Source organism: Aquila chrysaetos, chromosome 15 (genome assembly GCF_900496995.4).
Source record: "Aquila chrysaetos chrysaetos chromosome 15, bAquChr1.4, whole genome shotgun sequence".
Lineage (NCBI taxonomy): Eukaryota > Metazoa > Chordata > Aves > Accipitriformes > Accipitridae > Aquila > Aquila chrysaetos.
The window spans coordinates 16,056,847-16,117,914 of NC_044018.1; the positions used below are offsets into that span (position 1 = coordinate 16,056,847).

The following is a 61,068-nucleotide window of genomic DNA, read 5'->3' on the forward strand; positions in this document are numbered from 1 at the left end:
GGAGTGGTGCAAACAGTGGGAACTGCTGCAGCTACCCTCAGAGCTCTGCCTGTGAACACAGGCGGTAAATGCAGCTGGAGCACTGGCAGGCAGGGATGCAACGACTACCAGACTTCAGCGATATGGCTAAGAGGAGGCTTTTAAAAGCAGAATTCCTGAGAACAAGCAAAAAGTCCAGAATGAGAATGAGTGTTGTAAGTGGCATGGAGCAGCTCCCTCTCCTGCTGCCCACTGTGATGAAAAGGTGGTGAGAAATAGCTGCCATCTGCAACACTGAATGGAGGATGAGGGACGTTGTGGCTGTGGCTGTATTAATAACTTAAATAATGTTGGAGACCAATCTCTGGCCCTGAAAACAACTGGAATAGCATTGCAATGTTCCCAATGTTAAACTGGATCAGGAGACATGCTAACAGTTTAACTGCATAGGTGACTGGGTTGCAGTGCTTGAATCTATGTCATAGCATTTGTCGATTTACTAGTAGGAACATGGTCCACACATGGTCCTATACTGATATTCCTCAATGGGCACTGGTTCATGGGTATTTTGCAGCTCCAAAACCCATTTTCCTCTTGGTCTGGGAACTGTCTCTGGTGTTTGCTATAGTCATACCTCCCTGGATTTCCACGAATTTCTGCAGAAATACAAACTCTAGGTGCTGGCACCCTGTTGCTCAGCCTCTGGAAAAAAAAAAAAACAAAACAGCAAACTACAACCCCCTCCACACAGCAGGGCCTGTCATTATCTTCCTAATCAAAGCAAGCACTGTCAAAGGACCTGCTGAAAGAAGACTTACATATAAACGTCAAGCTTGCATCAATTAAAAAATTGCTCATTGGCCAATTCATTAAACAGTAGGAAGTAGAAATGAAGCTTTAAATTTAGCAGAGATGCTACTGCTAATTATTAACCACAGTCTCTCATTAAGCAGTTGTCTGTCATTCTAATGAACAGTATGAACAAAAGAGGATAAAATATAATCTACTAATCAAATTGTAATCTAATGATACCCAATCGAACATGTGGTCATTTTCTCAAAAGATCAACTGGTGGCTTTATCTTGCTATTGCTAACTAACTGGGGCTTCACTGCTCGAAAATAACATGGATTGTTTCCATATCACATTCCTTACTGTCACAAATAAGGATGGAAGAGTACTTGGCACTTGAACAAGAAGCACTGCCGCGGTATGTAACTCCGTTTGCTATATTTGTGCTCCTTTACGTGGTCAGGGACAATTATCTTCACAGGACAAAATCTCCCCACGTGACTCCAGTTTGACTCTTCTCATGGCCAAAGGAGTTGCTCTGTGTATATGTTACATGATTTACCGCTCTGTGTGCTGGGTTCAAAAGCAAATTTGAGCAACTCTTATCTGCCATACTCATCAAATACAAAAGGCAGATTGATATCCAATTGCTGTCTAGGTAGCAAGCTAGTAATTTCAAAATCACCTATCACGATTGTGTTGAGGCCAGTAGTTTCTCCCTGTGAATGATGAAATTGTTAAGGTAAATGCTGTCTTTGTGAACCTTGGGATAATAGCTGAAGGCAATGCTTGCAGTTGTCACCCTTCCCAAGAAAATGTAGGTTATAATGGCACTTTTTTTTCCTGTAAGACTTGAATGAAGCTGAATCCAATGAATCAGTTTTTTTCTGTGGCTTTTTCAGTTTTTCTACCTGGCTTTGCAAATCTGAAGTGAGTACTGGGGAAAAGTTATGCTTTGTGATCTCTGTGAAATCCTGCCATTGCCTTGGCTTAACTCAAAGGACTCATAGGAAAGGATATTCAAATTTGAGCTTGCATCTAAAAATACACTAATGACACTGTCTTCCTCTCAAATCCATTCCCGTCTCCTACCATTAAGGAAATCAATTACAGAGGATCCCAGTGTGACAAACCAAGCAAGAGTAAAAACGGTAGGATTTAACAGATGTAATTCTAGACATTGGAAAGTTTGCGGCCTGTGTGTCAGCTGCTCAGCCATGGTCACTTCACAGTCAAGAGGCGATTGCAGAAGGCAATTTATTTGACCTATGTATGCAGCTATCTTAGCGTGAGAGAAACTGCCTCCTGGAAAAGCCTGGTTGTGTCCACTGACTACAAAGAATGTTTCAGTTAATTAGCTTTGACTTGGCCACCTTTTAGACACATAGTTAAGCAGAGATGAATGCCACCTTACATCTATCATTCATGACATAAAGATAATATTATGCACTGATATCATTTGCAGTATGTAAGAAATCACAGGTTTGGGTTTCAGGTCTGCACAATTATTTTCTAGGCTGCCTCTTTGATCAGGACCTCAGCACCTGACAGGAACGAACTTCACTCGATTCTCCTTTACTTTTCAGCACCACTGAAATGCACCAATATTTGAATCTGGGTTTCATAATATTTGGGGCTTTTAACAGGTAGCTTTAAAAAAACCCTATCCTGCACCGCTTTGTTTTGCAGTTCTGAGCACACCACAATTCAACACTTCCTGGAGTTAATTAAGGGTTATCATCTTTCTTTGCTCCAGAGGTTCATTTTAAGACAGATCCAAAAATGGCTAAAAGAGCACTTGAAGATGGTCTTTTCTGAAACAGATTGCTAATTAACCTTCCCCTTTTCTGTGCTTGCTAAAACCTGCATTGCTCTTTCTGCTAATTCCTCATCTCTTAACTTGTCATTTAAGTCTGTGCCCTTGGCCTTCAGATCCAAACCTTCATCTTTCTTTGGCAGATGGGTCAAAGTGCTGGTCCTTTAGTCCTTTATATCCCCCTCCTAGACTTGGCTACAGGGCTTATTTTGAAAGCATCTGTGAACTGTCAGCATTTTCCCTGGTTACTGCCCCTCTCCTTCATTATCAGTGAACTTCAAAGGTTTATTATTAGTGCAACACCTTAATTTGTATTAGATTTTGTGACTGTCTAATTAGCATTAGCAATTTAGTACAAAGCTATTCAAAAGGTAACATTCATCTTGCCAGGACCATTAAAGGACCAAAAATGAAAGAATTTGTCTTCAATACCTACTACAGAAATATTAGCTGTGGATGGTGCATTCCCAAATTAAGATATTCCTACTCCTTTCCTCTAATGAGTTAGCACTACAAAAGGCTGTCCTAGTCCTCCCAGTCTGTTTTAATAATGTTTTCCTGGAACACACTGCAAAGAACACAACCCAACACCCACCAGAACCTTTCCTGCAGCTTTCATCCTCCACGTCCCTCTGCCAAGCTCTCAGGTTTGCTCCCCTTGCTGCCTGCTGTCTTCATCTGGCACAGTTTAAGCCACAACCAGTCTCATTATTGCTGATCTCGTCACAGCCTGATCACGTTAGCTTGTGATTGACTTTACCATGCTGCCCACAGCCTTGGGAAGTAGCTTATTGTCTCCAAAGTCCAATACATAATGGGATATTTGACTGTGTTTTCCACTTAGCCTGAAAAGGCTACCACTGTTTTTCAGCTCCAGTAACTTTGGAATAACATCCCATTTGGTTCTAGTCTCACCACATTTGCGAATAGCAGCATTCATGTATTAGGTCTGGAAGAAACATTAACAGAAGATGTCAATGGTAAGAAGACTGGACAGCTGGATTATAGAAACAAATCTAGGTATTAAAAAGTAGGACCTTTACCTTTTGAGGTGAGCAGGAGTGTCTTCATGGCTGCCAGTGCCTCTCTCTGCAGTAGGGACAAGATTCCAGCTCCACTTATACTCACACCATGGTCCTGTCTTTCTCCTTAGCCTCGGTGGTCCTACTTATGGTTTAACACCATGGCCACTGGGTCTCTGCTCATCAAGGGAGGAATTTGTCTAGACTAATGCAGGTGGTCCTCCATCCAAATCAGTCACCTGTGCTGCCGTCATCAATGGAGAGGCATGGAGAAGTTTTAGGCTGTGATTCATCTGATTTATTTAGATGTCTACATTAAGATGACATGAATCACATCTTAAAACTACCTGTTTCTCACCACAGAGCTGAGAGTGACAGTGATTTAAATGCATATTGTAGGCATCTATACTCAATCAAACAAACCCCTGTAGAGGTAACATCTATACTAACGTTGTAAGCAGTATCAGGGCCAGCTGGCAGCAGCAGGCCAGATAAATGTTCTCTCAGCCTCCAAGAAAGGGTGGCAATGTGCAACCTGCCCAGTGGAAAAAGTCCCTAGTCTGGGATCGCACCTCAGTTCTTCTCAAGAGCGCTTTGGGGGAGTGCTCATTGAATGAGACCAAAGCCATGTCAAGGACTTTTCTAGCAAGTTAACAGTGTGGACAATCAAGTTCCCAGTCCTTGGTCTATGTCTTGGCACTCTTTACCTAATATATGCACCCAGAGTGTCATAGCTACTCTTTAACAGAATCCTGATATTGTGTTTCTCCCTCAGCTTTAAGTGCTGAAACAGACTTATGATCAGGAAATTTTGGTAAATGTATTATTTCTCTCTTTTCTCAGGACATCTAGGAATTTGCAGAATCAACACTTTCTCACAGACTGTATTACTTTGTTGAACTGCTCTACTGTTAGACAAATCACAGTTTAGCATCACATGCCATCACCCAGTAACTTAAAGGACTGCACACATCTCCATCTGTTATTAAATGTTTATTTATGCCTGGAGGGAAGCAGGTGCCCGCACACATACATAGGCAAAAGGCATTACTCTGTGATGCTGTTTCCATAGAAGAATCATTTACAGAGCTCCCATCCACAGTAGATACTACCTGTTCTGCAGGATTGGAACCAGAGCTTCCCTGACCGCACTAACTTGCTGCCTGCTTACCCTGCCCACTTACCAATGAAACCTTCCAGCCTACTGTACAAGGAAGAACACCTTTGATAGAAGGGGTTCAACACCCTCTCTTTTTCATCCCAAACGACATAGCTCAATGCTTAGTTTCCCTACATGCTATTGTCCTGCTCCAGCTGTGGTGATCAGGCACAGGGCTGCCCATCGGGTACTCCCAGACAGCTCCATTCACAAGATTTGTGCCATCTGTTATTCCTTTCCCCATTTCTTGACACTCCTTTTCACCACCCTTGTACCTTCCTTTCTCCACCTCAGTCTTCTCTTAACAAAATCATCCCTAAATGCTTTCTTCTCATTGTCCCAGTTTTGCTGCATCTGCACCCAAACTTGATATGTCGATAGTATTGCTTAGATCACCTTGGACGTACAGTGTTGTTGACATGCTTCTCTAGGCACTGCTGGACTTGCAAAATTCTGCTCCCCAAGAGGTCCCAAATACTCCCCAAAATGCCCCTCCATTTATCTGTGAAGCTCGGTCCCCCATAACAACCTGTGAAATCCAGCCTTGCCTCACAGTGCGAGCTGTAACTTTCGGCAGTCTTTCACATTGCCAACTGCCACATACAGCAATTTCTCATGCCAACATCCCATAGTTTTCCACATCCCGCTCAGGCAGCCTCACCTCAGGCCAGCATCCAGACGGTAAGCTGCAGTCCTAATGAAGTCCATTACTCATAAAAAGGTAAGCTCATCTTGGGCCAGGAGCAGCTGATAATTATTTATTTCATTATTTGGTGTGTATTGCTGTTACTATGAAAGCCCAAGGCTATCTGTTCTAGGAAATAGTAATATTCCTCTCCAAATCATGTGAAGTCCTTTCTTAAATTAATGGATGTTCTTCGGCCCTGAAAGAATGAATGGTGTCATGGCTGAGGTGCTGGTAGCAACATCATAGCAGACGTTTCACTGAAATTTGTAATTAAAGTAGAGCTAAAATCCCTCTAGTTCATTTTTTTATGATTGAATTTTGTCTCCATAACTCCTGCAGCAACTCTTCAGGGGAGTATTAAATTGTCTGTATCATATTTTTAGAAAAATATTCCCCCAAGTATTGCTAGGGAACAATTTAAATTTCTCCATCCTGGATTTTAGTCTCAGCTTCAAGGATTTCTTCTCATCATCTGCAGCCCAACCTACATGCATTTTTAGACCACTTCTTCAAATAGAGATCAGCTTAAAACTCACCCACAAGAATGTGACCTCTGTATGTTTACCTGACATAAATCCTAGACAAATTTTTCTCTGCTGGGAAAAGCTCAGATTGGGGAATCACTGCCTTTCTGACAGAGCAGAGCAGCAAGTTCATAGCCTTTGTTATTTTGAGACCTCTCTGTCCACAAGAAGTTATCTTGTGCTGCCCTCCTGCTTGGCCTCAGGGGATTTAGGAGTGAAGAGTCAGGATTTATCCTCCACCTCACTAGAAACAACTCGTTCTCCTGCTTCTGTGGCTTATTCCAGGTGCAGCCTGAGCCTGTACCAGCACACAAAACTTGCACTGACCTGACCTAGGAAGTATGAAAAAGGAATGGAAAATAAGACTAGGGCAGTGGGACGGAGACAGTGGTTGCAGCCAAGCCTCCATGCTGACTCCCATGCCCCTCTCCCTTTGCCCAGCTGTCCCGGCTGGAGATCTCTCTTCCCTGGCTCCTCACAGCATGAACAGGATGAAGTGATTTTGAATGACAGCTCTTTATTTCCTTGTCTTTAGAGTCTGCATTAATGAGATATGCAGATTAGCAAACCAAAGTTAATTATTTTTTGACACAAACTAGGGGAGATGAATCACTGATGATTAAAGCAAGTTTAAGGTCTCTCTTCGCACTGCTTATGTAAAACAAAGGGGAAAGCGGCAGTCTCATACAGCTCTGGTGGTGCCTGTAACACCCCTGAGGAAGCAGGGGTAGATGTTTCCACAAGCATGTTTCACAGCCACCAAAATTATTTGAGTTTTCTGCAACAGAAGGTTTCCAAAACAACTGAGGGGTTTGCTGTACGTGGGCAAAGTATCTAATATTAGCCATAATGGGCAGGAATCCACTTGCTCAGGTTTCGTCTACCTGAAGGTTAGATATTGCATTCACCCAAGTTCTTAGTACAGTCCCTGGATAGAAATCTGCAACTCACCTGACCTATCTAGATACCTGTTTTGGTATGAAATTAGTAGTTATCTCTCTTTCTTAATTACAAATGCAGCCTAAGATCCCTTCATCATCTATGTAACTCTTTGACATGGAAGTCAAGCAGATGACTCCCATGCCAGATGTTTCTTTTTCTGCATTTGCCCCCTGGGCTCTTCTAATCAGAAAGAAACTCACTTCAACAAATGGCTTTAAAAATATGGATTAAGTGTTTTTAGTAAAAAAGTTATTGGGTTTTGTGGAAGGTAAAGAGTCATATGGAAATTTTGCTTTGCATCTTGTCTCCTGGCTCTAGAAGTCATGTAGGGACTATGCCTACTTTGGAAAATAGAAGCACTGAAACCTATAAGACTATATTTGTACTAATAAACTAAGCTAGAGGTGTAGGCCTGGACACTTCATTTTCTAGAGTGGCTATATCATTGGAATAATCCATGGTACAATTTTGTCCCAGGCCAACTAGCACTTTCCTACACAATGCTCGAGTACAGTTTTGGAGTTAATGAAAGCCAGAGATCAATCCGATGCACATAACATTTTCCAAAAGCTAAAGAGCTCCATAGCGTGGCAACGGTCAGACCAGGCCAGTTGGCCCCAAGGCCAAAAAGGGATCCAGGTTTTGCTTACTTTACCAGTAGCGGTATAACTGCAGTATATCAACAGCCCAAAGCAATGAAGCCAAAAGAGTCATATTCTCCCCCTAACAGTTCTGCTGTAATTACATTGAACTTGATCAGTTTGGTGGTAAAAAGAGGAAAATTTGCCTTAGATGTTTAAGGCTAAAAATATAACATAAAACTAACCATAAATTATTCCCCTTTGTGAAATCTAGACTCTGGATTTTGCGTTCACTGTTGGTGTTACTGTTTTCACATGCAGCAGTGTAAGGAAAGCACCTGGGCTTTTTGAAGGGTTTAACAGAAATATTCTGGGCAGGTTACTGAGAGAGCAAAGAGCCAGGGTGTAACACCAGAGCTGCACAGGGTCAGAGGTTCAAACAACAGTGATACTTGCCCCAATTATACCTTGCCTCCCAGTAATGCATACTTGCATATTGGCCTTTCACTAATCACACTGCTATGTGTGGCCAGTTGGTATGATCATACTATTTACTTCTTATGAGGCATCTACAGAGGCTAAGGACATAAATTTGAAACTTAGGTGATAAAAGGCAGACATTTAAATCCATCCAATTTGTCGACTATATTGCTGACCTGTCAGTGTGATTTCAGAAGAAGCTTTAGCTATGCAAGAGCTGTGAAAAACAAGCCTCTCCTTGATGTACTGAAGCCTTGGCATCTAAGCCACCCCAAACTGAGCACAGTAGATCTGGTGGCACATAAAATCAGTCAGCCTTTTCTCCTCTGCCCTGTTGAAGGGCAGCATATTGGTGGCTGCTCACCTGAGAGCCCAGTGTAGTAGCTGCAGAGCTCTGTGAAGCCCAAAGGTGAATACGTGCCAATAAACACAAAATCAGCATTTTGTGAACAACTGTGGCACTCAGGTCTCAAGTAGTGAAACGTCCTCTAAGTTTCCTTCAAGACTGTGCTTCAATCAGTACTGGGAAAAATCAGCTAAGTACATAAATATTGTCTTTACATCTCACCCAAGTAATGCTCATAAGCGATGAAGAATGCTGTGTTCCTAAAACTTCACATTTCACAATGGGAATACAGATCAATTTTGGTAATCACATGTACATGAACCTTCCCAAATTGGTAGTATTCCCTTTGAATAAAATGAAGATGTTCGGAAGCAGTCACTGACAAATACACTCCTCAGTTTCATGAGTCCTCCTTTTGAATCTCTTAGCATCCATACAGGACCTTGTTCATTAAACAAATGTCTTTCAACATTAAAGAAACCACTTGTTCCAGCTTTTAGTAATGTTGCAAGGACATGTTCTTGCATTCCCTTTCATTACCACATTGTGAGCCTCCTAAATTAACATTCAAGATCTTATTTCCCTGTCATAGACTGAGCTGACAGGAGAACTCGTGCTTTTTCATTTGAAACATTGCCCTGTTCTCTGCAGTTAAGTTTATTTCTCTAAGCTGGGTGAGAGGGAAAACATCTTACTCTGCTATGTCCATTTCCCTTACACCTGGTGACTCCGCACTAACATTTGCCTGATTTAGACAGAGTGTCCCTATATGACATTGATGATGTTAAGATTTGTAACAGAAATTTTAGGATGGGTCCCAGTGGAGAAAGAAGAGAAATGTCTGGATGTGGATGCACCAGAATGCATGGAAGAAGTGGAGGTGTAAGAATGGCATGTGTTGATGGCACCTAGATTAGCACGCCATCAAGATCATAGCATATCTACCAACAGCTTCTGCATGCTTCACACTCAGGTTGGCAAAAAAAGGAGAGTCTAAAACAAAGGACAGCCTACATCAAGACTAAAGCAAAGACTCAAGATGTTACAAGATGATGGTGAGAAGATGAGGAAAAGGAAATTCCATTTAAACATAAGGAAAAACTTTTTAACTGAAGGGGTGGTCAAAAATGGTAGTTGTGGAGTCTCCAGTCCTGGAAATATTTAAAACCCAACTTGACGAGGTCTTAAGCAACCTGCTTTGGTTAACCCTGCTTTGAGCAGGGGTATTGGACTAGACAATCTTCAGAGGTCCCTTCTAACCTCAATCATTCTGTGATTCTAACAGGGCTGGATACTTAAAATCCCCTCATAAGGAGACAAAGGACCATGAGTAAATTCTAATGAGTGAGATGCAATGGGATGGTGAGACAAAAGATCAAAGGCACCATCAGCTTCTATGGGTGCAAAAAAGCCTATCCAAAACTATCAAATTGTCATCGACCTAAGGAGAACCCAGGAGACATGATGAGTGCTCAGTAATCAGAGTCCTTTGTACATTTTTTTACCACAAGGAATACGGACCAGACCACCTTGTCCACCTGATCAACCAGGTCACCTTCTAGATGCCTGAATGCTGGGCTGGCTACTTGGACACATGTGTCTTGGTGCTTGAGATCATGCAGGTATGAGGATGGGAGAAACTGTCTTTTTTTGTAAATAAAATAACCTTTCCCTCCATGTAACAGCTGGCTTTGAGCTTTATAATATTGTTTCTACAACAGTGCAGCATTATTTCCTACAATGACACGATGCAGTATGAGGCAATGTGAGCTTTTTCTTCTACAGAAGCACTGTAAAATTCAGTGCACAAAATGTAATGTATCATTTCCTCAGCTGGGATAAATTAATACTGATCTAACTCTTGATTTTTGTTAATCTTTAAACCGCAGTTGTCTGCTTGCCTAAAAGATATGGACTCGTTCAGACAGGAATTAATCTGGGGAAGCCTGAGGACCTTTGTTTTCACCCAGGTCAGCTTAGACTAGCAGAATGAACCCTTCTTGCCCTACAGTTGATGGCTACATCAACTTATGAGTACTCAGTTAAAAAATATGACACAGTATGTCTAATTTTGCGTATATGAGTTTCAATTTTAATGTTAGCAAACAACACAACTTGTCATGTTAATGCAGTAGCTCCAACTAATCTTACTTATGTTATCTTCAATCAAAAACTTAAGGATTCTAAGACTTGCTTCTGTTCACCCCTTTTTACTCTTCTCCTCCCTTGATCTCCATTCTCCAGCATACAACACCTGTATGAACTAACTGTTTTGACAGTACCAACAGTACAATGATAAAATATGCTGTATATCAAAGGCAAGCAGCACCATCTGCCAGCTCTTTTAGAGCACTGCAAGGAGCAGCAGGCTCAGACTGAACTTGGGCAATCCTGCGGTAGCAGCGGGTGAGAAAAGGAAAGATCATACTCCCCACACACTCCCCACTTCCCTATAATGTCCTATAGTAAAGATATCTGTTCACGTGCCATTGATTCAGTTCATGACTCAAACTAACCAAGAATTTTTTAAATGCACCAAACTACAACATATTTTTCAGAATATTTTTATTTGTTGCAATAAAAAAATATTCAAAAAGTAATATGTTAGTTTAATTTAAAGGATTTGGGGGCAAAGTTTTCTAAGGTCCAAGACAGATATCTGGTAAGAGAGACCCCGCCTCCACCTGACCACAGGCATTCATAGACAACCAATATTATCTTGTCCCAAATGATCCTCTAATTTCTCTCCCAGAGAATCTCTAAAATAGAGCATGGGGGGGTCTCTAGTCCATTCATTTCTATTCCTTCACTCCCTCCATTTGCCCAGACACATCCCCTTCCAGATGTGTGAGTATCTGAATGAACATGCCTCCCTGCGCAGGCACAGCTGGCTGGAGACTTTCCAAATATTCAGCCTCTTAAAACTTCTGGGAAGCAATGCATTTTCTGGTAGTACACAAGCAGGCTAGTTAGGAAAACAGCCCCTATGACCCCTCTGAGGACTTGATCCAAGTCATCCTCCCTGGTTAAAAAAAAAAAAGGAAAAATAAAAAAAGGTAAAAATGAAATAGTCCTTCAGACCTCTAGCTTCCAAAGAATAAACACATGCCACAGCTCTGCTCTCCTTGCAATACCCTTTCCTCAGCCTGCTCTTTGTACAGTAGTGATAATTAGCTATCTCATGAATGACATGTTTTAATTAGTGACGATAGCAGATTGAGTGAGAGGAAAAGAAGATAAGTTAGTCTGCAGACTTGTAAATTCTGGCACAGAAAACATGTGGCGCAGCAAGAACTAGAATCCAGCAGGATCCAAACATTAACACGAGGAAAACACATGCCTTTTCAGATGCTTAATACAGATTTCACATATTTCTAAATGCCATCAGTTGAGTCCAGACAGAGTACCAGCTGGTGTCTGGAGATAAGGTGCTTTGATTTCTTGCTTGTCACTCATTTGTCACTCAAATGGAAAACTGCAGAACTCATAAGACAACTGAACCAATATTTGAAAAATAAAGGGCATCACTCCAGAGAAAGCCTGGATTCCACCTGTTAAACCAACAACTGTAGGCAGAGGAGCAGCACTGAGTTAAGACCCCAGCTGGTTCTAGTCATATAGCATACATCAAGTTATTGGAATACTAAATAAAACAGAGTAGCAAAAAATACACATATGCTCCTGGGATGACCAGCTTCTGGCTCATCACATGACCAGGCTGCCAGCTGCAAGACAAAAGGGACCCCTGTAGCTTTGATGGTGGTTCTGCATTCTGTTGCAACCTTATTCATGCTCGGCCTCTCTTTCTACTGGTCTTCTGCAAATGTGCAATGTTATAACACCCAACTGACTATATTTAAAAGTTTTTGTACAGGAAGGACTCAGGTGAAACTGGCTGCTGTTTCATTTTAGCATCTTTCCTGAGAAATTCTGTATCTGTCACATCTTGTCTTTGTCACAGCATCAAACATACATGGAGCTGCCATACAGGCATGTGCCTGCACTGTAGCCCTCACTAACCATACCCCCACAAAGATGTGCATGTGGCAAACAAGGCTAAGAGCAAAACGGAGTGCCTAGCAGAAAGTCACAAGACCCTTTAGAAGATAAAAGCCATTTTTTTCTGTTTTCCAATGTATAACATTTACATATTCTCATCTTCTTAGTATTAGCTTGATAATGAGTAACCTGTACTGTTTGGTTCTGGGGGTTTTTTTGCAGGTTTGTTAAGTTTTGCAAATTCTCTGGAGCTCAACAAACGTGTACACCCACACAAGTCTATTACAAAGTTTTCACCAGCTAAAGTGAATTAGAGGTGCTGATTTCATCCCCATATCTAAGTGGTCTTTGGCCAACGGCTCAGCCTAGTGTTGGGTGCTGAGAGACAGAGACAGCCCAGAGCTGCAGCTGGGGTGGAGCTGGAAAGGGGCTGCCAAAGAAAGCTCAGAGCTGCAGAAAGATCTCTCCCATGAGGACTGTTTAGTTGGAGGAAAAGCTTGAGTACCTTGTCTCAGGTCCAGCCAAGGATTACAGTTCAGTTCAGAGCCAAGAGATAAACTCAAAGCTACAGCTGTTAGGGACTGCAAAGTGTCTTTCCAAGTAAACTAAGGGCTGATGCCAGAAGTCACTTTGGAAGAGTGCCATCAGCCCTGCTCCTGCAGCTCTGGGCTTTCTCTTCCTCTCAACCCAACACCGAAGTAAAGCATTGGCTTTACTAGAGCTCTTATCTGAGGAATAATTAGTCCCTGGAATGAGCAAGGTCTCTGGTCTATGGCTTAGCTTATTGCTAGGGTCAGGATTAGGTCTGAGAGCAAGAGCGAGACCACAGTTGGAGCAGGGCTGGAAGAAGACAGAGAGGGCTGCAAAAAGCATCTTCCCTTGGACATGGCGTAACTGGGAGAAGGTTTGGGGTGCCCTGTCCGAGGGACACTCTAGGACTAGGCTTAGGGTCAGGTTGAGAGAAAAGGTCAGCACAAAACTACAGCTGTAGGGGGACAGGAAAGTATATTCCAAAGCAAACTAAGGGCTAATGCCCTAAATCTTCTCTAAGGAATATTTAGCCCAGGGGAAGCTCTTAGCTTGGGGATAGTGTGGTTTATCCCCACCAGAACTTTCTAAACCTCACTAAAATCTTCTGATTTAATAGTGATTAAAGAGGTTGCATACAGCAGCACTGATAACATCACAAGGAGGTAACATGTCACAATGGAGGCAAAATGAAGCAATGTTAAATAGAAGACAATTTGCTGCAACACAGAAGAAGGTGCCATCTATAAGGTTTTTTTTAATAATGCTTACGTGCATTACAGAGTTCTTGTGCATTTGTGCCCCTACTTGGTAGCCCTGAGTGAGGATTGTACTGACTGTCCCCAGGCTCACAGATACGGGCATGTGGCAACTCAGGCTGAGCACAAAGAAGAGCTTGTAGGAAAATATTACAAACTTCTTATAAAGTAATGGCCACCGTTGTATAACAACTAATCTTGTTAGCATTACCTCAGCAACGAATAACCTATCCTGTTGTTTTCTACGGCAGTGTTGTCCTAAGTCTCTGTTGGGTTATATGCACACAAAACAACTCACACACATCTACAAATGTTCTGCCGAGATCCCCGTCAGCTAAAAGCATCAGAGCTGCCACTGAGAGGACCATATTCTGCTCCGGTCTGCAAAGGGCGTGCAGTCTTAACACAGATTGAGAAATGGCACAGTGGCATCTAGTGGGTATTCATTGCATTAGCTGATAACTGGCAAAAATTCTTGATCCATTAGGGCCATACCCTGCACCAGTGCTGAGACACTTCTTTTAATCCAGGATGTTTTGGTGTATCTGTCAGGAAGAGGCTAAATATTTTATTTAGCTGCTGAAAATGCTGTTTCTGTGCTGCCAAGCCTTGTTAGGTACTTCAAGCTAGAAGGTTTGAGACCTGCTGTGTTTACAAGTAGCTTGGTCAAGCTGAAGAAAACAGAAATGGACCCACAAGCTCCTCCAATTTTTTTCAGCCAAACAGAATTCGTTTTTCCATTCTGTTCCTACTCCCTGTTTGGATCTGCGGGCACAGGAAGCATTGTCATCATGTACTCTTCTGGACGAATTTTGGAAACTCTCTCTCATGTATTAACTAACCGAATTTGAAAAGCTTTCATGCCTCTGATATTCCAAACTGGATGCTCATCTTCTATAATCCTCTTCCTCCCATAAGGAGTTTGCAATAGAGAAGGGTTGTACCCTCTCTTCTGGTATCTGGTCTGAGAGATCTCCTCCCGCATCATCCACTCCCTTGCTGCTCACAAGTTTCCAAGCAGCACAGAGGCATCCTCAACAAACTAGATCCTTATTACCCATTTTCCTTTTGCTGCTGAAATCTGAGGGTTCAGTCTATGGTCTCTTAAGCTACTAAAAGTCAGGACTGTTGGGATCCTGCCAGACTCTTGCCCCTGAACCTGCACCTTTCCTTGTGCAGCTGGCTCAGGGAATTGAGATGATAGATGAAAACGAACACTGCTGAAAATAAAGCCATTAGCTTTCAGCTAGGTGTCCCCACATTCCTGCTGTCACTGCTTCCAGAGGCACCAGAATGAAATGGGGCCAGACTAGTAATTTTGCCTCCCTCAGCACTGGTCACTCCTCCCAAGCTGGTTCACGGGCAACAGTAACACTGGTCTGGCAGCTATTAAGGTTGTAAGTACTAAGAAAATAGAACCTTGCTGTTGTTTTAAAGGAGTGGATGTGTCCTCAGATATCTGGGTAACAGAGGCTTCACAGCTCAAGGGAGGGACCTCTAACGGGTATACTGCAGCAAACAAGAATCTAGAAAAGGCCACTGGAAATCCTTCTGAAGCATGTTGCAATCACGCTGCCTCTCACGTGGCCCAGCTGAATGGCAGGTGACTGTCTATGGCAGCGTGTGTCATTTGCTATCCAGCTCATTTGTTATCAGGATATAACCTAAGAAACAAGACATCTGGCACTGGAAAACACGATGCCTTCTGCTGTTACGCATAAAGAATAAAGCTCGTATTGGTGCACCATGTGATGTGGATACATGATCGGGTAAAACTAGGTGCATCTCAAACTACTGTTTTTTCAATGCCATTTTTAGAGTCCAGAAGTGATTATAAAATGGCTGTGTAACAGGCTAATCCCAAGTAAGTTATGATACAGAAAAGGGAAATGACAGGTCCTGCTGGGGACCTGAATGACCATGACAGTAAAGACAGGAGAAAAAGGCCTGGATCTGAATAGGTGAAAGCTCCATTTAATTAACAGAAGAGGAAAGGTGGCTGATTCCAGCTGTGGTGGGGATCAGGCTAAAACAATCATATCTGGTTCAGGATAACGTTGAAGCCTGATAACTGAGTTCACTCCATGTGACGGCCTCACCCTGATCAAGGCAAATGGGCTCCAAAGCTGACAACGTCTGTTGCATCTCTGAACAGCAGATGCTGGAGCCTGGAATATCTGTAGGGCTACACCTGCCAGTTAGTGAAGGCCCCCCAAAATTTTTGCTGCCTCTGAGTCTTCCTCTCCTTCTTTAAACATGGCCAGTTCTCATCATGTGTATCAAATCAGCCAGCAAAAGGCCTTTTTAGAGCTTCCAAACCTTCACCCCAGTCTCATCCTAAACAGGTAATAAGTCTCATTAAGCAGAGAATAGCTTGTCTTAAGCTCCATCCATCGTTCCTTCTGAGGCTGTGCAGCAGCTGGCTCCCCTCTGCTAGAAACAAAGCCAGTTGTTCCAGGGAGCAATCCTTATCCCCACCTCTTTTTACTAGCTCTGAGGATTCCTCTGTTTTTTCTGTCTCCAGTAAAAGCTTCTGTCCACTGCCTTCTGGTAATTACAGGCCACTAAGATTAAATGCATGTTAATAACACAAATGAAAAACGCTACTTCAGGCGAAGCTTGCTTTACTGTGAACTGCATTCCAGGAACACTCAACCATGTCTCAGTTTTGGAGTCAGAAAGTACCCAGAACTTGTAAAGCCAGAATCCCTGTGCATTATACTCCTCCTACTCATCTGCCAGGGCAGGAACCAGGCAAGATCCCTGCAATACCAGAATATTCCTTACATTTATAACATTAATCCTCTCCTTGTCTTTTCTGTGCAAGTGTTCTTCAAACACTGTATTTCCTTTCTCTGGTAACTGATCTCAGGTTTTGTATCAGCCAGCTCTCCAGCACGCATCCATGAGGTCTCACAGACTCATACATGGAACAGTGTCTGCTGCATCAGTGTGCTGACCTCAGAAATCTGCAAAGTCCCTTCTAATCCTGTCCCTACAATTACCTATACATTTTAAAATATAGACTCAATAACTTGTCTCATTAACCTCTGCAGACAAAGTATCTTTCCATTCTTCCCCTTTTTATGTAGCCATGAGTCACATGAGGTTTTTTCGCCAGGAATATCACAGAAGTTCATGCTGCAATGGAGAAAGAGCATCTAAACCTCTTTCAGAGACTCCATTCAAGTACCGTCTTCACTGAGATAGTAAAGCCTCACGCAAACTCATTAAAACCCTTAAAGCGTTTTGTCTGAAGGCAGCTCATTTATCAAATACCCTGTATCATTGCCCTGTTTTCATCATTATTTATCACTGTACTAATATTTGTCTTGGTGCAGGTTTTATCAGCAGTATCTTAGGTGTATTTCCAGAACACACATAAAAATGTTGACTTGCTCCTGGTATAGAATTGTTTCCTGCAGTAACTCACTAGGAATTTACCGAGTCAGTAAAGATCTGTGTTAAAAGCTTCTTATTCAGCAATAGGCACTTTAACACAGGTTTCTTGGTGCTATAGAAATGTTAAACACAGCCATTCAACTTACTGTTGCATGACACTGACGCAAAATAAAATACACTACCTCTACCCAGTTCCTTCTATTAGCCACCCACCCCAAATTATCAATTTTCTCTGCCAATTTACATGCCATAAAACTATCCTTTAATTATTTCTAGTTTTGAGGATTTTACCTGGAGCCAATGTCATGCTAACTGCTCAATAGTGCCCCAAGGTGTCATGTTTATTTTTTTCATCATACTGGTGAAACTTAAGAGAAATACTCATTTCCTTGGGAAATAGAGTCTGCAGAGCAGCTCCTGTTTGCTTTAAGAGTCAGTAAAATAACAGGTGAGGTATGTTTTATCTTAAGATCTAGGAATCGCCACAAACTTGAACCTGCCTGCTCAGAAGGCTGCCCTTTTATGGATGGAAATGCCAAGATGTCAGTATTTTATAGCCATTCTGGTTAAAACTTTTATTTCATGCATCCCTGTTCCTCCATATCTGAAACAACTTGAAGGTGAAAATGGCTGCCTGTTCTCACTACCGTGCTAACAATTTCATACTCTTAAAAAGCAAGACTTAATCGTACTGAAAAGTGCTACTTGTGAGCATGAAGCAATGGGTGTATGGATGGGGGTAAAATTTAGACCACTTAAGATCCAACTGCTGAAAAATTCTATTTCAATGGTACATTAAGTCCAGCTACTACCACTACACTAAAAAATTCACAGCTCACTTAACTGCTGAATCCTAGCTCTGCAAAAACCTTTTGTCTGCATCTATGCCCAGCAACAACATAGCCCCAAGCTCTAGTACCCTCCTGCAATGTGTAGTCATGGGGGGGGGGGGGGGGAGAACAACAACCAGCTTTTTTAATCCGTTGTTGCTGAAGCTTTTGAACTGGGATGCTGATTTTTCATACAAAATAGCCATATACACATTGTGCTGCTGGATCCAAACTTTCCAAGTCTCTGTTGGATGCAAGCAGGTTATTTAGGTTTTAACAGCAGTTGTACCACCATGCATCAGCTGCCCTCTCCCCCTACTTTTATTTCCTTGGCCTACAGCAGATGCAGCTAGGCCAATTTCTACTTTTACATGGAAGCTTGTGACTTGCAAACAATTTAATTTTTTTTCAAATCTAGATGCCTGCCTTGGTTTTCACAGTGACACCATTGGGACTGTCACGTCCTCGAGACTTACGTTTGCACTGAGAGGCGGTACAAAAGAAGCTCGGGCACCCAACAGGACAAAACACTGGCCTGCCCTCCCTCTCCTTGAAGGCCTGCGCGGGTTCAGCCCAGACCCAGACACCCACCAGGGCTGCGAGGCGGGGAGCGGCTGAGGGCACTGTGGCTGCGGCAGGACCCTGGGAAGCTGCCAGGAGCAGGCTGAGAGCGCTTTGCCCGGGGCAGCCTGCTGGCAGCGCTCACCAGGCACACCTCTGCCACCCTCCTGCCCTCGGCAGCTCCCGGCCAACCCCGGGACCGGGACCGGGACCGGGACCGGGACCCGGACCCCGCTCCCGCTCCCGCTCCCGCTCCGTCCCCATTCCCGGCCCGCCAGACCAGGCCAGGCCAGGCCCGGCCCCACCCTCCTCCTCCGCCCCTCAGAGCCTGCTCCGGCCACCCGCGCCCAGCAGCGACTGACGCGGCCGCCTCCCATTGGCTATGCCAGTGCGCGAGCGCCGGCGCCGCCAATGGGCGGCGGCCACGGCGCGGAACGCGCGGCGCGTGGGCCGGGGGCGGGGCGGACAGGCTCTAGTAGCGGCGGCCGAGGGAGTGAGGGGCAGCCATGGGGGCGTGCGCTGCGGGCCGTCTCTGGTGGGGTAGGAGCTGAGGGGACCGGGACCGGGCCTGTCCGGGCGGCGTGAGGGGGCGGCGGGCCGGCCACGGCTTCCCTCGTCCCCCTTCATCCTGGCTTTCCGGTGTGGGCCCGGCCCGTCGCGGCGGGAGGGAGCTGGGCGCCGGGCTGAGGGAGCGGGCGGCCGTCCGGCCGCTGGGGAGGGGCTGGGAGCCGCCGTGCGCCCGTCTCCCGCTCGGGGATGGGGCGAGGGCTCTCGGCCGTGCGGGCCGCGCTCCGGGGTGGCTGGCGGGCGGCTCGTGGAGTGGGGGGCAGCGCCTGCAGCCGCCTCTCGGCCGTTGCCGGTCCGAGCCGCTGTGACCCCGGGGCGGGGGGGGGGGCCGCGCTGCCCCCGGTTACTCGGTGGGTAACCGGAGCGCGGGTAGACGGCCTAAAGATTCCAGGAACAACAACAACAAAAAAGAAAATGGTGCTTATCTCTCACCCTAATTAAAAAAAAAAAAAATCGAACCGCTTTGATTTGCAGTTAATGGTGATGTTTTACTTGCCCGGCTGCCCTGGCCTGGGATCTAGTGCTGTAAGGGCAGTCAGAAAGTAATGACTGAAGACAAAGGGAGGAGTCCGTGGGGAACTGTACTTCCTCTTCCCCTCCCCCTGCTGCTGGGTCTTCTGTGCCGAATAAATCGGTAAACCTGTTAAGTAGTCCCCCGCGGACCCCTTTATAGAAATACCGAAGGTGCAGCTAACACTGCACGGGGCCGAACGGGGAAGGCTCTCGCTCACCGAGCACAGAAGTGCAGGGACGGGTGAACTTCAGCACACCGAGCTCTGCTGCAGAAGGGGTGGGTATTTTAAGGAGGAAATTCACAGAATCATCATCCGGTGGCAAAAGCTTTTTTTAACAAATCTTCGGAGTTACAATTCGGCTTTTCGATGGGGACCAGCAATACCAGCATGGAGCTGCCTTAGTTGGTTTAACCGTGCTCCTGTCTATCTAATTTGCTTACCTTAGAAAACAACTTTCAGAATCAGATTATCTGAGATTTTTTTTTTTTGCTTTAATGTCAAGGACAGATTTGCATTTTCCTGGCTTAGATGCTTGTAGGAAAATGAGTGTTTTATTTGCTAAAGATGAATTAAATCTTGAAAATTTCACTATAGAAAGGAAAGTTATGCTACCAGTTTATGAGTAGTAGCTTAAACAAAAATGCAGTGATGCGTGACTAGGTGAGTTTCACCACGTGCTTTCTTTCATGAGTTCTCTTTAGCAGGTGTTTTTGCATAAGCTAGAACTTTTCTATTTGAAGTGACAGAAATGGCTGATTCACTGAACTCTGTTCAGCTTCTGAATGTATTCTGCCAGAGATCTCTTTAGGTGATGCCATAATGTGCTGATTTCGATTTAATGCTCTCTTTCCATCTAGAAAAGGGTTTCTCTCTTGAGAATGACTGTAGCGTTCAAGTAGTTTTTTCCATCCTTGTTTTTTTACTCTACCCCAGCGGCAGCTGCTACTGCAGGTCACTGTAACATGCTGTGACAGCCACAGATCGCCTTGGAAGTTGGTTGATCAGTGCTGTTTGTGTGGGGGCATACTGAAGGGAGAGAGCCAATCTAATGTGTGAATCTGGTGGTGGAAACCAACTGGGATCACGCCAAAAGAAAAGGCTTGGGTCCTAGGGCTAGAAGAAGCCATTAGGAGGGGGAGTGTTGCAGTGTGGCAATTCAGTCCTGATCTCTGGCAGAGTAACCTGGAAGATGTTATTTGTCAGCTTCTCTCACCTACAGAATAGGTGTAATGAAACTGGCTTTTCTTGAGCAGGACTGGTAAAGTGTAGGTGATGCTGTGCAGTCTGTGTACCGTGTGCTGTAGGGTTTCTGCATCACTGAACTGTATCTTCCTCTCACATTCAGTCTTGAGAGAGAATGTGCAGCTTACCATGCAAGTTATTAACCGCTTGCAGCAAAGCTAATTGTTTTTTGTCTAGTTCTAACTGCAGTGTCTGAGCTCTTACTTCCTCCGGTCTTTGGTGGATTAGGAAAAGTCTTTTGCTATGTGAATTTTGTTACAGAGATGCTTGTCATCTTTCATCGAGTCATCTCTCAAGCTCTCTGACTAGGTAGAAGGAAGGATTACGAGGTTTTATGTGCAAAGTCGCAAGCAATAATAAGATCCCGAAGTGATCAGAAGTATGAAGTCGACTTAAGAGAAAGCAATTTCCTTGTACCTTTTAATGATAACTTTTTTTTTTAGCATTCTAAGAGTGCTGGAGTTGTGAACCAGAGAGATTTAGCTGTTGTTCTCCAGTCTGTTGCTAGAGAGATGAATTACTGGTAGACCAAGATCCTTATGACCAAGAATGAAGGAGCTCCTTACGCTACCAGCGCATCAAGTGCTGGTCCTAAAATCACCGTAACTGTATTAAGACTAGTTGGGACAGCCCTGCATTATGTGATCCTATAAAAGATGTGTTTGAGTGCCTGCTGTGCAAGAGGTGCGGACAGTTGGTTTAGGAGTTTCTGTGAGAAAGAACTGAAAGAAAACGTAGCTTATCATGGGGATCCCTGTGGAAGTTCTGCTGGTTTCGTACCAGTAGTATTTAGGGTAGCAGCTTTGACAAAAGACTGTCTGGAGGGCCATAGCAGGGGTGGCATAATTCCAGCTAGCTTTAGGCACAGAGAATATATTACATGATCCTGTGGAATCAGGATTTAAGTGAGGAGGGAAAGCGTATATCTTGCCTTAAGTTCCTTTTTTTTCCAGCCAAACTGGAATCCCTTTCCCTGATTTCACCCCCGCCGCTGATTTGCAGGCAGTGGGGAGGTGATTTAGCCATGGCAACAGGAGAATCATAAATGTTCTGCAGGAATGCTGACTGCTTTGCTTTTTTTTCTAGGCACAGTGAGCTGTACGTTATTCCTGGCAGTTAACTGTTTATATTCAGCCAGTGATGATGTGATAGAGCTAACACCAACTAACTTCAACAAGGAGGTCATTCAGAGTGAGAGTCTGTGGCTCGTGGAGTTCTACGCCCCATGGTAAGAATTACAGCTGCGTACTTATTTGCTCTTATCATGGAGGAGCAGCATAGGAATCTGCTGCTGATCAGTCCAGGGTTTCATTCAGTTGTTGGCAGTACAGTTATCAGTTTGATGGCCTCGTGACTAGCCAAATAGCTGTAGTTGGGATTCCTATTTTAAATATCGTCAAGAGGGGAAAAAGGCAGGAATTGGTTTCAAGTTGGCAAGTAGGGTCTAATAACAAAAGCTTGTATGCCATTTTACTACTTCAATTTCTCTACTGAAATTAGTATTAAAAATGACTGATCAAAGTGGTTAGTGGATCAATAAGTAAGTGAGAAGGCTCCTCGCTTCTCTCTTTCTGAACCTGATTCTGATGTGAAAGCACAGATCTGAATTTGCACTTAGAATTTCCCATTTCCATTGAAAAATACTGGCTTTGTGCATTAATTTAGCACCTCTATCTCCCATCCTGCTCATGCCCAGTGTGTGGAATCTCTTCCACGTAAATTCTGGTGATGTATATTCCATCTTTGCACAAATCCTCTGTGCTATTGCCATCCAAAGCTCCACGTTCTGTAGAAAGGCGCCTTTCATTGATTGCAACAGACTGACTCTGGACTGAGAGGTTTAGGGGAAAGTTTGCTGTGCTTCTTCTAGTGTTGTTGCAGTTTTACAGGCAACAGAATGCTCTGTTGAACGATGGTAATAGTGTAGAACTGGTATAAGTAAATGAGCAGCTCCTCTTTCTCTACAGACTTGTGATGCTGTGATTATATGCTAGTTGCCGATTAGCTGTTGGTCTCTTCCCCCAGACACCTCCAGGAAATGTTGTGCCACAAATTCTTGCTAGTTAAGAAGTTACTTCTAGAATAATTTTTTCAGGCCTCATCACAGGTCCATTTTAGCTTGCAACAAGCAGACTAGCGTGCATATCTGGATTTTGGTGTGCACATTTGCCTCTGTGTTAGTAAAGCCAGTTAGCTTTTTTTTTGTGTGTGTGTATGTATGCACTTATGTAATACACATAGAGGTTTCTCTTCAGAAGTCTGAGTGATGATGTGATGTTGTGGCATAGCCTCTTCCCCTCCTCATGAGTAGATCTTAAGTCTCCCACGGTTTGCTGTGAGTGACTGTTCTGTAATTGCAAACCCAACAAGACCACTCTACTTTGTGAAATAGTTGTCAGATCTGAATGACAATTACTGTTGGTTTTGGTTTGTTTTTTTTAAAGGTGTGGTCATTGTCAAAGACTAACCCCTGAGTGGAAGAAAGCAGCAACAGCATTAAAAGTAAGTTTAACCTTTGAAATGTGCTTGTGGCAGTGGATTGAGGAGAATTTGGCTGTTTGTCATCTGGCTTGGGAACATGGAGGTGGGGTTTGGTCCCCAAAACTATATCACTTTAATGGTACTTGTCCAGTCAGAGGCACTTAAAGTCAGGATTTTCGTGGGTTTTTTCTTTTTTAAAAGAAGCCATTGAATTGTACAGGAAGCAAGTCAGTTCTGTCCCTGTGAATTCCTGTTACTGTTTTTCAGGGCTGCTTTTAACAGCACCAGAGGACATTAGAACCCAGCCATCCCCCAAAATAGCATGTTTCTCTTTTCTTCCTCGCTGTTCTGTCACCTGCCTCTGAACAGCATGAACTGAATAGTTAAAAACAGCTTTGTAAGCTGTTGGTGATGAGTATTTCTTTAATTGCAGAAAACTTGGTCATGTAGTGATTTGCTAAACTCTTGCCTATGTAAAATATATTTCCCTTCTTAAAAATAATAAAAACAGAAAAACAAAAAATCCCAAACCAACCAAACAAAACCCAACTAAAAAAAACCCCAAAGAATTTAAAGTTTTGTTTGTCAGGATGAAGAAAGAAAGGGACATATATGGTGTTCTGTAGTTTAATGCTTTTGGGGGGATAACGCCTCTTATGGTGACTGTTTTCTTACCCTCCTAATAACTCTTTTTCTCTCCAGCACGCACAGAGTATACAATGTTAAATCACTGTAGAAGTCTTGTCTTAGTTTTTGGTTTTTATTTCCACAGGGTGTAGTGAAAGTAGGTGCAGTAGATGCAGATAAACATCAGTCCTTGGGTGGACAGTATGGAGTCAGAGGGTTTCCGACTATCAAGATATTTGGAGCCAACAAAAACAAAGCAGAGGATTATCAGGGTAAATGTGGTGCTCTTTCACGTGTTGCATGCCTAAAAACTTCCCTGAATACAGTAATTATGGTGGCTGTTAATGCTGTCTTGTGTGGTGTTTCCTTCCTGTCTAGTGCTTATAGTAACTGAGAGGCAGATGGGTGGGACTTGTTTGACCAAATTGTGCATGTTGTACCATGCACTAACAGTCCCACCTGCAGTTTGTAGTTGGTGGAGGTTGACAGGCAGATCCAAAGAATTATTCCTTTCTTCCTGTTTACTGGGAGCTTGCCAGAGTCACCCCCCCCCCCCCCATCAGATAAGGTGAGTAGTTGAAAAGTGGAGTGAAGTCAATCCTGCTGCTTGTGTTTAAGTCAGTGATGTCCCACCACTACTACTATATCACTCATAGCCCAGTCCTGCTTTTCCTGAAAAATCCTCAGGGTGAAGGAATATTAAGTTTGTAATTAAGTCAGAGGCCTACCTTAAACTGGCCTTTTGATGCTTTAATCACTCATTTTGCTGCGTTGCAGGTGGCAGGACAAGTGATGCTATTGTCGATGCTGCTCTAAGTGCTCTTCGGTCCCTGGTGAAAGACCGTCTTAGTGGCAGAAGTGGAGGATATAGTTCTGGGAAACAGGTATTTGAGGGAATGTGTGTGTTTGTTTTCAACTGGAGACTGTCCTGTACAGGAGATTGGAGCTTGTGCTCCTGACTCAGTTCACAGAATAGGTGAAGTTGGAAGGGACCTCTGGAGGTTGTCTAGTCCAGCCCTCCTGCCCAGTGCCGGGTCAACTAGAGCGGATTGCTCAGGGCTGTGTCCCATCAAGTTGTGAGTATCTCCAAGGACTGAGACTCCACATGGACCGCACTCTTTGGGCAACCTGTTCCAGTGTTTGACCACCCTCACAGTAGAAAAGTTTTCTCTTATGTTTAATTTAAATTCCTGTATTTCAACTTAAGCCCTTTTTGTCCTGACACTGGGCATTGCAGAAAAGAGTCTGCCTTTGTTTTCTTTACTCCCTTCCATTTGGGTATTTATATACCTGGATAGGATCCATGCTGAGCCTTCTCTTCCCAGCTGAGCAATCCCAGCTTTCTCAACCTCTTGTCATATGTCAGATGCTTAAAGCCCTGAATCAGCTTTTACCCTTGGCTGGACTTGCTCCAGTGTGTGCATGGTTCTTATACTGGGGAGCCCAGAAGTAGACACAGCACTCCAGGTGTTTCACACAGTGCTGAGCAGAGAGCAAGTTCACCTCCCCAGACCTGCTGGCCTAGTGCAGCTCAGGAGACTGTGGGGTGCCTTTGCCACAGGGGTACAGTGCTGGCTTATGCTCAGCTTGTCCACCAGGACCCCCAGATCCCTCTCTGAAAAGCTGTTTTCCAGCTAGTCAGTCCCCAGTGTGTACTGGTGCATGGGGTTATTCTTACCCAGGTGCATCTCCCTTTGAACTTTGAGGTCTCTGTGAGCCCCATTCTCCAACTGGTTTAAGTACCATTTGTCTAGTCCTAGTCTAAGCTAGATGGGTGAGTTTTTTCTAATTTGGTAGTGTTCTTCTGATGTTGGCTTGCTGGATTTCTCCCTGAAGGTAAATTGAAAAGCTTCTGGCTCCTACTACTGTTTCTAAATCATGGAGCAAGTATACTCTAACATCCTCAGGCTGGCCAGATAAAAGACCTAGGTGGACTATACCCTGTAGTGTGTATTGTACTCACACGTTTGTTTTGCCTGGAAACCAGGGCACAGCGGGGTGGTGGGGTCTTAGAGAGCACTTTGTTCTTGGACAGATCAGAGCATGAGGAACTGGGGAAGAGTTCCCACATCTTGTTAGTCAGTTTGACTTGATTTCTCTTTTTTTTTTTTTTTTTGAGAAGGTTCACTTGCTGTTTCTTGAAAGTGCTCTGGGAGTAGGCTGTGTGTATTGTCAGTTCTAAAATGGGAAAGTTGTATGACCTAACACTGCCTTTTTTGTGTATCATTCAAATAAAGACCATTTTGTACGACACGACACACAGGAGAGGGCTTGTGTGGGAAACCAATTTTGGTTACATCTTACGTGAGGGTCTGTTTGCTTCTTACAGAGCCGAGAGAGCGGAGGTGGAGATAAGAAGGATGTGATTGAGCTGACCGATGACAGCTTTGATAAGAACGTCATAAACAGTGACGATGTGTGGATGGTGGAGTTTTATGCCCCATGGTGTGGGCACTGCAAAAAGTAAATGAGTTTTTTCTTTGACAATTCATTTCCCATTAGTGCTTAGTTTTGTGCGATACCGTTAATCCCCTAAAAGAGACCTTGCATCTCTGGTATATCAGAAGTGGGGTTTTCTGTAAGGTGTTTTAACAAAAACGTGTGGGCTTTTCCTGCTCAGGGCACCTCAGTGGTGCTCTGGCTGCATTCCTCCTTAGCAGTAAAATTCCCAGTTACCAGTGTAAATAAGATCCAGAAGTTTTATTAACCTTTTCATTTCTTCAGTGGCAGGACTTCAGTCTCATTTGGAATAACCCTCCTAGCTGTCATTCTGTGCAGAGACTTTATTTTTTTTCCCCTGAGTGGAGTATGCTACAGAATGGTGGAACGTGGTATACTTTTGCTAGCTCTAAGAGAGCTTAGAGCACTTGTACTCTTTGTTTTTCAGCCTGGAACCAGAATGGGCAGCTGCTGCCACTGAGGTGAAAGAGCAAACAAAGGGAAAAGTAAAGCTGGCTGCAGTAGATGCAACAGTCAACCAGATGCTGGCAGGCCGATATGGGGTAAATGTCTCTGCAGTGGTTACAATTTCCTTTCCATCTCTAGCATGTCAGATTTCCCTTTAATGCTTACTGAACTGTTCCTTAATCTGCTACCTCTTAAATGTTTTGTGCTAAAAATAATGTTAAGTGACACATACCATTTTTCCACAAATAATTCATTCCTGAATGTCAGTAACAATATAAGTAAATGGAGTGAGAAGAAAGGAATAAATCTGGATGATGCTGAAGAAGGCTGTTCATTTCTGTAAGATCTTGTATGCCTTTATCATCTAAGGTGAGAGATCTCTTCTTTCAGACTGTTTGTGCTGGCTGAGCATCTTCAGAACCCCCACATGTACCTGTACATGTTGGAGCCAGTTATCAGGGATCACTCCAACAATATTAGCTGCCCAGATCAGCTATGATGTGTGCCCAAAGTGAACTGATACTCTTGAATTTTTAATACAGTACAGGGAACTTAGTGCGCTGCTTAGTTTACCTTTTAAGTGTACGTGGCTGGCAGTCAGCATAAACACTGAACAAGTTTTACTCGAAATGTAGCAGAGGGAGCTTAAGATCCACTTGTTGCCATGTAGCCACAGTGCTGTTTCCCTACAGATAAATTGGGAAACTAATGTCTAAGAAATACAAAGAGTTAAGATAGTCCTCATGGCACTTAAACCTGCAGTGCTTGGTCTGTCTAAATTGAAGTGACACCATTGCTGATTCATCAGGCCTAAAACTTAAAACAGTGTTTCAGTGTGTGTTAACATTTGTTTTGAATTGTTGCACAAGTAGGAAGCTACAAAATTGTTCAGGTTCAGTTATAACCTGCTGTGAGACTGGATTCATGTAGATCTCTCTTCCCTTTCTCTTAATCTAGAACACATCAGTGTAGCAGATAACTTCCATCATAAATATTCAGATTTATTTGAGCTGATGGCTTAAACTTGTCTTTCAGATTCGTGGATTTCCCACTATTAAAATCTTCCAGAAAGGAGAAGACCCTGTTGATTATGATGGTGGGAGAACTAGATCTGATATCATTGCTCGTGCTCTGGATCTGTTTTCTGATAATGCACCACCACCTGAGCTCCTGGAGGTACCCTCTACATCATTTTTTTTCAAAGTGCTTTTCTGTCATATCCTTTGCAGCAGTTTTTACAGGACTGTATCAACTGTAAAAACAGCCTAAATATGCTGCTTGCACACTGTTTTGCAGCAGGTCAAGGATGACAAGACTGATCACTCAGCTTTCTGTTATTTTTTTACTGTGAATTTGTTGTTGACTGAAAGATTATCAGAATTGATACATTGAAGGCACTGACAGAATGGTGCCAGAGTGTCTGAATCCTCTCTTGAGGAAGAGTCAAAATGTTGGGTTTTGCCACGCCTTTTTTTTTTTTTTACAAGAGGGCAGGGTTTTGTCACTTGTAAGCCATCCATTATGAGATGCATGATGACTAATCTTGCTTGTTGGCCAAAAAATTCCACCCTCTGTACGGAGACTTCCAGTTTCAGCTTGATGTTGGTAGATTTGAAATGGTGATCAGTTGTCTCCAAAGTGGGGTGCATGCAAGACAACCTATTGGGGTGCAGGAAAAAAAAAATTTGTACCATTAATAAACTTAAAGATATTTTAAAGTGTTTATTTCATCCTTGTTATCCTTTTAAAAGTCTATTTTCTGTATGCTTTATAATGTATATGTTAGTACAATGTACATGTATATAATTAAAATACATATATCAGGGCTGCTTGCTTAGAAATTTTTTTTACTGATAGGGGTGCACAATCAAAATTTGGGGACCACTGATGTAGATAAATGGGTTGATTCCTTTTTAAGGTAGATCACACAAAAATGGTATTGCTCTGTTAATGTTGATGAAATGTCCTCATCTTCAGCAAATGCTGCACCCTGCTGGCTCTCCTTATGCTAGCAGCACCATGAGTGAAACCTATAGGCATATGCATAGGTATGGGTGTGCTGTTTCCAGCCCTGGTCCAAGGACGGGGATTTGGAGCAAGAAGTGACAACTTGCCATGCTCTCTGTAAGCCTCATTTGGTACTGCTTATTTCCTGTTGCTGCAAGTCTCAACAGAAGATCCTGTGAACTCTTTGTAATCAGTCTTGTGTTGGGGGATCAGTGAAGTAGGAGAGGCTTGTAAGCTTTTGTGTCAAGTTGCTTCAGTGCTTATTACCTTGTAGGGTGGAGTTGATAGGCTGTTGGAGGGAAGTGTGGTCACAGCTGGGTAACCAAGTCTTACTCTCACTGACTTTCTGTGGCTTTCTTCTAGATAATTAATGAAGATGTTCTGAAGAGTACCTGTGATGCTCATCAGCTCTGCATCATTTCTGTCCTGCCTCATATTCTTGACACAGGTAGACATACAAGCAAGCAGACTTCTGTATGAATTTGGCACTTGAAGCATTAAGTTGTGGTTTTTAACTTGTCCAATTCTGTCTAACAAACAGGAGCTTCAGGGAGGAATTCTTACCTTGATGTCATGCTAAAAATGGCTGAAAAATACAAAAAGAAAATGTGGGGGTAAGTGTCATTGTAGACTGGTCCTCTTGGAAAAGATGTGAGTGTTTTTAGAGATAACAGGATGGAATTTGTATGAGTCATTCATCTGCAGGTAAGAGCTGTTCCTTGTTCAGGATGGTATATGTTGGTATTCCACTAACTATAGTGTGGGAGGGGATGCTGTGGCTTTAGAATAAACTGCTGATTTTTTTTTCTTTTCATCCACCTCTCAAATCCTGCATTTACAAGTGATATCTAAGCATTAATGAGATCAGGTTAAGCATCTTTTACTCTTGTTCTGAATGCTAAAATATTTTAGGGTAGTATTTACCCAGTTTCTTTTAGAGTCTTTTGCTGGTGGGTAAGTCTGCTGGTATGACTGCTGAATTAACAAAAAAAAAAAAAGTAAACTGCAGTTTCATTAGCAAGTTTTGTGCTCTTAGAGAAGCAGGAAAGCAGGTTTTGCCTTTTCTCCTCCTCTCAAATAGAGGTTAGGATCTGTGGGCCTTCTCTGGGAAGTGAGAGTTGTTCTGACACACTGACTGCTGTGAAAAGGGCGTGAAATGACATGAAAGCCTGGGGGAAAATGCTGAGATTGGCTGATTCCAGAGGTCTTTCAGGGGACTTGTTAAGCATTGGAGGAACTGAGACCTGACCAGTGAGGCACTAATACTGAGTGAAATAGTGGTCTTTCAGTCTTTGGCCAGAAATCCTCTACAGTGTGCTTTGGGCAGTACTTTGTCATGTTTAGATCTGTGACTTGAGCCATTTTAAACCTTGCTTAGTATAGGCTGAAGTGTAATTCGTTCAGATTGGTAACACAGCTCTCCCTGGACTGTCTTTCACGGCTGTTCTGATCCAGCTTTCAGTGGCTGTGAGCATGGAGTTGGCCTAGAGGTGTTGTTGAGGAGGGGCTTTCTTCTGTTACATGGTTCAAGATTGGGACCCTCTAGTCCATGCTGACTTCAGTAACAGTTGACATTGTCAAGGGCAGTTCAGAGCCCAGCTTGAACTCTGCAGAGTTGCAGGATATGTGCAACTTCAAAGTGATTGTAGTGCCTATCCTAATTATTCATTTTCTATTTTATCTTTTCCTCAAGGTGGCTGTGGACAGAAGCAGGTGCTCAGTCAGATCTTGAGAGCTCTCTGGGGATTGGAGGCTTTGGTTATCCAGCAATGGCAGCTGTTAATGCTCGGAAGATGAAATTTGCCCTTCTGAAAGGATCGTTCAGTGAGCAAGGGATTAATGAGTTTCTCAGGTATGAAATCTTTAAGTGACTTAAATGTTTCTGTAACTGGGGCTGAGACTGTTTAGACCAAAATCAGGCTCTCCTGGATTAGACAAGACTTGCACAGATAAGAGAATTAAGAGGATGAGCATTCACTGGATTAAGGGAATGATTTCAGTGGGGATTGCAACTACTAAAGCAGTCGTTACCTTTTTGTGGTGGACAGAATTAAGTAGCTGGTCATTTAGACTTAAATGGTAGTTTTAGCCCAACTTTTGAAAACAGAAGTGAGCTTTGATCTTGAAAAATTCTGGTTCTCTGGTAGCTCAAGAAGTTAATGGGACTTGGTAATCAATACTAATTAATTCAAGTGGTGCACTCTTATTAGTAATTGGGAAGTTCCCAGTTTGGGAATCTAAATGGGTGCTGTTGAGGTTCTGTATGTTGCTCTTCACCTTTCTGGTTCATCTATTCCTGTCTTCCCCCTCCCACCCTCCCCTTCCCCATTCCCCTGGCATCCACTAAGCTAATCGGGAGAGCTGAAGCAATCCATCCAAAAAGTCAATAGCTCTCTGCTCAGCTCAAGTTCCCCGAAACTGCCTCTTGCGTAGTTGGGCAAGAGCCAGTGCTGAGAAAAATTGAATGGGGAAAAGAAATGGACAGGAGCATAGAAGGTGGCAGCAGCACTGAAACAGAGCAGCTAAACTTAAACTGTTACTTAAGCATGGTCAAAGTGAAGTGGGAACTCTGCTTCTGGATAAAACACCAGCTGCCATAAGGTATGTAAGACCCTTTGAGAGCTTACATTAGCAGTGTTATTTCTATGTCCTTGCTTGGAGAATGGCAGAGGACAGTCAGAATTGCAAAAGCAAGTACAACAGTCTCTTTGCCACCTTGCCATAAGCCGCACATTAATTCAACCCTGTTCCTGCTGGGTTAATGGAAACAGTGCTATATTCTCTTACCTGTGTAAGTGATCAGACTTTCTTCTTAATGCCAAAAAGGGAATGTTCTCAGAGCATCAGCTAAAATTTAGGATTCAGATGCAAGAAGAGTAATACCAGGCAGTCTGTACTAATGCATGTGAGAGAAATGTCTGCCCTTCTCAGACATGGCAAATTCCCTTAGTCTACAAAATCCATCTTAGTGAGGCCTTTCCTGGTAAGGGTGGATGGTGCTTCCAGGACACAACAGCCAACATAACAGCTTATGTTGCATTAGGTAATTGGTTTGGTATTGTCTTACTACACAGCAATACTTGCTAGAACAACCTCTTACTTGACACTTCAGTGCAGCTGTGCTGCCTAAAGAAAGCAGTACAATCATAGTCAATGTAGCTGGCTGTTAACTCAGCTTGCTGTGTGCAGCTTTTGTAATCTTAATAGGCAGTCTCAACAGTGTTGACCAAAAGTAAGGAAATTGGCACTGAGATGAGCGTAAAAATTCTAGACTCCATCTAAGGAGGAATGCTGATGCAGTCTTATTTGCTTTTGAAAGAATGCAAAGGGATTAGCTCTTCAGGATTTTAATGTTAGGCTTTTTGAGCAAGCCTAAATAGCAAGTGCAAGATGGAGTGTCTCAAATACCTCATACCCATTGTAACCTGTGGAGGCTTAGTCTCCACTAAAAAAATCACTAGTAATTTCAAGTTAACAGTTGCAGGTGACTTTCAAAACTAGAATTACAGACTCCTTTTGGAGTTGCCTTAAGTGGTAAACAACATACTGTTAAAGGGGCTGTATTTATCCATGATTGTTACACTGCTGAAGTACAAAATAGTGTAGCTCACATAGTTTGTCTCTTTGGATCCAGTTGTAAATCTGCAATGCTGCTTTAAGGGCTCTATCACTTTCTGCTTCTCAATTGGAAAAGCTTTTGCTTCCGGACAGTTTAGATTTGCTTCAAGAGATGAGATCTCAAAGTTTACTTCCTTTTATGTGAAGCAGGTGCGGTTCCAGGTGGATGGAGACTGGAGAAACTTCTTAAATTTAACTTTAACTTGTTTTTTCTCAGGGAACTATCTGTTGGTCGTGGCTCTACAGCACCAGTGGGTGGTGGAGCTTTCCCTAAAATTCATTCAGTTGAACCTTGGGATGGCAAAGATGGTGAGGTAAGAGGTGCTCCGTCTCTAAAAGTGCTGATGATTTGCTAGGTTCAGAAGTGACTGGATAGAGTAACTAAGAACTGGCAGTGTGAAAAATCTTGTTCTTCAAAGATTGTGGCAAGTTGTGTTGACGGTTTCCCATTATCTAAATCCTGCCACCAGACCAAACACCAGATTTATCATCTGATGTTGTGGACAGGTACTCCTGCCTAGCTGTTAGGATGTAATCTGAAAGTTGAATCCCTTGAGGCTGAAATGTGTTATTACCTATGCTGAGTAAAGGAGGTGGTAGTGTACGCATTCAAGACCCGAATGTTGTGGAGACTTTGGTTCTGCAGTATGCTGACATTACCATCAAAGTCTTAATGTCAAAGTTTGTAAGATAAAGCCTGTGTAATAAATAACGCAGTGATTAAGTATGTTCTTAAGGTTCAACATTGCTGTAAAAAACAAAGTTACTACAATCCTTTGATCTACTTCAGATGGAATTAAAATATAGAATATGATAGTAGTTTTGTTACATAGTTTATCTGTATTTGCCTTTATCTGGAGCATTTTTATTGGTAGAAAACAACCTTCTAGTCTAAACTCTGATCACTTGTCCTGTGCTTAATAAATTTGAGATTTCATGAAAGAGATGACAGGAGGGAGCTTTACTCTCAGGATGAAGTAAGCGTCTTTCAAAGTTAGTGATGTCCTGGTGTTAAGCATTTCTAAATGTGTGCTTGAAACCTTCCCTTTTTCACAGCTTCCAGTTGAAGATGATATTGATCTCAGCGATGTGGATCTGGATGACTGGGATAAAGATGAGCTGTGAGATCTTCAGGAAACTTCTTTTCTTGGGAGAGTTTGTGCAGTAGTTTGCAACCTGGTTCACAATCGGATGGATATTCCAGTGGCCTTTTTATGGAGAAGTAGCACCTTACACACTGTGCTATCTGATACACTGCAGCAGTGAACTGTACACATCTCAAGAAAACATTGCAGAAATTCTATGAATTGTCATAACCAGTAAACTTGATTGATTGTATTCTGTGTAACAAATATTTTGAGGACAACATGGATATTTCTTTGGAACATCTTGGTTTTTATTTTGTTGATAGTGTGCTGTTTGAGTGTTACTGGAGGCTGTTAGTGTAACCAATTTTTAAATGTGATATTTTTTTCATGGAGGTGGAACCTGGTCAGCTTCTGTTTCAATTAAAGAATAAAACAATTATTTTTGACACACAGTGTTAGTCTTGTATAGAGTAACAAAGGTGCACATGATAAAAGCTATCCAATTTTGGATGACTTTTGAAAAATGAACAGTAGAATAGAGAGGATGGTGCAGAGGGGAATCTTAAACCACCCCCTCGCTGTGAATGATCTTGACAGTTTGGCCTAAAGCCTGATTAGACAGACAATCTTGGTTTAAATGCTCTTCAGTCTTCCTTTTCCTATTCCTTCTCAGGGCCTTTCTCCTTCTTTGTGCCAGAATTTGTAAGATCATTAATACAATGGAAGTGGGGTTGCTGCTGCAGTTGGAGACACTGGGAGCTGTTGGTCTTTTCCCCAGGATTAGCGGTGAAGCTAATCCCTGTTTTAGGGCATGAGGACTTCCAGGTGCTAACAGAAAAACACCATGGTGCTGTCTCCAGCAAATTGGGTAATATTTCTTCACTTCCCATCTGGCATTGCTTTGATTTGAAATTGCTAGTTCCTTGGAAGGGGAATCAGGACTGGGAATGGGGATGGTTACTGCTGCTTTTTTTTAATAAAAATACTACTATATTTTGTTGCTCTCCATGTCTTGTGTACTGGTGTCTAGTGAAGTGACCCTCATCTGATCACCTTGTTTATAAGCAAGGAATGAAAGAACTGAAAGTTTCCCCTCCTTTCAAGGAAATAACTTAATATGGGTATTTGTCATCTAGTATCTGTAAGAGATTGCCTGTAGCTCATACCTAAGAAAGGCAGTGCAAGAACCACTGGTAGCCAACAGTAACTTGACTGCTGATTTGGTGCAGGAAATGTGCTCCAACTCTAAGTCATCCCAGCAGATGAGATCTAATGGAACTGTTCTAACTGAGATGTCTTGGCAAAAACTAAGCTTACGAGTACTTTGGACTACAAGTCATACTACAGTAAGTCCCACAGCAATTTTGAGGATCTTTCTTCTTAAGCTTTTCTTTTTTTAAATTAAAAAAATTTTGGGTTTTGCTCTGATGCTTTCTACTTTTTTGGGTTTTGGTTTTTTTAAGTTTGCTTTGTTAGAAAACCAGGACTGTGTACACCTAGCAGATCCATTAGCCACCACACTTTTTAAATTGTTTTATTTCAAGTCCAGTAGCTACTACATCTTTGTAACTTACCAAAAAAAATAAATACTACCATAGTACCTCCTGCCTCTGAAATATGTTTTTGTAAAAATATGAACAAGAGAGACTTATGTTGAAGTCACTGTAAAAATTACTGGAAGTGGTAGGAAGATCTTATGCAATTATCCTGCTACAGCATCTGCATTTTAATTTGACTTTCAGCAGCTAAAGATTTTTTTACTGTAACATTAGGGTCTTGGAAAATTAATAGATGAAGCTTGAGCAATTTTTCTTTAACTGCAGTCAAGAAGACTGAGGTCAATCTTGAAATAGACATAAGGATAGTATTCTTGATTACTCAGTTGTAAACCAGGGATGTCCATGCCAGGCTGCAAAAGGAAACAATATGACTTTAGTACCAGTAAACAAACTTGTACAGTTCTAAGCTACAGCAGATTGCTTTTGCTCTCCTATTCCACAGGTGGAATGGAGTTTTGTATCTGCTGTGCTTAAGATGGGGAATTTGCCACTGAGAATCTGGCGTTTGCTTGGTGTTTTCAGGCTACCTAATACAGTTAGCATTGAGAATTCATGCTTTGTTGCAACTTCATGAACATGTATTGTAGCATTTTTGTGTGCTTCAGCTCTAGAGCAACTAATTTCTTTCTCCTTTCTTCATGCACTGGGAATTTTGTGCTTGCTGGTTTAATGCCTGGTGGTTTATCCTAATTGGTTTATCCTAAATTGCTTGTACACTCAAGATATGGGGTGGGAGAAAGCAAGTACTGCTTCTTGCTGAAGGCCTAGATTGAGGTGTTTAGTCAATGACAGCCTTTTACAGGGGATCGAGGTGTCAGAGTCCTAGCATTTAGTTCTGAATTCATTTGTCTTGCTTCTGTTGATCTGAATGTTTATAGAAGAGTTGAAGCTTTTTAACTGGAGGAACTGCCGTAATTGAGCAGACCTATTTCAGTCTGGTAGCTGTAAACATCAGATGTTTTAACAGAAAACATAAAAAATCTCTACGCATCTCCATCATAATCTGAGCCTACCTGTTACCCTAATCCAGTCTGTAACCACCGGAGGGATTAGAGGTGCATCCAGGGCTCCTCGCATTGCAAGATGCGAGGAGTTGCATGCTCTAGCCCCTGGATGGTGAAAATGTTCATTTGTCTAAGCTGAGACAAGCTAGAGCACGTGCACTTGCAGTCCAAATACATACATCCATTATACTTGCTGCTGCAACTTCATCCAGGTGTTTGAAGACCACGTTTAGGACATCTCTGAGGCGTTTTACAGACTTCCTGTTCGGCTGCAGCAGCATTGCTTGGAAATTCACTGGGAGTCCATACCTTGAAACACATCAACATACACAATCATCTGCTGGGAAGCGGCACGCCTTTCTGCTCCTGCCCTTCTCTCTCTCTCCAGTCTCCTGGCATGCTAGCCAATGGTGCATTGCAGAAACAATGTCAGTGGTGGTGTGCTGCCTCCTTATCTGAAAGCATTTTGGTTTTGAAGCTGAAAGTCAACTAAACGGTGTCTTTGTTTTCCACTTCCCTGTAAGTGCCCCCAAAGAACTGTTCATCAACTTTGTACGTTATCTTTTTTGCGGTCATCTGTATTGTCTCCTGTTAGCTCCTGGAATGAGGTGTGTAAGGGATGTTCCCTCCCACACAGAAACTGCTCCAGGAAGACAGCTGTGGATTTTGACTTCTATAGGAATGTCTGCCAGCACTGCATGTTTACCCACTTACCTCAGGACAGATTCAACAAAAACTCTCAAGGCTTTCACATGAATCCAAGCCACAAATGCTTCGCTGAAGTTCACTTTCAGCCAGCGCAGTAACGGGCCCTGTGAGAACAGATACAACAGTATTGTGATCCCCTCGCTGTGTGAAGCAGCTCCATAGCTAACACCGCTGAATCCATCATGGGCTGCTGAGATAATTCTCGGGCAGCCTGTTAGTGGCTCCCAGTTTATCAGAAACTCAAGTGACTTTGGGCAAATTGTGTTATCTATCCTGTGCCTCAGTTTTCTGAGCTAAATGGAGCTCACAGGAGTCTGTTGGAACCATAAAACCATTTCTGAGTGAGAGGTGCTTAGGCACGCTGGTAGCAGAGGCTGTCATTATGTAGGCCATCAACTTCATGTGCTACTTACATATTGTTGTTTCTTATCGGAAGCTAATTTCATCAGCTCTTCCTTCTCACATTTCAGTTCCTTCTCATCAAAATAAAACTCTCGAACCATGAACCTACAATTGAATGACATTTGCTCTCACAAGCCATAGTCCAAGCAATACGCACACTCATTTCTTTTGTTTCTGGAGAAGCGGGTACGGGATGTTTCAAAGTTGCTAGCCATTTAACCAGTTCAGGTATGTGGAGGGTGGGAGTTGCAGTCACCCACAGAAAGCAAGCTTCCTGCTGTCAGCAGCATGAGAGCGGGAAGGACAATTCCAGGATCAGTAGTCTGGTGCTTAAAGAACAGGATCGCTGCTGTATCTACTGCCACAGCTCCTTCCACCCTGCCTTCTCAGTGGCTTTAGGACCAGCAGCAGCCCAAACAGTAAAGAAGTCCTGAAAACCAGTGATGGATTCAGCTGTACTGCACACAGAACAAGCCTCACCCTACACCTGCTTGCTAGCCTGTGCTGCCTAGCAATTGGTGCTTCTTACCTGTTCTCCCTGGCTTTAGCCTTGAAGTCATCCATCACTTTTCTAAATAGGGTCACAGTGAAGAGTCCTCCCTCTGCATCCTCAGCAATCATTCTGTGGGAGGGAAATCCACTGCTGTGATTTGACATGGCAAATCCCTCACGCCTTCTTTACCACCTTCTTTTGCAGTTCTTATTTTCATTTATGATACTAAACAACACCCTGCTTTTCAAGAACTGCTGTGACTGAAATAGGGAGCTAAGTCTTTACTAACACCGGCTATGCTATCTCCAGTGTAAAACTCTCATGAATGAAGTTCCTAAACCCATCGTAGTACACACGCATTCTGCCTGTCTGATGTTACTGTGTTTCCTGGTAACATTCCCCCACTTTCCATGCACTTCTGTTTTTTGAGACAGGCAGTAGGAAACAGCTTGCTTCTTTCTCTGTGCTTTTCATTTCTTCCATTTCAGATAATAGCAGTCACCTCTTGTGCCCTGGATTGGACCTCATGGTGTGCATGAACTGAGCAGTGGAATATATAATTCCTGGGAAGGATTTTTTAGTCCAGGTGACAGGATAAGTTAATATGGCATTTGCTAATGCAAATGACAGTACAGTGAATTATCCTATTCTACAGCAGGAAGCAATTAAAGATGCAAATATAGTGTTTGATCTTTGTCGAAAGTAGTTTCCATAAAGTTGTATGTGATTGCATGTGGCTGAATGTCCTGGGTTCAGCTGAGATAAAGTTAATTTTCACAGCAACCTGGGAGGGGATACCAGGAGACTGAATTATGTCTGGATTACTGTAACAAATTGTCTGTTTTACACAAAAAGCAAAGGCCCTGGTTGAAAGTAGAAAGAACTAGATTACTGGAAAAGGGAACAACAAGCTAATTGTAAAAAAAACAGTAATGATTTTTTTTTTCTTTCATCTGCACTTCCCTTCAAGAGAGTAATTTCTGATTTCAATTGAGAATGAGATTGGGCAAATCTATATGTTAACATGGAGCCCATGGGTTAGACAAGTGATTCCTTCCAGGATCCAGCAATTTGAGGGGCTGAAGTATGGCAGGGATGTCTGAAACAAACAGGGACCTTAATTTGGAATTTCACTTACTTGGTAGAGCGAGGCACTACCATATCGGAGAGGGATTCATAGGTCTTCTGCCACTGTATGTAGCTTGACCTTTGAGCAACACAAAAAAAGCATAGTAAATAAATACTACATACCAGAAAGCAAATGTGTTGATAAATAATTAAGCTAATGGCTTAGGGTAGAAGGGTTGGAGCTCATTGTGCTGGTTATGTGATTAAGATACATTAAGCCTCTCCTATCCTTTCCTCTCCTGGTCACCAGCTAGGGAGATGTTTCCGTCAACACTGCAATCCTCGCTTTGGGTCTTGGCATGAGGAAGGGCCCAGAGCAGGAAGCTGATGGTGGGAAGAATGTGGCTTTTGGCACATACTTCCAGGCTGCCACACAGCATCCCATGCTCCAGGACCCCTGCACAAGCTGCCCCTGATCCACAGTAGATGTGGTACATCTGCTATCCACAATCCCAGAGCTGATCTGGTGCTACAGTGCAAACATGGCAAGTGCCAGCGCTGGGAGAAAGGGGTCAAGGAGATGGTAAGAGTTTGCAAAGCGAGAAGTCTGTTTATAGGGGGAATCTGAAAGAATGTGCAGATAATAAACTCAACAAACTTACCTCAGACAGCTTTTTGTAACATGGTTTTCAGACAAAATAGTGATGGTACTGTATGTGTATGTTGGGACAGAGCTATACGGAGAGGAGAAGTTTTGTGGAGGCTTCTGGGAAGGATGTTGTGTAACTTCACAACTGATGGTGATGGTAGTCATCCTACTTGCAGGCATTTACAAACACACAGCCAGCAGAGGCCTTGTGAGTTTGACAGGTCTAATTCCTTTTATGAACTGGCTAAGCTCCAGTAAGAACCTGGTTTTCTCTTTTTTTTAACTCATACTATTCCTACCAGGAGGTTGTTTGAGAACGCACTCTGTAACCATTAAAAACCTGCATCCCAATTCTGTCCTGCTCCAAGTTCAGAGCAGTCTTTGTCTCTTTCTTTCGTGCCAGCACCACCCTTGGCAGAAACTGTTCTTTCCTCTTTGCTAACCGCTCCACCCGTGCCCCAGTCAGGGTGCTGATGGGCTGCCCCAACCTCACCCAGCATTGCCTGGATCCGGTGCTTAGACCTGAAACTCAGTGCCACATTGAGCGTGTGTGCACGCACTATTGCCTTACTTTGGCACCACAACGAGCAGCGTGATAAGATACTCGGAATTCAGAACAAAGTCTTCTTTATGCACAATGTCTGCTAGGGTCCGAGTCAGCAGATTTCCCCTACGGTGAAGAAGACAAAGGAAAAATAACATTAGCGGGAACCCAGCAGCAGCACACTGGAGGTATTGTGCTGTGGTTATAGTTGCTAATAGTATATACTGGGGTAGAAGGCGGCCAGGAAGGAGGTGGCTAAAGGACACGTCTACACTTCTAAAATGGCTATTTAGTTATTTTTACTGCAACTAAAAAGAATAAAAAAGCAACTACTACTAATGGCAGAATATCGGTGACTAGCACTAGGCTAGTTTATGCCCTTTATGTGAAATTACACCATTCTGCTGCTATTGTTTCTACATTAAGGGTGTAGATGCTTGGGAAGCGCACATCTGAAGTTACCATCCCACTCCTGGTCGTCGCTGCATCTTGCAGGAGGCACCTGCCTTCTCAGGCTGCCTGTTGAGCTGCCTGTGTGACCGTGCTTCAGTCAGAGTAAGCAACGTTAGTACAGACCGAAGCCGTCAAAGCAGCCCTGGCATACCTGGACTGCCATGGACAAGCACACAGAGATACCTCCAGCTGACGGACAGTGGGAGCAGCAGTCTGGTGTGCACGTGGGACCTGCCGGAGGTGGTCTCTTCACAGCCCAAGCCCACTCGATCACACTGAGTCCCACTACTGCTGCACACTCAGGAGGTGTAGGCGGCTGGGGCCGGCCGGGCACGGCTGGGCGGCACTAGGAGTGTGTGGGAAGAGAGCAGCTGCCCTCCCTGTCGCAGGGCAGGAGTGAAGAAGGACCTAAACCAGTAGGTTTTGGTTTGAGGTTCTCTGTCCCAGTCTAAACACTAATTAACTGGCCAGTAACATCTTATTAGATGTTTGTTCAAGCCAAGCTAGCTGGCACTGGTAGTCACCAGAGAAGCCAGCATTTAAAGGTGGATGGGACGGTGAGAGGACAATAGAGCTGGACCACAAGGTCTCCGTTCCTCTCCCTCATCACCTTGCTGGAGGCCTGGCACTGCTCATGTTCCCCACAGAGAGCTTCTTCCTCTCTCCAGGTGCTTAAAGCTGACGTGGAAGCTGGAGAGATGCTGCAAGAGTGGGCTGGGAATACAAATGGTGCCAAGAAAAGAGAAATGGGAGCTAACGTCCCCTTGTCCCTTCCGCCCATGATTATCCACATGCACGCAGCCTGAGACAAATGTGTCTAAGACTGTCTATGTCAAGCTGGAAGCACAGGCCAGTGGTGCTGGCTGGTGTGGTGAGGCATGGACACAGGAACTCAGCAGAGAGAGAGGGAGATGTAATGTGACCTGGCTCTGCTGACCCTCGTGGGCACTGCAGTCCCCATGTTGAGCAGGTCTCCGTAAGGAATAGCGGGTTTTTTGACAAACTCATTCTGAACCACCACCTGGAAGTATTTTTTCTGTGGTTTCTCCTTGGGTTCAGTGGAGTTGGTGCCAGGCCAAAATTCAAGCCACTCTGGACTTTGGTGTGAGCCCCTGTGACTATCTGCCTTGGGTAAAGGCTGGTTTCTAGGGAGGCTGCCAGCCTGTCTGGCTGCAGTGCCAGGAATCATAGAATCACAGAATGGTTTGGGTTGGAAGGGATGTTAAAGATCATGTAGTTCCAACCGCCCTGCCATGGGCAGGGACCCCTTCCACTAGACCAGGTTGCTCACAGCCCCATCCAACCTGGCCTTGGACACTGCCAGGGATGGGGCATCTACAACCTCTCTGGGCAACCTGTTCCAGTGCCTCACCACCCTCACAGTAAAGAACTTACATCTAATCTAAACCTACCCTCTTTCAGTTTAAAGCCATTACCCCTTGTCCTATCACTACATGCCCTTGTAAAAAGTCCCTCTGTCTTTCTTGTGGGCGCCCTTTAAGTACTGGAAGGCTGCAGTAAGGTCTCCCTGGAGCCTTCTCTTCTCCAGGCTGAACAACCCCAACTCTCTCAGCCTGTCCTCATAGGAGAGATGTTCTAGCCCTCTGATCATTTTTGTGGCCCTCCTCTGGACTCACTCCAACAGGTCCATGTCTTTTCTGTGCTGAGGACCCCAGAGCTGAACGCAGGACTGCAGGTGGGGTCTCATGAGAGCGGAGCAGAGGGGCAGAATCCCCTCCCTCGACCTGCTGGCCACGCTGCTTTTGATGCAGCCGAGGATATGGTTGGCTTTCTGGGCTGCAAGCGCACATTGCTGGCTCATATACAGTTTTTCATCCACTAATACCCCCAAGTCCTTCTCCACAGGGCTGCTCTCAATCCACTCATCACCCAGCCTGTATTTGTGGAAGGCGAGGACCTGTGTCCTGTGCAAGGGGCCTGAGTAGGAAAGAGTGGCACATATGAGCATGTGTTGGGCAAGGGCTTGCACAGCATCATCTAAGTTGCTTTAAATTTACTACTTACTGGCATTTAGTATTCTCCCTGGTGATACCCTGGAAAAAATCCAGGTATCAGCACTGACATAAGTAAAGAACACAAGCAGTTGAAGACAGGAGAGAGAACATTTGGGGAGCCCTGACAAGGCAATACCTGGACCAACAGAACAAGACAAAGAAAAGAAAAATATAAGTGGGATGCTGGTGAGGTGTGGCAACAAGCAAGACAGAGCTGTTTCCTATGGGAGCTCTGCAAATGCTGTTCAGAACATAGGAAACAGCTCTGTCCTGCAAAGGAATACACCAGCTGACCCAGCTCATCTAATTTCTGACTCCCTGAAATCTCATCAGAACAGTACAGCGCATTTGGTTTTGGCTCTTTCCAAGACTGTCTGCTCACGCTGCCAATAAAATCGTATTAGGAACTGCAGTCTCCCTGAGCTGATTTTGAGACATGCTGATCACTCCAGCTTTCGCTGGGTCTGTAGATGCTCAGCATGCCCCAAAGCCAGAAAAATTTGTTCCCACCAGAACACACGTGGTCCATTGGACAGCAACAGTGCGAGCACTGTCCTCAGTTCAGCCATGTAGCGTTCCAGATGCAAACAGGCATGTGCTATACTTACACAGTTTTTTTCTCCAGGCTTTGCAAATTTCCTTTAATGTTGTTGTATGCAGCTGATCGTGTCTTTAGGTCTGTTTCTATCTGAGTCACCTGCTATAACAAGGTAAAAAAAGTGAGTCAACTCAGTGCTTGAGGCATTGTCCTTGCCCCCCTCCCACTACCTCTGCACCTTAACACAGCTGTCAGCCCCTTGTAAAACCACCGGATTGTGGCCAAGAGGGAGCCGGCGTCGGAGCTCCCCTGGGGCAAAGGCAGAAGAGTAGGATTCAGTTAGCTGTTGCTCTGTGTGTTATAGCTGTACCTAAGGATCAAGTTCACGGTTTCATTTGTTATCTATATTGAACAACTCATCACGCCTTTCTGAATGGACTGACTGTGTAAATAATTCATCCAGACTGCAATGGGTTTGATTTAATGTCAGGCCAATAATTTCACAAAAGAACTCCAAAATGGAGAATAATATGGCAGTTTATAAAACCAATAAAATATTACAATGAAGGGGATTAAAGTGCAGAAAGCATGTCAATGTACCCTAGTAAATCTGATAAAGTGCCATATACTTACAGACTGGATAGGTTTAAATATATGTACCATTATTATTACAGTAGAAATTAAAGTAATATCAACTGCTTCAGTACAAAGTGTGTGCTTCTGAGCCTGTTCCTGCCCAAACCAAAGGCAAAGCTCTCACTGACTGCCATGAGAGGAGAGACCAAAAACTGCCAAAAGACATGCTTCCCCATGCTGACATCTTAAAATTTGGAGTACAATTTACCTTTGCTAATGCTTCTGATATATTCTTCAGCGGCTGCTTTATGGGATATTTGGCCATGTCCCACTCAAACCGTGTCAGGTAGCTAATTAGGTCAACTGAAAATGCAAAGACATGCATGAAAGCAGATAGCTTACCAGATGGCAGGTCAAAGTTTGGGTAGTAGTCCCCAGCTATAGCCTAGGCATAACTTTGGCTGACATTAGAGACAGGAGTGAACCAAAAGCCCACCTCTGAATCCTCATAGAAATTTGATCTAGATGAAATCCACACAGATCATATGCCCAATCTAATCATCTTCCTAAACATCCCCAAACATAGAAGCTGAAACAGAAATCTTTTCTGCATTACACCTAACAGCGTAGAACAAGCATTACTGTAAAATTAGCTGTATCAGCAGGACACAGCAACATGCAGCCATTCTTCACAGTAGAAACAGCTTCTCAATGTAATCTCAATCTTGATTATTGCAATACGCCTGGATTTAATCCCAGCAAGAGCTACCAGAAAAATACTTTGTGCCCAGGACCAGCAGTAATACTCAGGGTTGTTGAGAGTTTGATCAAAGGCATTAAGAGCGTAGCTGATGTCATTTCTCTGTGACTCAGTCAAGCGCTCACTAGAAATCAAACAAATTCAGGTGCAATGAGGAATTCCTCACTGACTGCATACAGAGCTCCCCATCTCGCACAAAGCTATATGGTATTTCTCTAAATGGATAAATCCAGTCACAACAACAGAAATTCACAGCAAGGCCCCGTGCATGCAGCCCCCCAAAGCAAGGCACACTCGGACCGCAGGGAGCCATGGCTTCTGCCCAGAATTGAGGGGAGATGACACATATGACACCCAGCTCCTAGAATAGGATCGTGCCGTTTCACTCTGAAGACCAAGGCTCCTTAACATTAAAAAACATTAAGGCTTGGTACATTATGGTACCAAATAGGGAATTCTTGTCTAGCAGCTCATGAAATCAGACAGCTCTCTGCCTGAGTCGAGAGCCCTTAGGATGCCAAACACACCCCTACATAGTGTTCTTGGGCAACTTCATGGGATGGGATAAAGTCATGCATCCTGCCACAACAAGCAGAGGGGCTGGGACTGTCTCCCTGCAGGTTAGGGAGGCTAGAGGAAGGCAGCAGGCAGGGTCTCAATGTCTAGACAAAAAGGCCAAAGGCACGGTCATCTGCAGGGTGCGCTTCCTTCCAGACCAGAAGGGTAAACATGGAGAATATCTGGGAAGTAAGTTGCTCTGGGGAGCTGAGGAGCAAAACAAGCTCAAGGTGCCAAGGAGGGGCATACCAGGGCCGTTCAGTGCTCTTTGCTGCCTTGTCCAGACAATTAATTCAGTCCCACAGTGAGGTTTGAACACAATTTCTTGTGGGCTGGACTTCCAGGCTGTGGGGAAAACTTTATGAACCAAGATGCATGAGAAGGAATGTGAAAAGTTGTATAATTGCCATACTACCAGGCTGAGGGTTCTACCCTGTCTCGTGTGATACCGAATACCCTTGGCAGGAGAGCACTATCCTTTCCATGGGCTTCTCTCACCCCACAACAGAGTCAGTTTACCCTATTAGATTTCCAAAGCGTGGAAAGTCTTATGTTAGGAGGAAGCAGGCTTCTTAGCAAGGGATAAACTGCCTGGGAGGCAGAGAGCACTGGCATGACGGTGTTCTCCCCCTCTTTCTAAAACCACAGCTGTGTAAACCTCCCCCCCATCCAATGGACAGGAGCCATGAGGCAAAGATCCAACCCTTCCTGCTAAGGTCTGACTGGGAATCAGCAAATTCCCCTGCACAGGGAGGGTACCGAACGGAGGCAAAACTGCAGAAGGCAGGGAGAGCTATCACACAGCTCCTGTGTGTGCAGTTCTCCGGCAGTGCTTGCTCATGGTCTCTGCGGGGGAAGGCAGGGAGGTCAAAAATATTTGAGCGACAAAATTCATTTTCAGCATGGGGTACGTGACACAAGGATTTCATCCCGCTGCCTCTCTTCCAAGCTTTCTTGCTTAGGCTTTGCTAAATTCAGTGGGACTGAAAGCTGCAAAGAGCATGGTATTACTGGGCTGTGTGGAGGAACAGTGTATTCACAGGCTCTTTAAAGACAGACACTGACCTGTTTATAGCTGAGGAGATATGAAAGTTCCCTGGAGACCTACACATGCTCCTTCTATCCTCACATTCCTTGAATCTCAGCAGAATTCAAATGTCAGGCAGTTAAGCACAGCATGTGTTCTCAGCCTGTTTTACAAGTTCACTCCTGAGCAGTGCTCTGGCACTGGTGCAGTTTAGTTAAGCAGCCTGATCTTGGGGATGGCACAAACTACTGTGAACACACTAGCAGAACTGAGCTTAAAATGCCAAGCAGTCCAAGCACCCTGATGCTCCTGGAATGGCACTCCTCATTTATGGAACCTGTAAAGTCAATTCTAAAAGACTTCACATAGCTGCCCATCCAGGAGATGCTTCCTACCTACCCCAACGTGCTCACAGCTGCCCAGGAACCCCACAGGCTGAGTATCTCGTAACTCTAATTTATTCACCTAGCTCTAAGAGGCAATATTAAATACTTCCCTTCAAAACGCTTAATTCTTCAAAATTGTTATGCTTCCCATTTTGCTTTGTTTTGAGCTCATTATAAAGAATTAAGTTATTCCACCACTTACCAAATTTTAAAATTCATTTGGGTTTAATGTTACTATAAATGGAAGAGAGTTTGGTCCAAATCTTTAAAGAAAAGGTTTACTTATATTTCACATTTCTTATTCTGTCATAAGCAAGAAAGCATTTCCTGCTGTTGTGATATACTAAAATTCCCTTTATTACACAAACACACATTTCCCTCTATAAGAGAGACATGTCCACATGGCTGCTTCCAAGTGGTGCCCGCTGGAAAGTAATGTGTGTGTTCACTTAACTAAAAGTGCTGTATCTTCTAGTACTTTGCATTTTTCTTCATGTAAATCTAACCATACAATTGTTAGACACACAGCTACCACCTTCATCAGTTCATGGACCAAACTGCTGTCAGGATTATATACAAATGAGCTAAAATCAGAATACTTGTATAGTGCAACTTAAAACAAAGTTTGAGTTGGGACAGACTAATAGTCAAACAGGACGATGCAGCAAGAAGTCATGTCTTATAATTTTGTTTCTGATTTCACAGCCTCAAGGAAGTCTTCAACATAAGGTCCTTTTGCTAACCAGAAAGGGGAGGAGGAAGAATCAGTACAGCAAAGTTGCTGCTGCTTATGAAGAATGACACTGGAATATATTACGGGAATTCTCATATACTAAAGCTGACTCAATTTTTTAAGATGCAGTCAATAAACTTGGAAAAGTTAATGTCTTAGTTTAATATGATTTGTTTGGGTGACCAAATCCAGACAGAGGACAGAACTTAGTAACACATATAAGTAATTTCCACATCCTTCTATTACAATACATGCAGAGCTGATAGGAAAGGAAAATGGTGTAAAAAGAGGAAACAAAGGAAATAAGTGAAACCTGTTGTTTCTCAAGTCATAGGGATATCGTGATCAAGCTACGAGGTTGTTACTTGAGAAATCCATCGTAACCTGATCACTGTATCTCTACAACCAGACTTGTCTCTAGCACTAATACACACAAAAGCATGCTTGTAACACCACAATCATCAATCCTCAACATACTTTTGAGACATTTCATTTTATCCTTTAGCCCTGAAATACAGTAAGTGGGATTATTGTACTTGTCAAGCAGTTGCACTCATCAAATGTCAGTCATATGTCATGCAAGGAAGACATTTCTAAAAGAACTTCCTCCCCATTCTTTACTCATGCATTTCTGAAGTACAACATTGCAGGCAGTCAAAGGTTAATGGAGTGTGCACTCTTAGTTCTTTTAAAAGTGTCATTCTACAAGCCTGTAATTAGCATGTGTAATGCATCCAGTTTTGTTGTACTTTTCCAGGAGAGCTGGGGAGGAATTTGCTCTGAAACACACCCAGGGTCTAATGACCTAGGAGCCATCAGTTTCTAAAGGTTAATTTTGTCCTTGACACAGGCTCCCTTTAGGGCCTTGACTACCATGGTAGATAATAAAGGGGGAAAATTAGTTCATGGAGGTTATAAAAACACCACATTGACTACTTAGAGATGGTGTAGGGGAGCATACAGTAAGGTGGCATGTCCGAAGTGCGCCTGTTGTCACTGCCTGCTCTTCTTTGCTACCCAACTGCTGCCAGCCAGGGCAGGACACCACCGGAGGGCATTTCTTCCTAACTGGAGCAGCACAAGCACGTCCTGCCAGCCCCTGGAACAACCTTGTGAGTGCAGCCCCGGCTTCATGTTTTGGAGCTGTTGCCTCACATGTCCACCCGTGATGTCAGAAATCCACAGTTAACAATGTGATCTGCCCCACCACTGTAGGAGGGAAGGCAAATCACTAACAGATCACTGACAGATGTCATGCAGCCATACAGAATGAGATTTAGCTGCCTGTAAGAGATCCAGCCCATACTGGGCACAGGGCTAGGTCATTTTAGGAGTGAAGGAGGATGTCTCCTGCTTTCCTCTTCACTCCTCAGCTCTGGTATTAGAAACTAGTTCAGTACCAGATGCTGAACACTGTCCTGGAAGCAAAGCTGGCGCTGGATAAAGCTTCTGCTAACTTTGAGAAAAATGGGAACAGGCTAGACGTGTTCTCAAAAAATGTTGCTGATGGTTGTCCTTTCTAGTATGTGAGTGTTTCAATTCCACATGTTCATATTCTGAAGCAAACAAAGGCAGCAGCAATGCATTAAAAAAAACCACATTCACAGAACCTACCTCCATTGGCCAGAAGATTTTCCTGGACTTTATCTTTTGAGTCCTCCATAACTTCTCCTATGTACTGGGCTATTTTCTTTATTACGCTTAGGTGTAACAAGAGAAGCTTTGTTAGTGAAGAAACAAAATGCATATAAAACAGTTGCCACAATGATCTGATAAACATGGAGATGCCCAAACAAAACACTTCTGAAGCGGGGCAGGTTAATTTGCAATTCAAATGATGATGAACAATCTATGGCATATTGCAGAACTAAATGCCTTATTTCTGAATACACTGATCTCCGCAAACACATAGGTAATATCATCTCCCCAGTGCTTTAGACTTCCAGAAGATCAAGATTCAGTCTTCTGTACACTCAGGATACTCATAGCAGAAACCCATGGCAAGGAGAAGGCAAGAAACCCATGTTTAAAACTCCAAAGGTGATGGAGGAAAAAGAAACTACATACAGACAACATTGGCTGAAAATCTGTTTCATGGGATGCTAAATAAACCCTTAGGGCTTGCTGAGATAAGGTTCTTACAAAGTACTCAGGGGAAAATGACAATGTTCTCGTTTGACAGGAAGAATTTCCTTCTTATTCCTCTTTAGGGAACTCCTCTCTTCAGCATGCTGGACAAGACACTCCTTTAAGATGTGGAAGAACTAGATTCAAATCCTCCCTCTGCCTGATTCAGAGCAGTGATTTGAACAGAGCCCTTCCTGGAGAACATTGTCTCCGTGTAGTTATTTATTCTTTGCTTATTTTAAAAAATGGATTCATCGAGTCTCTCCAGCAGTAGATTCCCCTGGCTCTAGTCAAAGTACCTACCTCATACAGGTCAAGAGCCTTTCTGGTTGTTCTAGTATCCTTCTGTACTCAGAAATATTCACAGAATTTGGCCTTTAGTTCCCTAACTGCTCCAGGCTCACTACACATTGTTAAAAAAAAAAAAAAAAAGCAACTGCTAAAAAGTAACTGCCTGATCATGAAATTGGCAGCGACATGAAGAAGACATAATCCTTGGTGTGGTGACAGGGAGTGGAGCATAATGGCAGGCTTCTTCTCCCTGTCCTTCCTTACAGAGGGGAGACTACTACAGCTGCAGATTTGCTGAAGACTGAAAGGGCACCTACAGTGTTTGGACAATGTTTCTTGTGACATCCTGTGCCTTTCAAGAGCTCAGGAAAGGGACATCAGGCCAGGTACAGATACCATGAAAGCATTAGAGAAAAGGATTTTTCTTTGATGTGCTGCAAAGCAGTTATACAGGCCATTTAAAAGCAATAATTCATAGAGGTAAAGATTCCCTCTATCTCCACTCCTGTGAAGAAACTTACAGTCTTTGGAAAGGTTTTCCTGTCCTGTGATAGGGAGGAAAAATCTGAGATTACTGATGCTGCCAAGAATGCAGTAGTCAGAATTCCTGCTGTTTGGGGTCATTTAGCCTAGGCAAGAGAAGACCGTATTGTGGCCTTTCAGTATATAAAGGGGCCTTATAAGAAAGATGGAGAGAGACATTTTACCAGCACTTGTAGTGACAGGACAAAAGGCAACAGTTTTAAACTGAAAGAGTGTAGATTTAGATTGGACATGAAGAAGAAATTCTTTATGATGAGGGTGGTGAGGCACTGGAACAGGTTGCCCAGAGAGGTTGTGGATGCCCCATCCCTAGCAGTGTCCAAGGCCAGGCTGGATGGGGCTTTGAGCAATCTGGTCTAGAGGAAGGTGTCCCTGCCCATGGCAGGGGGGTTGGACTAGATGATCTTTAAAGGTCCCTTCCAACCCAAACCTTTCTTCTCATGACCCTGGACAGGCGCAGTTCAGAGTGCCTGTAGAGGAATCTACACCATTGTACTCTAGTTCACATCCCTTTCTCAGGACTGCCACAGTTTTTCACCATCTGGCTGCAGCCACTTAGGGACCCGGTGCCAGCTGAGTGTTGGTGGAGTACAGCGTGTGTTGCCCACACTCGGGCTGCGGGGGGGGTGCAGGGATCCACACAACAGTTCCCCATCAGCTGCAACCTTGCCAAGCACTTCGGCAATTTTCAGCTTGTAGATGCAGCTGGTTTTTGGCTCGTTCACAATGCTCAGGGAGCCCAAAGGAACTTGGAACAAGGCAGGACTTCAGCCCAGTTGGTAAGAACAGTATAGTAGGAGGCTAAAGACATTACAGAGAAAGCAGCCAACAGGAAGGTGTATAAACCAGTAGCTTTTCCAAGGAGCCTGAGCTGCTTTCATTAGCATTGAGTGCAGCTGGTGGCTAACCTGATAGCTGGGAGACAGTTACCTCTGGTCTCTCTCCGTAGGTATGGATGGTGAGACCGGTATGTAGTCTCATGTACCCAACAGTCCTAGCTGCCCAGGTGAGGCTTGGTTCCCTTCCAGCCCACACGCCCCAAGGTCCCTGCAGCAAGACACAGCCAGAATGTGTGTATACACTGGGCCAGAGAAATGTTCTCCAGTTCTGGCTTAGTCTCTGTGCCTTGCCTTGCATCCTGCGAAATGCAAGTGGGATTCACTCATCCAATACATTCCCCATGCAAAGACAGAACACGCACCTTGTGTACCACTGATGTCTGAGGCAAGCGAGAGGAATCAGACCCCCAGAGGAGCCCCATTGACTATAGTGACATCCAACAGAAAGCAGCTTTCACATCCAACCCTTAAACCTCTGCCTTTAGGTGAGATTAAACCCACCTTAAGCAAATATCATGCTCAAATGATGCGTTATAAAAGGAGAGGGTTTCAGCTAAACTGCCTCGAGAAGTAGTAATAAAAATCTGTAAAGAGAGTAACTCCATTTAGCCTATTATTATGGCTTGGAAGACTCTTGCATTTTATTTCTGAAATTGCTGCAATGCCATTCCTTTAAAAAAAAAAAAAAAAAGTCTAACTCTCTTTAAATGATACTGTGTATTAAAGGGTGCTACCAGCTAGGCCTCCAAAATACTGCAGGGAGCAGAAGCCCTGCAATCTGAGGCCACTGCAGAATGCTGCGCCGACCAAGGACCGGGGAGAACCCCCAGGTAAGAGTGACCGAGGTGACTGTCGGCTTGAGAGAGCTCCGTGCTACCTCACAGTGACATGGAAAAACACTCTGCCTCCCTGCGTAAATAAATAATAAAAGTATGTGGAAACAATAGATCCTGCAAACTCTTGCCCCTTCTCTGCTGTCCCGGCCGGAGGCAGTGCTGACAGGTTTGCACTGCCTGGCCTTACTGGCAGCTGTGTTTATCTAGCAACAGTCCAGCAGGTAGCTGTTTCAGAGGAGCAGGAATCTAAATGCTCAGGTCATTTGTACAGGCTTGTAACCCTCTGGATGCCATTTAGCGAGTGCTTGGCGTTTTAACCCTTGAATCACAATTTAGACTCAAAACCCTGGGCATTTATTTAACACAAAATGCTTTTGTATGTCCGCGTGGGGCTTGATCTGCTAATACATGTGTTGATTATTCTCTGTTATTACTCTATTCTAATGCATTTTTCTTATTTTTAAATCTTGTTGATCCTTCTTGCTCAATAGGCAAATGAGACAAATAGGAAGAGTCCTTACCTCAGTAGGTCACGGCGGAAGGGCCTCACAGACCCCTTTGCTCAGTGCCTATAGCGTGTTATACGGTAAGAGTCATTACTGGCATTAAATGGACTGTTGGTGGAGTAAAGTGGCATTCAGCTTGAACAAGGATCTGTACCACGTTGTTGGGTTAAGACAAATGTAACAGAAGGAGCCAGTGAGCCTAGGGAGCTCATACTGACATTTCACTTAAAACTACCCTCCGTGATCTTACATGGAACCTACGGGCAGCTTTTCAGAAGTCCTAATTCTTCACAAAGCTGGGAATTAGTTCAGCCCTTCTGAAAATCAGTTCTGCATGATTTTTGGCAGCCCTCAAACCCAGATCACACAGTTGCTTGCCTGTCTGCTGCCCTGACTAGAGACACCTTCCTTGAGAACAGATAGCAGGTATTGGCACTGTCTCTCCCCAAATTTGCCCCCGTTCCTACTTCATGAAGAATCTCTGCAGTAGGAACCAGAGGCCTGAACGTGTTTACAAAGAATTTGGGGCAGTTGTTTTTTGGCAGGGTCACAATGGAGAAGGTTTTCTTGATGAATTAAGTTGCTCTGTCCTTCTAAAAATCCTGAAAAAAGGGATATGGTTTAGTTTTAGGCAGTCCCGTGAGAAGCAGAGTTGGACTCAATGATCCTTACGGGTCCTTTCCAACTCAAGATACTCAATGATTCTAAAAAGATCAACGTTGTGTGCAACCCAGAGTGATCAAATGTAATCATCCTAATACAGCCTTGCTGTCACACCAGTGAAGTGTCAAAAAAAAAAAAAAAAAAACCTATGGACAAATGTATTCTAGAAGACTTACTTTTACCCAAACTGCCTAGCATAGATGTAACAGTTTACATCAGTGTTTCTGTATGTGTTTGCCAGACAAAATCTATGGAAGTATCAAGCATATTTAGACAAGCAAATCCTTATCAGTCCCAGCTGGGGGGAAAAAAGGCAAAAAGCCCCAGAGCTAACACATGTCTCTGTGACCAAGACCACAACTATACGTGAGGTATGTTTCAAAAGCAAAAAAGAAACCCCCCCAAAACCCAGCAGCTTATACTTTCATTGCCTCAACAACAAAGTCTACTTTGTGCCATGAAGTATCTTACAACCTGGCATTTTCTCAGCTTGCTGTACTATATTATTCTTTGTACACCCAGGTCAGTTTGGCCCAAAAGGAACACCGGGCAATGATCATCAAGGAGATCATGTGAGCCTTTGCATAAGTAGGTTTGATACAATGTGAGTCAATATTTTGATTTTCAAGGAGTTTAAAAGCCTGAGAGGGAGAGCTCTGGATTTCATTCAGAAGAACTTATTCCTTAGAACTCCTATATCTGGTTAAAAAGGGGCAGAAGGCTCAATAGAAATATTCTGGGAAAATAAGACTAGGGAGGGCTTCATATTCTTTAAATGCTGTTTTATTAATTTAAGTTTCTGGATGGGGTGGGAGGATATTCTTTTAAAAAAAAAAAAGAAAAAAAAAAAAGAAACTTTTTAAGCAGTTTCATTTCAAGAAACAGCTTCCCTAGCACTCCCACTCAAATGGATTGCTGTGCACACAAAACTATCGTGGACTTAATTCAGCTAAATTTTAAGGAATGAGCCTTTCTTTGTGATGACTCCATGACGATCAACACAAGGGTTAAACAAAGCCTATCCACTTCAGTCCAGTTGTAGTCTGGGCTGAACTGAGTCAGACGGAGGTGAACACAAGGACATACCGTTCCACAAAAACAATGTCTGTTTCTCATTTGTAGGTAGTAAATAAGATCTATTTTACCTTTCAGCAAAGCTATCAAGTTTTCCCAACTCATCTGACAGACCAACAAGAGCATCCAGTGTCCCCACCTGTGCAAAAGATGAGAAGTAGGTGAAAGATGCACAAGTCTGTCTAAGGCTTCTGTTGGCAGAGTCTTAGGGACACTGACTTGTGTTTAGCACTTGTGAATTCAACTGTTTGGCAGAACTTTATATACTTGGTGGAAAATAGTAGCAATTCCTTTACCCAAGACCTAGGGCATAAAAAGCCTTTTCCAATAAAGGAAAAAAGTATGTGTAGTCTCAAGACTACACGTCAGTGTCTTCCTTCCCGTTTTCATTCCCGTATCATCAAGTTGCACAGACTAGTCTTTAACCTGATAAAATAGTGACTAGAAATGCACACAATATACATACAAACAAATCAGATGTACTGAGAGAACCAAGGGAAGCAGCACTTATTCAAAAGGGGGTCTCTGCATTCTTTGCTATTACCAAACACTAAGCTTCTCACAAAGCCATTTCCTCCAAGACCAACATCTGCTTTTTCTATGACTCTGTCACAGTCATAATCCCATGTTTATGGCATTGCAATATATTGCCAAACCTTTTCTTGTAATGTTGCCAGCTTAACATTATGAAGGGTCAAGCTGAAGGAGAAAAACAAATTTTACTTAGAACAATTAGCAGAATACTAATAGGCTGGTTGCATTTTTGAATATTACAAATGCTTTATTTCCTTTAACATTTAGCAGACTCGCACCAACACTGGCTGGGTAAGGCCCATAGGTGGTAGAAATCACATCAATCTCAGGTGAACATGCAAAAAGCAACATTGCCAGTCTGAAACATATGATGACAATTCAGTAGGTTATTACTTGGGAACAGGCCACATTCCCCTTTTACTTGCACCCTTATGTAATTGGAACAGCTCAAGTTATAACTGTTAACAATCTTTTTGGATTAAAGCCAGACCCTGGATGCACTAAGTGTAGCACTTCGTTAAGTGATGGGTGATGGCAACTCCCCAACGAACCAAGTTCTACATCTGTGGTAGCTCCATTGACTAATGCAGCATATTTGGATTTTTAATAGCCACAAGTGAAATAAAAATAAGGTGCAGATCTTATAAAATAAGGATTAAATAATGCAAAGATATTAAAAAAATCATGGATTCATACTCTTCCTATTTATATGATGATATGAAGCTGGGTAATGTAGCTGAATATACACACACATCCATTTCCCAAGGAGTGATGTGGATTATAGCACCGTTTTCTCTGTCAGCAGTCTTACTGCCATGGTTCTAGATACTTAGCTACTCTCTTTGCATTAGCGATCCAAGATGTACAATGCTGTATGACTTTCATGACTGGGCCTAAATGGTACATTGAAGGCAATAGATTAGTTATTTAACTCATCTCACTCATGTTCACTCCTTATACACATATCCTTCCACTGTGAAGGTCAGCTTCAAGCACAATGACTCCTTTTCTCTCTGATCAATTTTCAGTTGACTGAACACAACTCATCCCCCAGCTGCAATGTTCTTCTACTCCCTGCATATTACCCCCAAAATAAATCCCACATTTATCCCAAAAGTCATTAGCCCCTGATACTTTTGTATCGCCCATGCACAAACCCCTTCCTCATTTACCTTTAAGTCTGGAATATGGAATTTGCTGTTGCTCGACAGGTTGGATTTAGACGTCACTGTGTTCATTCTCTCCCATGCCTGTAGATTTGCTTTATCTCCCGGGGCAGAAATTAGCCAGAACTCCGACATGATCTAATCTTTCCCTTCGCTCCTGGACACTGTAGAAACACAAGGCAGGTAAATGACTAAAAGAGCACCACACAAAATGTGTTCTTCCTTAAGAGCAGAAAGAGTTAGAACGGATGACTGATTTTTTTTCAGAAACACCAGGAGAGTGAGTCAGTCCTGCGTCTCAGGCTGAAATGGAACATGACCTTCTCCAGAATGTCACGGAAAGAGTGTGGCTGTTCGTCCTTTCTCAGGGTTGTTCCATCCAGTTTCTGAATGAAGAAACGAAGCTTCCTCCTCCCCTTTTCCCTCCCAGCCTCTTCCATTCGCCTTGCACTGTAAGTCCAGTTCCATTGCGGAGTTTGGGGACTTCACTAAACCATCCAAGCGTAATTAAGGATTTCTGTTTGATAAATATCGTCACTCAGATTTTTGGGCACTTGTAGGCAAAAGTGAAAGCAAGATGTAAAAAGCCCTCTGCTGAACACGCAGGCTGCAAAAGATGCCACTGGCACGATGGAACATTGCTTTCCCCCGTGTTTTTCTTCCCAGGTTGGATAGGAAGGAGCCGGAGGAAGGCAAGTCGCGGTGCAGAGAGACGGTGATCAGCAGAACAACATAGACACGCCAGTCGCGATAATCCACGCGGGACAACCACACCGGCGTTAGCCAGACGGAGCGGGGCAGGACCGCGAGAAGCAGAAACCGCCCAGCAATCTCCCGAGGCTCTCCCCGGAGCCTCCCCCGCCCGGCACGCCTTTGCTCTCAGGTGCGTGGGTCGGGGAAGATTTGGCGCTTGCCCTTCACGCACCCCGCGGTGCCTGGCCGCTGCCCGGGGCCGGCAGGGCCCCCCCAAGCCCCGAGCACCGCCGCGGGGGGCGGTGGTGCGGGCGCTGCCCCGCTCCTCGGTACGCGCCGGGCTGCGCAGCCCGAGCCCTGCCAGCGGGTGGAGGCGGATGCTGCCGGTGGCGGGGGGGGGATGCTGCCAGTGGGGGGGATGCTGCCGGTGGCGGGGGGGATGCTGCCGGTGGGGGGGGGATGCTGTCGGTGGGGGGGGATGCTGCCGGTGGGGCGGGATGCTGCCGGTGGCGGGGGGGGGGGGGCCGCCCGCAGCCTGTCCGCGCCCGTACCTGCGCCAGCCGCCTCGGTGAGGAGGCGGGCGGGAGGGCAGCTGCTGGATCCGCGCCGGAGAGACGGGGGTGGGCGCCGGGGCCGGGGGGTGGGATTCTGCGCTTGGCGAGACAAGCCTGTAAAAGGCCGGTAACAGCTCTGAGCGGTGCAGCTTTTCATCGTTCTGCTCTCTTTGAAACTCGCGCGGATAATGCAGAGGCCATTCGTTTTTATCAAACGCTGACTGCCTTCAGCGAGTCTGAAGGGTTGGGAATAATTAAAGAAACTTTTAGGAAAGTCTTGCTTCTGGGACTTCCCTGCGTGCTTTATTTAACAAATCTTCACGCGGTGCAGCAGTCGGCAAGGTAGCGATGCTTCTTCCCCTGGTGATGCTTCTTCCTTGGCAGAATGATAGCTGTGGCTTTCAGTCCTTACTGAGCCTCACGTTTGCCTTAAGCTTGGTTAAGATAGTGGGAGTGTTTCGCAGGTCAAAACGTTCTCCGGAGCCTTCTAAACCGAACATGCTCTGAAGGAAACAAGCGCCTAAACAACTTCAAGTACCTGCCTTTGAGGGGCATCTCTGCAAGCAGGAATTCAACCCCCTCATAGAGTACATGGTGCATCCAGTTCTCATTTTCCAGTTGAGTGGTCTAATCACTCTGCTGCCATACAGCACTTAGGCAATCTCTCCTATTACTGGTGTTTTATTTTCCTCCAAAGTGCATTTTTTGCTCATGTTTCTGTGTATCAAGTGTAAATGAAGCCCCACAAGAAACTAAACAGCAGGATGCTCTTGGTTTTCCACATGATCTGTCCTAAACTGCGAGGGTTTGAGATGCTGGGGCCAGGCAGGTCTGCTCATGCACAGAAGCAGAGCTCTTGACACTTCCAAGAACCTCAAATGAAGACCCCTAATGGGTTTAAGTATCTCCAGCACTAGGTAGAAGCAGCTGATGGAAGACATCCTGAATCATAGCCTTGGACTTGGACTGTTCCATCTAAATCATGCTTTAGGTAGCTAACATGCAGCTCAAGGTCTTAGACTCTAAATTTATAGGCTCTTTAGATTAGCCAAGGATTCATCTTCCTTTGCTTCACTTGAACATTTTTAGTGATATATAAAAAAGCAATACATGTGTGGAGGAAGAGAGACTCAACTGAAAGCTCTCCAGAAAAAGACACTGAGAAGATTTGTAGCTGAAATAACCACTCTATGGGGGGTTTTTTTGCTCGTTTCTTTTTGATTTATTCTTTTTCCTTTCTAGGCTAATTAAACATTCAGTGCTCATAACTGCGATTATTCTAGTTCTTTTCAATCATGGTGTCCTCTAGGGCACGACAAAGGACTTTCCAGAAGTTATGCAAAAAACCTAACATACTGATGTGTGTGATGGCATTCAAAAAGATAGTGATTATTGGCTAATCTTCCATTTTTTTGTTTCTTTAGACTATGTGTTTTAATAGTGAAAACAATCAGCTGATGTTTGAGTATGTACATCATGTATTTCTACCCACAGGCCAGTGGTCTGAAAGCTATAGTAAACCTCACCTAGATAAGGCAGTTCTTTCCCATCTCAAACCAAGTACAGTTTTCACTGGACCCTTGCTGCAGTCTCAAGCCATGGAAATGCTTTGCATGATTGATTTTAGAAATGTTATATTCTCACAGGCTTCTTAAATTTAGAATTGTGTCAGTTGACACTAGTGTTAACAGACAAGAAATGTTACTTGCTGCAGTGGTGCTAGCTGTTGGGGATGCTTCTGTATGCATGGATATTATATTGAATAAGGTAAAATCCAAGCTGAAGGGTTGTCAGATTATTTCTAGATTCTACAATATATGCTATTTCCTTCCTAACTGTTTTTATTGAAGCAATGTCATTTTTCTTATTTTTTTCATATAGAATCATTTGCTTTGGTTACTATTATTAAAGTGGAAAGTATTTTGCTACTTAATTTATTGTTTTAATAGAAAAATATCAAGGAAACATGATGTTAATGCCTAAGCGATGTCCTATTGAATGTTTTCTATTGTCACATTTTCTGGTTTTACTGTGACTTTTTAACCTTTTTTCCCCCACTATACGTTTTTTTAGGCTGGAAGAAGCAGCAATGAAGGTGGAGGAAGGAAGGAGCATGCAGCACCACATGCCATGGTATATGGAGAGTCTGCTGCACACTCTGGTGGTAACACAGCTATGACAGGTCTTGTCTCCCCTGCCATTTCCCTGGCTGGTCCTGCGTGTGGTGGCATGTGATCTCAAAGCTCTCTAATTCCCTCATGATCATGACGTGTCTTTCTGCTCCCTTTGATCCATCAATGTAATGACCCTTTCCATGATTTTGCCTCTCTCTCTATGAGTACTTCTTCAGATGTCACACTAAGGAGCAAAACTCTGCCTCCAAACAGTCATTAAGAGTACTGAAATATCCTACCTGAAGTATCTCCCAAGGCAAATTTCTCTAACAGATAACCAAAATTAATTACCTAGACATTTATGACATTGATACTAATGGGAAAGCTTATGTTTTAAGCTTGCAAAGCAGGAACCACAGAGCTGTAGTTCTCTATAAAACAATTTATACATCTATTACAGGGATTACCTGTTTAGTCTTCTAGTAATGTGGTGGTGGGCGGTTCCCTCTGCTTAGAAAGGATCTTTTAAATCCTATTTCCTAGTCCTGTGTGTTTTATTATTACTGTAGCAATGTATTAAAAATTATTGTCTAAAATATTTTGATGAAGGAACTCGTAAATAACTTGATAATGGATAATAAAATATTATTTAAATGAAAACATTTTTCTGTGTTCTTTTAGAGATTAGTGTGCAAACTACTTCTTTATCATAATTCCTTAGCTGTGTATCTATTTCTGAATTATGTTAAAGAATACTGGTTATTCACTCTCTCTGTACTGTGAAATGCAGCAGAACCTTCCTGATGAATTGCTTTTATACACTGAATGTGAAATGCTGTTTCAATGTGAATGTACCTGACAACTCATACCTAACATAATGAAATGTATGTCCGTACTGAAGGGGCACTGTCTCGTTGTCATTAAAATCAGTAAAGGTAACATTCGGTTTGCTTATCACCATATTGTTTCACTGCGCCACCATGTCTGTCACCAGGTAACGCACACAGCAAATTCTGACACTACAAAAAGAAAAAGCAAGCAAAATGATTTGCTCTTAGTTGAAAGCATCCTATATCACACCTATTTGCAGTCAGTACACCTACCTGCTCATCTATATTCATCTGAATGGAAAATCTAAGAGTATATCATTACTACACACAACGAAGATTCATTATATACAAGAAGCAAAATGCTTTGTCAAAGCTTCTCCTGCATCATTCAGATCCTGACTTTTTTAACTAAGTGTAACAGGCAGATTTGGCTACTTTTAAGTTATCTGGATTGAAATGTTAATAGTCCACATTCTAGTTGATCTTTTCCCCTTTGATTTTCTAAGAAGTCTTAAATGTATGACTGGCCAGGCTCAGATTTATGAACTTTGTCTGAAAACCAAATTTGACTGAAAAGAATGAAAAATTAATTTCAAGCAACTTGAAATAAAACACTGTTTCCTGCTGTGCAGGCAGAACCTCTGGGTTCTACTGCACTGTGCATTCTTCGTTTGCACTGTGGTTAGTTAAATGCTTCTAGACAATGGACAAGAGGGTCAGGAATCCTTGGGCAGTCTCACCTAAAGAAAGTCACATAATTCTCCAGTCTGTAAGAATCTCCAGTGTTTTACACCTCTAGGAATTCTTTGTAGGTTCAGTCCTCCTGACCCTGCCTAATGCCTTTTGAGGTGTCACGGAATATCCTGTTGGGCTTCAGCTGCGCTTCCAGAGAGGACACTGGTCTTCTGTGTATCTTGCATCACACCAACTAACCCCCTGTGGAAGTCTGGGATTCCTTAGGGCATCCCAGATAGCAGAAGACCTCTATGTGTGGGCAAGTGAATTCAACTTTAAATGTCTATTAATAGCTAGTGGTGGTCTAAGTAATCAGACAGTGGAACCTAGAAATGGTTGAGCTCACCCCAAAGAAGTCACCTAGTGGCTACCGTGCTATATTGCTCCTCAGGCTGCATTAACTGCACTTGCCAGGGATGAGATCCAGCTGCCGGAGCTTCTAGTGCCACTTGAGATGTCCTTGCACACCCAGCCTGGCCTCCAGCTAGTGCCACAGAAGGGCATGGGTTTTCCATAGGTCTTGTGTCAGCCCCATCTAGGTGTCCTGGATACCGTGCGGCATCTCAAATGCCACTAGACAACCTACATTTAAGCAAGCGAAGCCTTAAGTCTCTGAAATGGGAGCTTAGACA

General features: G+C 43.6%; 2 protein-coding genes and 1 long non-coding RNA gene across 4 annotated transcripts; 2 read left to right on the top strand and 1 right to left on the bottom strand.

Annotated features, from left to right (window-relative positions):
- Positions 1–18,846: 18,846 nt before the first annotated feature.
- On the top strand, positions 18,847–33,904 carry PDIA6 (protein disulfide isomerase family A member 6). The gene is made up of 13 exons (XM_030037284.2): positions 18,847–18,946; positions 21,817–21,958; positions 23,175–23,232; positions 23,984–24,110; positions 24,616–24,722; positions 26,168–26,301; positions 26,726–26,840; positions 27,781–27,921; positions 29,116–29,200; positions 29,294–29,366; positions 30,446–30,604; positions 32,588–32,684; positions 33,427–33,904. Exons 1-13 carry the CDS (start codon positions 18,913–18,915, stop codon positions 33,493–33,495), a joined length of 1,341 nt encoding a protein of 446 aa, XP_029893144.1. The 5' UTR covers positions 18,847–18,912; the 3' UTR covers positions 33,496–33,904.
- Positions 33,905–35,166: 1,262 nt separating this feature from the next.
- Positions 35,167–55,940, bottom strand: ATP6V1C2 (ATPase H+ transporting V1 subunit C2). 2 transcript variants are annotated; one of them, XM_030037285.2, is made up of 13 exons: positions 55,831–55,940; positions 55,517–55,674; positions 53,882–53,949; positions 48,546–48,631; positions 43,736–43,830; positions 42,962–43,053; positions 39,913–40,011; positions 38,763–38,831; positions 37,661–37,753; positions 37,143–37,236; positions 36,736–36,833; positions 36,201–36,330; positions 35,167–35,367 (listed from the first exon to the last, which is right to left on the bottom strand). In XM_030037285.2, the coding sequence occupies exons 2-13, from the start codon at positions 55,643–55,645 to the stop codon at positions 35,272–35,274; spliced, it is 1,149 nt and encodes a 382-aa protein (XP_029893145.1). In that variant the 5' UTR covers positions 55,646–55,674; positions 55,831–55,940; the 3' UTR covers positions 35,167–35,271. The 2 variants fall into 2 exon arrangements, with proteins under 2 accessions (XP_029893145.1, XP_029893146.1); XM_030037286.2 differs by lacking the exon at positions 55,831–55,940 and having other exon boundaries at positions 55,517–55,824.
- On the top strand, positions 55,596–59,810 carry LOC115351023. The gene is made up of 3 exons (XR_003926674.1): positions 55,596–55,693; positions 55,778–56,393; positions 58,831–59,810. It is a non-coding gene; the product is annotated as an uncharacterized LOC115351023 (long non-coding RNA).
- The last annotated feature ends 1,258 nt before the right edge of the window (positions 59,811–61,068 follow it).

What these genes read in the sequence shown, in the direction of transcription:
- PDIA6 (XM_030037284.2), top strand. Translation starts at nt 18,913, where the DNA reads ATGGGGGCGTGCGCTGCGGGCCGTCTCTGGTGGG. An exon ending in AAGCAGCAACAGCATTAAAA is followed by an intron (nt 23,233 to 23,983) that starts GTAAGTTTAACC and finishes TTATTTCCACAG; the next exon opens with GGTGTAGTGAAAGTAGGTGC. An exon ending in GGGATTAATGAGTTTCTCAG is followed by an intron (nt 30,605 to 32,587) that starts GTATGAAATCTT and finishes GTTTTTTCTCAG; the next exon opens with GGAACTATCTGTTGGTCGTG.
- ATP6V1C2 (XM_030037285.2), bottom strand. Translation starts at nt 55,645, where the DNA reads ATGTCGGAGTTCTGGCTAATTTCTGCCCCGGGAGATAAAGCAAATCTA. An exon ending in AAATCTTCTGGCCAATGGAG is followed by an intron (nt 43,831 to 48,545) that starts GTAGGTTCTGTG and finishes TTGCATTTTCAG; the next exon opens with TTGACCTAATTAGCTACCTG. An exon ending in TATCAGAAGCATTAGCAAAG is followed by an intron (nt 43,054 to 43,735) that starts GTAAATTGTACT and finishes ACCTTGTTATAG; the next exon opens with CAGGTGACTCAGATAGAAAC.